Source organism: Dioscorea cayenensis, chromosome 18, assembly GCF_009730915.1.
Source record: "Dioscorea cayenensis subsp. rotundata cultivar TDr96_F1 chromosome 18, TDr96_F1_v2_PseudoChromosome.rev07_lg8_w22 25.fasta, whole genome shotgun sequence".
NCBI classification, from domain to species: Eukaryota; Viridiplantae; Streptophyta; class Magnoliopsida; order Dioscoreales; family Dioscoreaceae; genus Dioscorea; species Dioscorea cayenensis.
The window spans coordinates 9,653,691-9,725,779 of record NC_052488.1 but is presented as its reverse complement, the minus strand read 5'-3'; the positions used below and the strand labels follow the sequence as shown (position 1 = coordinate 9,725,779).

Here is a 72,089-nt window from a genome sequence, read left to right as displayed (position 1 = left end):
TCCTTCACGCTTAAAACGACCCAGAACTGGTATTGTATACTTCATGTTGGGTACTGGAATATACATTTTAGCACAAAAGCTACCAACCTCTTCAAATAACTCATCCCATCTGTTATCTCTCAAAATCTTGTATACGATCTTTCACAGTATCAATTAACGCCATGGCATTAACAATGTCTTGATCTTTTTGTTGTAAAGCATTTGATAATTCATTTGTGATCCCCAATACTTTTATCATCGAATGCAAAACAAATACAAATTCAAAACTCTCCATTTTGCCAATCAAATTGGATGCAATACCTTTTTGATCTACAATAGTCCCATCATGGCACACATTTTGCAATACCTCTAAAACTGATTCCCACATAGTCAACAAACGGATTAAAGTTGTACAATGTGAACCCCAACGAGTATCTCCTGGTTTTACAAGATTTATCTCTTGATGCTTGCCTCGTCCTGCAAAACTCTTCCCAGTCTCCAATCTCTCTACAATTTTTTGATGGTGTATTTGAAGTAATGTGTCTCTTCTTTAGCATGAAGCACCCACAATATTCAATCATACTAGTATAACAAAAAAAAATTAGAAACAACCAAAATACTCTTGGCAACTGAGATAACCACCAATTGTAGTTGGTGGGCAAAACAATGGATGTAAAACGCAGAGGAATTTTCATTTAAAATCAATGTCTTTAAACCATTAAATTCCCCTCTCATATTTGAGGCTCCATCATACCCTTGACCTCTCAATTTTGAAATTGATAAATTGTGATGAGCAAATAATTTATCTAAAGTTACTTTTAGTGAACATGCCAAAGTATCACTTACATGTTTAATAGCAAAAAAATCTTTCAACAACTTGTCCCTGCTTATTTACAAATCTTAGAATTACAGCAATTTACTCTTTTATTGACTTATCTCGAGACTCATCAACAATTAGTGAGAAGTTCCTAATGCCAATTTCATTAATAATTGCTAATGTTGTTTCTGTTGCGCATGCATTCACTAACTGTTTTTGAATCAAAGGAGAAGTTAATCGATTATTCCTAGGAGCATTTTCATTAATAACACTTCTAATTTTCTGAACCTTTTTTGCATACCAATTGAATATCTCTAGAAAGTTCCCCCTATTTTTGGAACTAGAAGACTCATCATGACCACGAAAAGCAAGATCTTGTACCAAAAGAATTCGACCAACATCCAAGACAGCTGTCAGTCGAGAACGATAATCATTCTCCATTTGACGCCCATGAGAAAATAAGACATGTAACACACTTTGTTTTTGATTTTTGAAATCCTCACAATGTCGTCTAGCATCATTGTGTGCATTGTTCACTGGACCTACATGTTGATTAAAAGCTTCAAGTGCTTTTCTCCAATTTCTATATCCTCTTTTTGTAAAAATATCATTTGTACCTTTTTCACTTCTATCTTGCCTGAGAAGATAACGATAAAAGCAATAGGCTTTGTCTTTTGCTACACTGTATTCCAACCAATCAAACTTCCGAAACCACACTTCTTGAAAGCGCCGCATTTCTTTGCCCTGCAGTTTTTTTAGGAAAGTTATATTCAAATGGCTGACATGGACCTTTCAATAGATATGTTCTTCGAACTTGATCACTAATCCCCACATCATACTCTTCAATTAGTTGTCGAAGTCCAGGATCAACGATGATATCATTTAGATTAAATTCAACACAAATTCTTTTTTGTGTTATAACCCTTTGTTTCAGAAGAAACATGTGTTCTCAATTCATTACTTTTTGGTTTTAGGTGTAAAAATAACTCTATATATCTACATAATTAGCCATTGTCACAATTAATAATTAATAACTAAAATAACAAATAATGCAATTTAAAAACTTTTCACAATTCACAATTTAATTCAATTATTTGATACAATAATTATTTAAAAATAATTTAATAAATAATCTAAATTTTGACATAATGAATTAAAAAAATATCTAACCAATATTGTTAAATATTTTTTTCATACCATATAATCAATATTGAACAATTATTTAACAAATATCCAACAAGTTTTCAACTATCAATTTTTTTTAGAATAAATAATTAAACAAATAATTAAACAATTAAATTAGATTAGGTATAAAACAAATAATGAACCATAAAACATAAATAATTTTTAAAAAAATAATTTAATGAATAATCTAAATTTTTCACAACAATCACTTAAAACAAATATCTAACAATTTTTCTTAAACAAATTCACAATAAATTTTTTATAATAAATAATTAGTCAAACAAATATTCAAAAATTATGCAACAAATATCCAACAATTATTTGGCAATAAATAATTAAAAAATTAATTAAAAAATTAAATTAAATTAGAGTATAAACAAATAAAAAGTAAAAATCTCTGATAAATATGAACATCCAAGGAAAGTAATACACCACATGAAAGTATAACATCCTAGTGGATCCATCTAATATATGCCAAAATGTTTAAATATCATACACGTCTCGAGGAAAAATACCAATATAAACTACCTAGCGAGTTCATGCTTTCACACTAATGATGTGATGTCACCTGGGGGGTGAGTAACTAAGTTACTCGAGTGAGGGGCTAAACATGGAGCTATATCTTATACATCAAATAAAATAAAATTCTAAAAAAATAGGATTCAATTCTCAACAATAATAAAGATATTTTTGAATAACAAGTATAACATAAGCAAATTAACTTCCCTCAATGGTATGGAAAAATGAATAAAACTTTTGAAATCATCTACAAAGTCATACAAGTTTGAAATCCAAGTTTAATAAATCCTTTTTAATAGCTCAACAATTCAAAATGTGAATAATGTGAATAAATAAATAAATCAACTATCGATAGTTTCAAGAATAACCTCAAAAACCCTCTATTTCAAAACCATGGGCGCAGTTAGGTTAGGAGCCACCAAGATGCACGTATCTCGGCATTGACCATTGGGAACTCGTGTGGTAATTCTTGAAAGGGTGATACCTTATCTGAGTACTCAACGCCACCCCCAACTAGGTTGGCTAGTGGAAACTATAACCCTCTACTGCATATTAGGGATCCACCCATGTCACCATCAAAGCATTTAAATAACAATCCAGCCCCTAGCCTCAATATATACATCAATATGATAGCATAATTCTCATCAAGAGATCACAAGTTTTCATATATGCAACTTTCACTCCAAGAGTGAATAACTTAATTATAACATCTTCAACGAAAACATTTTCATCAAGAACTTCATACGAGAGTATCCTTTGAAAAATATACTTCAAAAATAGCATCATCATAATGAAATTCAATTTGGTTATACATGCCCTTTTGGTCAATATAACAAGAATATCAAGTCCCTTGAAAATACACAAATCGAAAACATATATTTCAAAACATAGGATTTCCAAACCACAAGTAATATACAAACTTTGCCAATATTCATGAAATAAGCCAAGTCATAAATCATCATGATTTCTAAATCCCATGGAAAATAGTTCAAGAATTTTAGCAACAAGAAGTTTATCATTCAAAGGCAAGCAATTTAAGTAATAAAACATGCATGATTTATATCCCATAATTTCGTAAATCCCACTCATAAACATGGCAAGCTAAAACACCCAGGTGTTACTTCTCCACCGGCTCTTTTCCTTTGCTTGAAGTCTCACATCCTAGAAGCAATTAAACAACCCAAAACAAACAACCAACCATCATCAGCAAATTGATCAGTTGGAATGAAGGGCAATGCTCAAAATAGAAAGATGATTGCTTATAAGGTTTGCTAAGCACTCTAACAAGAAGATCTAACAAGAATGAAACTCTCACAAACCTCAAAACTAACAAGAAAAGCAAAACAAACTCAACTTGGTTCGGTGATACAGTACCCTAATCTACGAGATGAAAGATCTCTCTCAATCCTTCACCAAGTCAATGTTTTACAGCTTTAAACTTTGTCTAAACTTTAAATCTAAACAAAACCCAAGATTTTCCACCATAAACCCAAAGGAATTTGGTAAAAAGAGAAATAATAATAATAATAAGAAGAAGAAGAAGAAGAAGAAGAAGAAGAAGAAGAAGAAGGAACTTACATCCAAGCTTTACCAACCCTAAGGAAGCTCTTCATCAAGAGAGGAGGAGAAAGATCTCCATTTATTTCCTTTCTTGGAGGGCAAATATGATGATTTTGGAGAGGAGAAATGAAGGCTCAAGAGGAGGAGGAAGAAGGAGAGGAAAAAGGGCTCAAGAAGACCCTAGAAGTTCCAAGAAGGACATTTAAATAGGCCAAGACCGTGAGGCTTCATGGGTTGCCTTACGGCCACAAGGGAAGCCGTGAGGCCTCTTTGGAAGGCTTCACGGGCTCCCTTGTGGGCAAGGGAAGCCGTCAAGCCTCTCTAGATGGCTTTACAAGTTCCCTTGCCCGCAAGGGAGGCCGTGAAGGCCCTAAATCAGCCCCTTTGCTTGGGTACATCAAGTGCCCTCAAGGCTTTAGCCTTCCTTTAACCTTTCTAAAAAGCCTACCTCCACCTTTTTTTAACCTCCCAAAAAGACCTTAACTAAGGTCCTAACACAAGAGTACACTTAAAGGAACTTAAACACACAAGTTACACTCAAGAAACAAAAACATAAGAGGAGTAGGAAAAAGACGAACTTCCACATCCTCGCCCTCCTTAAAAGAAATTTTCGACCTCGAAATTTTTAGCATACCTCTAGCCTCAAACAAAAAGTGGATATTTACTCTTCAACACTTCTTCCGGTTCCCAAGTTACTTCTTCTACAACATCATTTCTCCAAAAGCACTTTTTACCATAAGAATCCTCTTTCATCGAAGAGTTTTTCCCTTGGCGATCAAGAATCTTCACCGGTTGCACTTCAAACTTCAAATCTTCTCTTAACTCCACTGGTGATGCTTCAAGACAATGAGAAAGGGTCGGGGATATACTTCTTCAACATGGAGACATGGAACACATTATGAATCTTCTACAACTCGGTGGTAACTCTAATCGATATGCTTTAGTTCCAATCCTCTCTAGGATAAAAAAAAAATGGACCTCTATATCGGGATTCAACTTTCCCCTGCCTCAAAACTGAAGTACCCCTTTCTATGGAGAGATTTGCAAGAATACTCTATCCCCAACCTCAAACTCCAAGAATCTTCTACCGTTGTTTGTATAGCCCTTTTGCTTTTCTTGAGCTGCTTTCAATCTATCTTTAATCATTTTCACTTTCTTAATAGTTCAATCAATCAATTCCACACTATTGAGCTTCCTGTCTCCCACTTCATCCCAACAAAAAGGAGTTCTACACTTCCTTCCATTCAAAAGCTTCATGTGGAGCCATACCAATGATTGCTTGAAAGATATTATTGTAGGCGAACTCCACCAATGCTAAGTATTGATTTGAACTACCTTGAAATCTACATCACAAGAACCCAACATATCCTTAAGGGTCTAAATTGTCCTTTCATACTAACCATCCGTCTAAGGATCATAAGCAGTGCTGAACATCAAAGTTTTACCAAGAGCTTCCTGAAATCTTGGCCAAAAATGAGAAGTGAATTTGGGGTCTCAATCTGAAACTATCAAAACTTGCACTCCATGCAACTTCACTATTTCATTAATGAACAACTTTGCCAATTTCTCCAAAGAATACTTAGTATGCACTACTAAGAAATGTACTGACTTTGTCTGCATGTCCACTATCACCCACATTGCATCAAAACCTCAAGGTGTTCATGGTAAACCAACCACAAAATCCATCGTCACATGGTCTCACTTCTATTCTGGGATTGGAAGATGTTGCAATAGTCCTGAAGGTCTTTGGTTCGCTACCTTGACCTGTTGACATTTTAAGCACCCACAAACCCTGGTATCTCTCTTTTCATCCATGACCACCAATAATTCTCCATGATTGTTCTATACATCTTGGTACTTCCAGGATGAACTGCATAAGCTAAAGAATGAGCTTCTTCCACGATAGCTTTCCTGAGCTCTGAATCTATTGGAACACAAACACGTCCTCGAAGCTTTAGAATTCCATTTTCTCTTAATCTTAACTCACTGGTCTCACATGCTTGCAACTTCTGCATTTCTTGCACCAACTCTTTATCAGTACCCTAAAATTCCTTGATACGCTCCATCAGTGAAGGTCTTACTACAAAACTGGCCACTAATGCTCCACTATCTTCAGTCTCAAGTTCTAATCTCAAACTCTTCATTACTGAAAGTAGTTGCAGATAGGATACCATCAAAGAAGACACTGAAGTAGACTTCCTACTCAAGGCATTAGCTACCACATTGGCTTTTCCTAGATGTTAATCTATGATAAATAATAATCCTTTATCAACTCCATCCATCGCCGTTGCCTCAAATTCAATTCTTTTTCGGTGAAGAGATACTTCAACCTTTTATGGTCTGTGAAAATCCGACACCTTTCTCCAAAGATATAATGCCTCCAAATCTTCAAAGCAAAGACTACCGCTGCCAACTCCAAATCATGGGTAAGATAATTCAACTCATGTTGCTTCAGCTGCCTAGAAGCATAGGCTACCACATTCCCTGATTGGATCAACACACAACCTAAACCTTGTCGAGAAGCATCATTGAAGACTACAAACTCTTTCCCACATTCTGGCAAAGTAAGCACTGAGCTATCGTCAAGCAATCCTTCAATGTTTGAAAGCTCTTTTCACACTTATCATTCTAAGAGAACTTCACTTCCTTACGAATTAACTTCGACAATGACAAGGCAATCAAAGAAAACCCTTCCACAAATCTACTATAATAACCCATAAGTCGAAGAAAACTTCGAACTTCGGTAACATTCTTCGGCCTTTCCCAATTAACAATGGCTTCCACCTTATTTAGACCCACAAAGATCCCTTCTCCTAGCACCATATGGCCAAGAAACCCCACTTCATAAAGCCAAAACTCACACATGGAAAACTTACCATACAACTGCTTCTTTTGGAGAATTTGCAAAACAACTCTCAAATGTTGAGCATGCTCACATTTGAAGGTGAATTGACCAAAATGTCATCTATGAACACAATGATAAACTTATCCAAATAAGGCCTGAACACCCTATTCATAAAATCCATAAAAGCTGCAAAGACAAGGGTCAGACAAAATGACATCACCAAAAACTCGTAATGGTCGTAACAGGTCCGACATGGCGTCTTTGGCACATCCTCTAAGTTAATCTTCAATTGATGATACCCAGACCGCAAGTTAATCTTAGAGAACATCTTTTCCCCTTTCAACTGATCAAACAAATCATCAATCCTTGGTAGTGTGTACTTGTTCTTGATTGGAACTTGATTCGAGTTGTTAGTAATCTATACACAACCTAAAAGACCCATCCTTCTTCTTCACAAAATGAACTGGTGCACCACAGGGTGATATAATTGGTCATATAAAACCTTTGTCCACAAGATCTTGCAACTGGTTCTTCAATTATCTCAATCTGCATGGTGTTATCCTATAGGGTGGTACTGAAATAGGGAGCCGTTTTAGGTAATAGATCTATAGAAAACTCCATTTCTTTTGTCTGCGGTGGCAAATCTACCGAGTACTTTAGGAATACATCAGGGAAACTCATTCACCATTGGCATCTCTTCTATAGATGCGTAATTAACTCTTGTACCCATGACATGAGCCAAAAACATAGGACAACCTTTGCTCACTAGTCTTTTAGCTTCCAAGAATGAAATCAAACATAAAGGCAAAGTCCTTCTAACACCCTTTAACACCACTGTAGGTCCTAAGCACTCGTTTATATATATTTGCATGTCCTAATTCAAATCAAATTAAAATTTTTAAAACCACATGTGACCCAATCATAATCAAATTAGGACAACATGTGGATAAGATAAATAAATTTTATAATATATGGATATATTCAAGATCACCCAAGAATACATATCCTGAGGCGATCTAAATATTAAAATCCAAAGATCAGCCTAGAGCACAGATCTCAAGGCGATCTAAATATATATATATATATTCAAATTCCTGGATAAGCCAAGAGCACCGATCTCGAGGCGATCTAAAATACTCAAATATCAAGATCTGCCGAGAGCACCGATCTCGAGGCGATCTAAATATTCAAATCTCCAAATCATCTAGAGCACTGATCTCGAAGCGATCCAAAATATACAAAATATGCAAATATTAAGATTAGCTGAGAGCACAGATCTCAAGGCAATCTAAAATAGTCAAAATCCCAAAGATCAGTCGAGAGCATAGATCTCGAGGACGATCTTAAAATATTCAAATCTCCGGATCGCCTAGAGCAAACTCGATAATCGAAAGCGATCCAAAATATACAAAATACCCAAATATTAAGATTAGCTGAGAGCACAGATCTCAAGGCAATCTAAAATAGTCAAAATCCCAAGATCAGTCGAGAGCATAGATCTCGAGACGATCTAAAAATATTCAAATCTCTGGATAAGCCAAGAGCACCGATCTCGAGGCGATCTAAAATACTCAAATATCAAGATCTACCGAGAGCACCGATCTCGAGGCTATCTAAATATTCAAATCTCCGGATAAGCCAAGAGCACCGATCTCTAGGCGATCCAATATACTCAAAATATCAAGATTTGACAAGAGCACAGATCTCGAGGTAATCTAAAAATATTCAAATATCCGGATCAGCCAAGAGCACATATCTCAAGGCGATCCAAAATATACAAAATATCCAAATATAAAGATCTGCTGAAAGCACAGATCTCGAGGCGATATATATATATATTCCAATCAGCCAAGAGCACCGATCTCGAGGTGATCCAAAATATACAAAATATACAAATATCAAGTTCAGCCGAGAAAACATATTTCAAGGTAATCTTAAATATTCAAATGCCAAGATCAGCCGAGAGCATAGATCTCGAGAAGATCCTAAATACTCAAATATCAAGATCTGCTTAGAGCACAGATCTCGAGGCAATATAATAAAGTACTCAAATTTCTAGCTAAGAGCACCGATCTCGAGGCAGTCCAAATTTCAAGACTAGCCTATAGCAGCGATCTTGATGCGACCACAATACCAAGATCAATCGCGAATACAAATCATGAGGCAAATATATATATATATATAACAAATATAATAAATTAAAAGAAAATAAAGATAATAATTAATTAAATAAAAATAGGATAAAAGATAAAAAAAAAGCAACTAAAAAAAAAGCAATTAAATAAATCAAATCGTAAATATATATATATATATATATAATAAGATAAATTAAAATAAAATCAGGCTATATATATATATAATTAAAATAAAATAAAATCCAATAATAAATTAAACAAAAAATCAATCAAATCAAATAATAATCATAAATATATATAAATAATAAATAATACAATATATATATATATATATAATAGCAAATCAATCAATCAAATCAAGTAAAATAAAAAAAATAATATAATATATATCTTTTAAAAAAATAATAATAAAATAAAATAAAATAAAATAAAATACATATCTTATAAAACTCAAATCAGATAAAAAAAAGGATAATGTATAATAATATAAAATAAATAAATAAAATGATATATAATAATATGCATATATAAACCAAACCAAATAAATAAAGTAAGTAAATAAACGTATGTATAGATGATAATAATTATATTAAAGATAATATAATACATATATAATAAATTAAAATAAAATAAAATAATATATATATATATATAATAAAGGATGACGCGGTCACCCCATGATATGGATAACTTCACCACGTCGCTCCACGATCTGGAAACCGTTCCACGTCGCCACGAAGACATGATGGCTTTTAAAAGGGATAAGGTGGTTCAAAGAACGAGAGGGGGGAAGATCCTGGGATTCTCAAGAGGGGATTCTGGGCTTCTCTCGGCCAAAGATATTCAAGAAGAAGAGGACGGGGACTGACGGGAGAAAGACGAAGGAGAAGCGAAGAGAGGATGGTTTTCTCTGAGCTAAAAAAAAAAATATATTCAAATAATAAAGAAGATGATCCCCGTCTAAGGTTGTCGCCTTCGGGGAGAAGAAGCTTCAGAGGAGGAGTCTGACCGGCCAAAGAAGAACTGAAGAGAGAGAAGAAAGGGAAGAAGAAGGAAGGAGGCTGAAAGCAATTAGATTCTTGTCATGAGATTTCAAGAGCATCAATCGAATGATCCAAGTCAGTGCTTGTTCGTCTTCGTGAAGATCTTCAAGGATGCTGCTTCCGGTGATGGAACTACCTCTGTTATCGTCTCCGACTACCTCCACAAGCTTTTCCTCTCTCAAAGCACTTGATATTGGCCAAAATCTATGGTGATACCGGTCGAACTCTTTAACCACAAATCCTTCAACAAATTCGCTGCAATATCCCTCAATAGCAAGATTGTTAGTCAGTACTCATTTCTGCTCGTGCCTCTTGTTGTCAATTCGGTTCTTCCTATCGTTGATCCATGCTCAGATCCGATTCCGGAGAAGAAAAGAAGTGAAAGAGTTCTTTATGCTAGCAGCAGATAAGTGAAGGAGCACTACGCGGACGGTGTTGAGCTTATTGTTCGGCGCTTGATGTCGTTCGCAAGGAGGCCAAGAACTGCGATTTCCTGTAAGGTTTCCAAGCATGCTATTTTATGGGAGGAGTACCCTAACCGGATGATATTCGTTTTTGTGTCTTCCCTTGTGGGTTTATACATTGTTGTTCTTCCTATTCATCAAATGAAGAACTCGCAAGCTTGTTGCGCAACTTATTGTTTATCGGAAATATTCTTTGCTAAGTTGGCTTTGAATCCGATCCCTTGCACTATTGTTTCGGCGATCTCGTCACTACTTGAAGGAAATTTCAGATGCCCCTGTGAAAATGTGATGCGAGTTCTTCGAACGCATAAAGATAATGCCATAGCGACGATGGAAGCTTTTGTGCATGATCCACTCATAAATGGGAAGCTTTTTCAACTTCAATGAGTCCCGGATCATCAGTATCAAGACCAGTTCCGCGCAACAAGTAGCAGTTCATAGTCCCTTAATTTGTGATGATACACGTTAAGTAGACCACGAGTTATTTGTGAGGCTTTAAAACTATGTCAGGTGGTGTCCATTTTGGTGAACTCAAGAAGATTTATAAATGGTGTGCATAATGTGCTGTATATACAAGCCTCATGTTTCCTAATTTGAGTGTGATGTGTTTTAGTTTTGTTATGTAAGAGAATGCGGAGCTGAAGATTGGCTTGGTCACCATCTTTGTGCTAGATAATAATTGAGGGTGCAACATTATGGATGTTACTAGATACTGGTAAAAGTTATGAGTCTGAGAGGTTGATATAAATATATATATATATATATATATATATATGTCCAAACAAGCTGGTGGAGTCTCTATCACCCAAATATGAAAGAATCAAAGCATTTACAAAGACACTAGTTACAAAGACACCAGTTTCTCCATATTGTGTATATATATATATAAAAGAATGCATTTTTGACTTAAGCATTAAGGTAAATGAATAACAAGAAAAAGAACGAGGACCATGCTATAGTATGCATGCATTTTCATGATGTGCAATACCCAGGTGCATGAAACTTTGCAAAGAGGACATTAAGCTTATAAACTTTATCAAGTGGGCCTCCTCTGATGCAGTGAAAGCCAAGCTATGACTTATGTCCATGTTTCCTCTTAATTAAATATATATAATGACATATCAAAATGATCAAATGCAAGCATCCTTACCCGTATAACTCATATTAGAAAGAAATAAAAAAAAGTGGGTCCCACCATGAGATGAACAAATGATAAGGAGAATGAGAAAAATACAACGTTCTGGTCCATTAAATATATATATATATATATATATATATATAATAGAGCGGGTCGCACCATGAGGGAAAAGAATTAAAAGAAAAAACAAAGGCCCACCTTACACATGGGTATGAAATATGAATATGATGTGTGTATATATATATATATATTCATCCCAAAGCAACACCAAGAAGATTCATCTCGAGGCAACAATTAAATTTGTTGTGAGGGGTAATGAGATATATATTTCAAAGTGGCAACGAAATGCAACGTGGTAACAAGGCACATGCAGCAGTATATCATTATATATATAAATTACATATCCACATATATTTGTATATGATGTCATAAGAAATATATATATATATATATAATGAAGCAAAAATCAAAACCAAAGCAATCACGTCAAGATTCAAGATATGAAAAGGGTCAAGGCTTGAAAATTCATACAAATCGACAATTGAACTCAGTAGTGTCAAGACATCGTAATTCGAAGACCTAAAGAGTTTCACAAGTCAATATTAAAAAAAATCCATATAAATCGATAATTGAACTCAGTAGTCTCAAGACATCAAAAGTCGAAGACCCACAGAGTTTCACAAGTCAATATTTGAATATATATATATATATATAAATCGACAATTGAACTCAATAATTTCAAGACATAAAAAAAAAGTCAAAGGCTCAAGAGTTTCACAAGCAAAGACTGGAAAGAAGCTGCACAAGCATAAAAGTTGAAGCTTATGGAAAGTCAAAAGCAAGTTTATGGTTCATCAGCATAGAGAATCAAATTCAAGATACAAATCAAATTTAGGGCGCAAAACGTCCAAAACACAAGTTCACAAGTTTCTAAATCATGTCCAAGATTCAAATTCTCAAAATTTGATGAAGACTAGATGCCGTCAAGAGTCAAAGCACGCTTTTTCATCAAAATAGTTGGAGCGAGATAAAACACTTAATCATTGCTTACTTAGGCCCTTAAACCTAAGTGGCATCAAGATGGTTTCAAATTCTTTGTATTAACAACAAAATCTGTAAATTCATATTTATTGAAATGAATGAAATTTATTGTCACAACTTGTTTCCTTTTCACACTTATTTCTTAATCGGAGGTTCCTGCGACAATGCCCAGGGTAATTAACATTAAGGGCTTGCCCCTAATGGAAGTCACGAACCCATAATCTCTTGAAGTCATAAAAAATTAAATTTGATTTGTGATCCATTTATTTTAACCGGTCTAACCCTAATTAAAGGCTGGGTGAGAAAAAAGGAGCCCACAAATTCTGGCACGCCCGGTGGGACCCAGGCTTCTCCTCCCATCTTTGAAAATAAGTGTGAAAAGGATGTTGATAAAAGAAATATATATCAATGCTTCATCTTCCATGACTAGTGGGTTTTATTCCTAACCAAATGGGAAGATAAAGGGGGCAAGCCGCCAAAATCTTAAAAGCAGAGTTTGCTAAGAAGACGATGTTTAAATTTGTTAGATAAGTTGGGAGACCTATCATTACCAACGTGAGGCCCGGGGGCAAGCCGCCAAAGTCTTAAAAGGAGAGCTTGCTGAGAAAATTTATATGCAGCCCATATGAAATCTATGAGTGACATATCAAATGAAGATGATTTTCGATTTCGCCTAGATAAGTTGGAAGACCTATCATTGCCAACAAGTGGCTCGGGGGCAAGTTCAAAGCAAATAGGGAAGGTCTATGTGTCATGGAGATCGTGCGTACTTCTTGAGGCAAAATATTGTATTTTGTAATAAAGTGTATGGCATGTTATCTCAAAGTTTCATTTTATGAATCAAGACATTAAATCTCAATTATTTTTCTTGATTCAATAAAAAAAAAAGAAGTAATGTAATCACATTGTTATGATTTCATCATCAAGTGAATACTCTTCAAAGCCAATTAGCAAAGCATAATAAGAAATGGAAAGAAATTAAATCATGATAAAGAAAAATTCATGTTCATAGCAAATGTTTCAGAACTAACTACTAAAGCAAATATAGACTCAAAACTAACTATAAAAGCAAACTAGCTAAACAAATAAAAGAAAGGTAGAGTTCTTCAATATTTGAAAATTTGAGCACAAGACTCCTTTGCTTTCTCTAGTCTACCAAGCAATGATGTGAAGAGAGCAATATGGATATCGTCTGGATCACCTCCTTGAGCTTCAACAAGTTGTGTTCTACTCTCATCAAGTGTAGTTTGCAAATCAGCTTGTGTGAGGACAGAAATTTCCAAGGATTGTTCAGAAGTTTTTATTTCTTCACGCAAGATTTTCATCTTGTCTAAAATCTCACGAACCCTATTCTGAAGTTGGTGGAGTTCTGCTTCAGTCTTCTGAAGTTCATCCTTCTTCATATTTGTATCATTGATAAAATTCGCTTTATGCTCGTTAAGATTTTCGAGCTCTAATGTTGTATTGAGCACACGATCTTTGGCTTGTTGCTTCTGTACATGAGCTTGGACACTGGGCTTTTCTGAAATCTCTTTAACAAGTAATGCACATTGAGACACTTTTTCTAGAGCATGTTCAAGATTGTTCATGTCAATGCCGAAGGACATAAGAGTTGTACTTGATGCTTTCACCTCATCAATAATATTTTGGTAGTTGTATTGATCAAGAGAATTAATACTTTCGACCATCTCGTTCCATAGGAATAATACAATATTCTTCAAATCTACGGAGGGAAAAGATGGTAAATAATGATAAATTAGTAAATCAAAAGATAATGAAAAATATTTTTACCTTGCGGAATTGAAGTAGATGGGCCCGTACTAGCATCAAGGTTGGCAATGGTATGCTCTAATTCTTCTACATGTTGTCCTAAAAATGATAAGTTGTCACTTTCTTGAAGGTCTAAAAACAAAATATTATGTCAAAAAAAAAAAATGTTGGAATGAAATTACCTTCAATTTGTTTTAATGATGATGTAACTTCAATATTTTTGTCATCATCCTTCAATTCTTCTTTGGATAAAGGAGAATCTTTGATAAATTCTTCAGAAGTAGTTCGTACCAAGGACGGCGTACTTTCATCATCTCGAACACCTAAAGTTAAAAATAATAATAATAATAATAATAAAAAATAATAATAATTCCACACGGCATGAATAGGTGAATAAATAAACAAAAGGATACATTCTGGGACCAACGGCGAATGATGTTGTGGTTCAGTCTCTAAGACAGTTGGGATACCACCTAACACATGGTCAAATACAAATAAGGACAAAATATAAAATTATTATTAGAAAAAAAAAATGAATGATAACAAATTGATCATACCGTGTGGTTGATCAGGAATGATTTCCTCGTCTTGGGTGAGTATAACATTTTCTGATGGCATATCGTCAATCTGTATACCGACTAAAAAAGAAGTGGTGAAGTATATATATATGCCAAAAAAAGAAAAAGAAAAAAAAAAGCGAACAAATGGGCAGAGGAAAAAGGCGGCGTATAAAAATATATACATATATATAAGGAGATGGAATTAAAAAATAAAAATAAAAATAAAAATAATAAAATAATAAAAAAAGTGATGAAAATGAAGATGAAAACCGGCACAAAGTGACGAATGAAGAAGCGGCAACATGCTGATGATATATATGCATACATAATATATATATATATATATATTATAACAAAAAAATGGAGGGCCTAAAAAAAAAAGAAAAAAAGGGCGAATGAATATAACAAATGTGGAGGGCCTAAATAAAAAATGATGATTAAAAAAAAAACCGGCGAATGATGTAAAGGGCGGAGGCCCACATGCTGGTGAGTAAAAAAATAAATAAATAAAAATAGAATAATGTTAAATTATATATATATATATATATAATAACAAAGTAAAAGAAATACATTGATAATAAAAATGCCATCAATAAAAAGGTATTGCGTGTGTGAACATACCTTGAGTTCGTTGGTGTTTTGCCGAAGTGGGTGGATCGACAGTAGAGTGATCTCGCTTGGGCATGGGGCTAGAAGGACTAATGAAAATGCCCTCATCGGCGAATTGTGGTCTTCTTGACGACTGACCTCGCTCTTTACTTGTGGTAAGCTCTCCTTGAGTTAAGAATGTAATGCTTTGATTGAAAAAGGCTTCGACATCCTTGAACCATTTCTGTCCATAGATCAACAAGAGTTTACCACTCCTGTCATGCTCAGGAATATAAAATAAACTCAAAGTCCCTTGGCGAGAGAAATGAAACCAGTAGCACGAAAGAATCCCAAGGGAAGGAGGCTTTCTAGGGATATTAACATATCTTGGAAAATATTGGTCGTAACCAAATTGACGCCAAATCGATGAGGATTGTAAGGTTCTGCATAAATATCCCAAGCACAACGCAATGGAAGAACTCCAGAACGAAGACAAATCACATACTCCATGGTAGAAGAGTCTATAGCTTCTGGTCCTGAAGAATACCTAGAGTCTCGTATTCTCTCACCATTGTGTTGTCGAAATGGAAACGGACGCCATATAAAATTTCCTTCATGTCTTATAAATCTTCTCACATTCAATGGACAATCAAACGGGGTTGGAGAGGCATTCATATAATATAACATTTTTGGTATCTCCGAAAGTCCTGGGATAGTAAGTGTGTCAGCATGAATCCTCCTTCGAAGATATATTCTATGGAAATGACATCTGGCCCATGCATATAGAAAGTGAGAAGGAAAAATTGTCGTGGAATATCCAGGACCTTTCTTATTATTAACCATGGCATTCAACCCCACATATATGCGTGCTGATATTGCGGAAGCGAAAGCGATCTTATTCCCATACACCACATCAGAAGCCATCATGAAAACTGTTGGCCTAATCATATTACGTCCCCTTGGCATGATGAAACAACAAATCCAAAGAGCTACGAAAGCCGCTAAGTCAGCATATTGAGAAGGTTTTGGAGGAGGATCAGACTTTGACTCAAACTGTGTTCTCTTTCTAAAAAAGCTTATCCTATTATCAAACGAAACGCCTTTGTCGTGTTGAGAAAAATCTTGCTTGGCGAGCCATTGATAGACATTGAAAAGATTTCGCAAAACAGAAAAGTCAGAAATTCCTCTCCGACGAAGTATGTCACTAGTGGGGAGGAATTCATCATACATATCCCCACAAATAGGAAGTCCTCCAAGCTGCTTGATATCCCACAAAGAGATTCCTACCTCTTCGTGGAGGAAGTGAAAAGTGTTGGTTTCTGGACACCACAATTCTACTAGTGATTTAAAGAAATTAAGATCTATATCATAATGCCCAATTGAAGATACAATCCCTCCCACTATCTCTCCATTAGATAACTCATTGCGATAATCATTAATAATATCTTTGGCCCAATTAGCATAATCTTTTGAATCAACCAACTCACTTCTAATGGGATTTTTACCCTTCCACCCTAGATGGTGATTGATGATTTTATATCCAAGAGGTTGGAAAGTATTCGAATCTTGTGCACTTCCTTCAGGCTTTAAGTAAATTGCATCAATTCTACTATCTTCATAGCAACGGTACGGAGTAAGCCTTGCAGTAGTTGAAAGGGCAGCAGGGCGCTTCACCCACTCCGAATATTCTTCTCCCTCATAATTAATAACTGGCTCAGATCCCACACCAAACGTAGGGTTATGCCGAGAAAAAATTTGACCATATGGGGATTCATCGCAACTTTGGTCAATATCCCAAAAAGGCTCATTCTACAAATTGTCGGCCATGATAACACAAAAGATCAAGAGTTCCTACTTCTCTCACTCAATCTAACTAAAATTATTCGTGAGAGAAGTATGAAGGGGGCATTTGTTTATATAAAAAAAAAAAAAAAATTTGCATGTAATAATTCAAATCAAATTAAAATTTTTAAAACCACATGTGACCCAATCATAATCAAATTAGAACATGTGGATAAGATAAATAAATTTTATAATATATGGATATATTCAAGATCACCTAAGAATACATATCCTGAGGCGATCTAAATATTAAAATCCAAAGATCAGCATAGAGCACAAATCTCAAGTCGATCTATATATATATATATAAATATTCAAATTCCTGGATAAGCCAAGAGCACCGATCTCGAGGCGATCTAAAATACTCAAATATCAAGATCTACAGAGAGCACCGATCCCGAAACGATCCAAAATATACAAAATACCCAAATATTAAGATTAGCTGAGAGCACAGATCTCAAGGCAATCTAAAATAGTCAGAATCCCAAGATCAGTCGAGAGCACAGATCTCGAGATGATCTAAAAATATTAAAATCTATGGATAAGCCAAGAGCACCGATCTCGAGTCGATCTAAAATACTCAAATATCAAGATCTACCGAGAGCACCGATCTCGAGGCGATCTAAATATTCAAATCTCCGGATAAGCCAAGAGCACCGATCTCGAGGCGATCCAATATACTCAAAATATCAAGATTTGCCAAGAGCACAGATCTCGAGGTAATCTAAAAATATTCAAATATCCGGATCAGCCAAGAGCACAGATCTCAAGGCGATCCAAAATATACAAAATATACAAATATCAAGATCAGCCGAGAAAACATATTTCAAGGCAATCTTAAATATTCAAATGCCAAGATCAGCCTAGAGCATAGATCTGGAGAAGATCCTAAATACTCAAATATCAAGATCTGCTTATAGCACAGATCTCGAGGCAATACAATAAAGTACTCAAATTTCCAGTTAAGAGCACCGATCTCGAGGCAGTCCAAATTTCAAGACTAGCCTATAGCAGCGATCTTGATGCGACCACAATACCAAAATCAACCGCGAATACAAATCATGAGGCAAATATAATAAATTAAAAGAAAATAAAAATAATAATTAATTAAATAAAAATAGGATAAAAGATAAAAAAAAGCAACTAAAAAAAAGCCAATTAAATAAATCAAATCGCAAATATATATATATATATATATATATAATAAGATAAATTAAAATAAAATCAGGCAAAAAAAAAAATATATATATATATAATTAAAATAAAATAAACTCCGATAATAAATTTAAAAAAAAAATCAATGAATCAAATCAAATAATAATCATAAATATATATAAATAATAAATAATATAATATAGATATATAGATATATATATATATATAATAGCAAATCAATCAATCAAATCAAGTAAAATAAAAAAATAATATAATATATATCTTTAAAAAAAATAATAATAATAAAATAAAATAAAATACATATCTTATAAAAGTCAAATCAGATAAAAAAAAGATAATGTATAATAATATAAAATAAATAAATAAAATGATATATAATAATTTGCATATATAAACCAAACCAAATAAATAAAGTAAGTAAATAAACGTATGTATAGATGATAATAATTATATTAAAGATAATATAATACATATATAATAAATTAAAATAAAATAAAATAATATATATCTATATATATAAGAAAGGATGACGCGGTCACCCCATGATATGGATAACTTCACCACGTCGCTCCACGATCTAGAAACCGTTCCACGTCGCCACGAAGACATGATGGCTTTTAAAAGGGATAAGGTGGTTCAAAGAACGAGAGGGGGGAAGATCCTGGGATTCTCAAGGGGGGATTCTGGGCTTCTCTCGGCCAAAGATATTCAAGAAGAAGAGGACTGGGACTGACGGGAGAAAGACGAAGGAGAAGCGAAGAGAGGCTGGTTTTCTCTGAGCTAAAAAAAAAATATATTCAGATAATAAAGAAGAAGATCCCCGTCTAAGGTTGTCGCTTTCGCGGAGAAGAAGCTTCAGAGGAGGAGTCTGACCGGCCAAAAAAGAACTGAAGAGAGAGAAGAAAGAGAAGAAGAAGGAAGGAGGCTGAAAGCAATTAGATTCTTGTCATGAGATTTCAAGAGCATCAATCGAATGATCCAAGTCAGTGCTTGTTCGTCTTCGTGAAGATCTTCAAGGATGCTTCTGCCAGTGATGGAACTACCTCCGTTATCGTCTCCGACTACCTCCACAAGCTTTTCTTCTCTCAAAGCACTTGAGATTGGCCAAAATCTATGGCGATACCGGTTGAACTCTTTGACCACAAATCCTTCAACAATTTTGTTGCAATATCCCTCAATAGCAAGATTGTTAGTCAGTACTCATTTCTGCTCGTGCCTCTTGTTGTCAATTCGGTTCTTCCTGTCGTCGATCCATGCTCAGATCCGATTCCGGAGAAGCAAAGAAGTGAAGGAGATCTTTATGCTAGCAGCAGATAAGTGAAGGAGCACTACGCGGAGGGTGTTGAGCTTATTGTTAGGCGCTTGATGTCGTTCGCAAGGAGGCCAAGAACTGCGATTTCCTGTAAGGTTTCCAAGTATGCTATTTTATGGGAGGAGTACCCTGACCGGATGATGTTCATTTTATTTGTCTTCCCTTGTTGGGTTATACAATGTTGTTCTTCCTATTCATCAAATGAAGAACTCGCAAGCTTGTTGCGCAACTTATTGTTGATCTGAAATATTCTTTGCTAAGTTTGCTTTGAAACCGATCCCTTGCACTCTTGTTTCGGCGATCTCGTCACTACTTGAAGGAAATTTCAGATGCCCCTGTGAAAATGTGATGCGAGTTCTTCGAACGCATAAAGATAATGCCATAGCGACGATGGAAGCTTTTGTGCATGATCCACTCATAAATGGGAAGCTTTTTCAACTTCAATGAGTCCCGGATCATCAGTATCAAGACCAGTTCCGCGCAACAAGTAGCAGTTCATAGTCCCTTAATTTGTGATGATACACGTTAAGTAGACCATGAGTTATTTGTGAGGCTTTCAAAATATGTCAGGTGGTGTCTATTTTGGTGAACCCAAGAAGATTTATAAATGGTGTGCATAATGTGCTGTATATACAAGCCCCATGTTTCCTAATTTGAGTGTGATGTGTTTTAGCTTTGTTATGTAAGCGAATGCGGAGCTGAAGATTGGCTTGGTCACCATCTTTGTGCTGGATAATAATTGAGGGTGCAACATTATGGATGTTACTGGATACTAGTAAAAATTATGAGTCTGAGAGGTTGATATAAATATAAATATATAAATATATATATATGCAACGTTCTGGTTTATTAAAATATATATATATATATATAATAGAGCGGGTCCCACCATGAGGGAAATGAATTAAAAGAAAAAAAAAGGCCCACCTTACACATGGGTATGAAATATGAATATGATGTGTATATATATATATATTCATCCCAAAGCAACACCAAGAAGATTCATCTCGAGGCAACAATTAAATTTGTTGTGAGGGGTAATGAGATATATATTTCAAAGCGGCAAAGAAATGCAACGTGGTAACAAGGCACATGCAGCAGTATATCATTATATATATAAATTACATATCCACATATATTTGTATATGATGTCATAAGAAATATATATATATATATATATAATGAAGCAAAAATCAAAACCAAAGCAATCAAGTCAAGATTCAAGATATGAAAAGAGTCAAGGCTTGAAAATTCATACAAATCGACAATTGAACTCAGCAGTGTCAAGACATCGTAAGTCGAAGACCTAAAGAGTTTCACAAGTCAATATTAAAAAAAAATCCATATAAATCGACAATTGAACTCAGTAGTCTCAAGACATCAAAAGTCGAAGACTCACAGAGTTTCACAAGTCAATATTTGAATATATATATATATATATATATAAATCGACAATTGAACTCACTAGTTTCAAGACATATAAAAAAAAGTCAAAGGCTTAAGAGTTTCACAAGCAAAGACGTCCATCAACATAGAGAATCAAATTCAATATACAAATCAAATTTAGGGTGCAAAACGTCCAAAACACAAGTTCACAAGTTTCTAAATCATGTCCAAGATTCAAATTCTCAAAATTTGATGAAGACTAGATGCCGTCAAGAGTCAAAGCACGCTTTTTCAGCAAAATAGTTGGAGCGAGATAAAACACTTAATCATTGCTTACTTAGGCCCTTAAACCTATGTGGCATCAAGATGGTTTCAAATTCTTTGTATTAACAACAAAATCTATAAATTCATATTTATTGAAATGAATGAAATTTATTGTCACAACTTGTTTTCTTTTCACACTTATTTCTTAATCGGAGGTTCCTGCGACAATGTCCATGGTAATTAACATTAAGGGCTTGCCCCTAATGGAAGTCACGAAATCATAATCTCTTGAAGTCATAAAAAATTAAATTTGATTTGTGATCCATTTATTTTAACCGGTCTAACCCTAATTAAAGGCCAAGTGAGAAAAAAAGGAGCCCACAAGGACAGAGGAAAATTCACATCCTTCTTGAAACAATCAATTGAAGCATGATGCTTATCCAACCAATATACTCCAAGGATGGCTCAAAATCCTTAATCTCCAAAGGAATAAAGTCTTCTTCAACACCACTGCATTGACTATCACAGGACATTCCCTAAACACCAAACTCTTGAATACCTCCTCACCAAGATGGGTTTGTATCGCCAACTCACACCCTAAGGGGGAAGGGGCACTATCGGCATGACATGAAAATGCAGTACTATCAAAAGAACCCTCTGACCCAGAATCAATCAATGCATAAGTGTCATGCTGAAAAATGGACAGCGTACTTGTGATCACATTAGGCCTACACTCAGGTTCTTCCTCTGTCATGGCAAAAATTCAAATATGAGCTATGGTTTGTCGTCGCAGGGGACCTGGCTGTTAAGTGTTACTGGCGGCTCCTGACTTAGTAGTAGGTAAACTAGATGTTACTAACTACAGACCACTGGACTGATTAGGATGACACTGAGATGCTGGTACAGATCCACCCCATCCTAGCTTTTGACATACTGATCTCGAATGTCTAGTTTGACCACAATGCATGCACTTGCGAGGCTCCTAACACTGCCCTTTATGAGACTTACCATAGTTCCAACATTTAGTACTAGTTTCCGGACCTCTGCAATAAGAGTACTATCAGAACATGAGAATCTCTGCTAATCACTGTTCTAAGGTGTTGGAGATCTAGCAGGCCTGATTCAGAAGTGCCCTTAGAGGAACCCCCACTGCTGCTCTTCTTTGAAGGTTGGGCCATCTTAATGCTTCTTCTCTTAGCAATATTCTCTTGAACTTTCTTGCCTTCTCTGACCAACTACTCTGCCCTCAAGGCTAACTGTACCACTTCCTTAAAGCTTTGGTTGCTTGTGACTATCATTCTTTCTCTGATGCCTAAGTTCAAACGAACTTCAAATTTAGAACAAAAAAACTCCTTATTAGGTGCTAACTCTTGAACAAAACTAGCCAAATCTTTCAATTTTGTCTCATATTATGTAACTGTCTTATTCCCCTGAACTAGTCTCATGAACTCATGCCTCTTTTTATCAAGGTGGAACCGGGTTTAGTATTCTTCATCAAACTCTTGCAAGAAATCTGACCAAGTGACCTGCCTAAAGGATCTGGTTTTCAATCTCTCCCACCAAATTTGAGCTCGACTCTCTAATAGTCTTGTAGCAACCCTGTGTCTCATTTCAAGACCTAGACTCATATAATTAAAGGTGGCAATCATCCTCTTGATCCACTCCTTAGCAATTATAGCATTATTTGTCCCATTAAAAGAACCACATCCAACCTGTCAGGCTTCGTTCAAAAGTTTGGACAAAGCTAAGGCTTGACCGGGTCCACTGACCTCTACTGGTGCATGCTGAATTGCTGGAGTTTGTGGTGGTGCTGGTGTAGGTACTGGGGCAGTCTGAGCCTGTCCCCCAAAGAAGTCTTGATACTTTTGATAGATAGGATGCCTTCTCTTAATAACTCAATGAGCCCTGAAGGCTTCTAGTGCTTCAAGAGTTGGAGCAGTAGCAGGCACAGGGCAGCACCTTGAACCTAAGGACATACACTGAAACTACCACTGTAGGATCATGCCTAGGTGGTGATGAAGATGAGGGTGGGGATGGTTCTCCTCACTCCTACCTCTCTGAACTCTTACTATAGCAACAGAAGGGCTACTAACTTTACTGAAAGAAAAACACAAGACAACTTTTATAAACAATTTCTATATGCAACAATGCTATATGCAGACTCAACTGGGATCCATTAGATACAAGGACAAAAAATCACACTTCAGACCCAATCGAGGAATGACTCTAGATGTAGATTACACTATCTAAACCTAAACCTAAACATTAAATAGGGCTCTGATACTACTAAAGTATGTCACGCCCAGTACCACAAGTCCCACACATGACATACCGCCACGATAACCCTGGGAAGGTCAAAAACCTGCCGCAACCCCAGATCATTGTAAGGCTACACAGTTCCCTGTACAATACCACTATAACAAAACCATACAATAGAGTTCTCTACACCCTAGTGCATCCATAAGTTAAACAACATGAGCATGACCAAAAAAAACTTATATGAATTGAAAAGGAAATACAGAAGATAGAACAGTATTTAATGCTCAGCACACTGCCACACAACCACACCTACAAGCTGTAACAGCCTGGGAGGAAGAAAGAGAGGATGAGCAACCATAGTTACTCAATGAGGGGAGGTTAGCACAACTCTGCCTTCCCCTTCCCCTTATTGATTGGATAGGGTCCGGGGGGAGAATTGGCATCCTTCCCTGCTGGCCCTACCTTCCCCATAGGACCAAGGGTGCTTTGCTTGTTTGTATGGATTCACCTTGTTCTTTAGCGCTAACGAGCTCAATCAATTCCTTTCTCCCCCTCGGCGGTTACACCAGATCCACTGTGCGGGACAAGAATTCATCGAACAATTAATGGGATAATAAATTCCAAGTTTTTTGTTGATTAGGCGACACTCGAGTTACGCTCGTCACCTGCAACATTGTAGGAATTTCTGCCAGCACAAACTACATTCAGAGAAGGAACTTTTGGTCTGAAATGGAAGGTTAGAATAGTTCATCTGAACCATATCTTCTAATTGGGGACTTAAATGTAACCCAACTTATGTCTTAAAGATTTTGTGGTAGGAGAAGAGAAAATCTTCCCACTGACAAATTTAATGAAGCATACCATAATAAACCAAAATATAATAAACATAAATCTTTAAAATGATATTATACTCATGTGATAACTATTTTAGAACGTAAATACTTAAAACAGCAAACTTTAACACAATAACAAAAAGATAGATTTAAGAAGGCATTATTACCTCAATTAGGGTTTTACAATATTGAAACCACAAATACAAAACACAAGGTTCAAAACATGAAAACAAGTTAAACATGAAGCCAGTCTTTTATTATAGAACATATATACTAAAACAGTTCCAAATATAAGTATATCAAAATAAATAATATGAGTTTCAAAATAAATAAACTCAATACTCATACCAAATTAAATATGTGGGAGACTGCCCTATTAAGAGCGACAGCTAGGTTACCCCCACTCACCACAAATTAAAGATGATACTATAAAACAAATACAATGGGAATAAATCTCAAACATAAATATAACAAAACCCAACACTCACCCAGCATGAAGTGGTCTAGAAACCTATCTAAACTTCTTCGTGGCCACGGCTAGGTTCAAAGCCGCCAAGGTAATCATGTCCTTGATGTTGACCCATCAGTTCACCGTAAGGTGACTCTAGCTACCCAATGAATATCCAATCAAGGCTCTACATTTCCACCTAAATTGGACCTCATAGAAATCAACTGGTCCACCACGCCACGTCAAAAGGCTGCCCATAGAGACTGCCTACTTTAGTAGGATATCACCATGCAATCTCAACATCAAGCATAACTCCACACGGAGTACAATAGCCAATAATAACCAACAATCAATAGCACCTCTGCCATTTCCACGAACAAATGATAAAGAACAAGAAAAACTCAAGCTATTAACACAAATCGATTTACAAAATCCAACATAAGAAATAACATAGAAATTCTTTCCTTTTGACAACCCAAGATGAGTTCAAGCTTAGATTATGCAAAATCAAAGAATTCCACAACAAATTCCAAGTTTCACAAAATAAAGATTTCGCAAACTTGTTGAAGGATTTCAATCACAAGTAAAATGAGAACATTCAAACACCCAATAAGACACTCATGATCTTCAACAATAATAACTATCATTCAACAAAATGCAAAAAAGTATAAACCAATAAAGATTAACTTGAGCCATAACATATATACATATACATATATATATATATATATAGATATATAGATATATCTAGCTATCAGTATTCTTCTAATAAAGCTATGCTTAACAATCCCACTCACAAGATTGGCGATTCCTCTTCCTTGCAAGCTAATCTTTAGCTAATCCTTTACCTCAAACCAACACTTCTTCTACTTGCCAAAGCACACAAACAACAACAATCGTTAGCACAAAAGCCTAGCAAGAAACCCTAGGTTTCTTCTCCCAAACAACCCTAAACAACTTTAGGGTTTCCTCAAACTAGATCTATTGGTTACTAATGGAGTTGTAAAGCGTTTAAGCTTCCTTCTAAGCCAAAGAAACCAAGGAAACAAGGGAAGAACTCACCGGTGTTGCAGTAACTCCAAAATCAAAGTAGAAAAAGATTCAATGATTACAATAGATTGAAACCAAACAAACTAAAGCAAACACTCCTCTCAAAATCCACCAATAATAAACAAGAAAGAAAACAAGAATCAAACTCCAACTCGAACTCACAAACTAACCATAGCATCAACCATCCATAGAACAATGAAGGAAAGGATGGATGGAAGCTTACCTTGAACCAAGAGGAGATCAAACTCTAAGATCCACAACAAGCACAAGAAAATCCTCTAAAACTAGTCTTTAGGCTCCCAAGAATGGCCAGAGATGAAAGGAAAAGAGAAGGGTAGAATTGGGGCGAAGAAAGCACAAAAAAAGACATCAAAACGGGCTTAAAAAGACACAAACTGTGTGTATGTGGCCTAGTGTATGGCCGCATAGATGCCGCACACCCCTCTGCTTAGGGTGTGCGGGCCCCTATGCGGCCATACAGGAAGCGGCATAGGACCTAGGCGGGGTTGTGCGGCCTGTGCACAGCCTACACACATTTGTGCAGCTTGTGCACAGCCAGCTTGCCATTAAAACACTAGAGAAACATCCCGAAACTCTCGGCAAGAAGCCTCAAACTAAAAACAAAAAGAATTCCACCAAGACATCGAACGAACAATTCAAGAAAGGTCGAAATAAACCACTCATCAGAAGATAAATAAAAACCATCCTTGTTTATAATTGATGAAGAAGATTGAAATGAAATAAAATTTCCTTTACTTTGTTTTTGATTTTTAGGGTTTTTTTAAAAAAAAGGAAAGGAACTTTGGGTTTGTGTTTTTTTACAAATTTTTTTAAAGATATATTTTTAATTTTTAAAGCTAGATTTAATTTGACTAAATATATTTTTAAAATAATAAAAAACAACTTGGTTTTGGGGAAAATTTCTACTTGTATGTTAAATATGCCGTTCAATACATTTAAATGTAATTTTTTTCAAAATATTTTTAGGTTGAATGACATGTACTACAAATCTTTTAAATATTTATAATTTTTTAATTTGAAGTCAGTAACCCTTAGTTTTGTTTCTAATTGTACCACTGTCAATACTTATACCATTTTGGTGTGAATATGCAAATAGTAAATTTTAATGCCAATTTAGCAAGAGTTTTTAAATTTAAGAATGATACATAATGTACATAAAAGATTTTTTTATCTATTTTTCATCTATTATTAAAGAATAAAATATAAGTAATTAGATTTGATGGTGTATATATTTATATAAAGGATAACAATTCTTCACTACAGCATGCGAGTGTATATGTGTAAATTTGGAACATTTTCATATACAACTCTCAAATTTATGATAAATTTAACCATTATTATATATAATTTTAACTAAGTCAAATTAGCATCTTGATTGTTAATTGCATTCTAGAATTTATCAACCTATACCTTTCTAATAGTTTATTCTCACATAATTTTAATCAAATACTTTTACATGAGAATAAGTTCTCTTAAAATTTTCTTGGCAATCTCTACTATACTGTTTAATAGCTTATTTAGGATGATAAATTAAAACAACATATAATCCATTTTTTCTGTTGACTAAGGGACTCACTTACCAAGTATATAAATAAGTTTATAAATAAAAACATAGCCTTATTAATAATAGATTAAAAAAAGAATAATACATAGTTTAGGAAATAAACAAAAATACAAATGTTTTAATTGAGATCATAGATGATGACAGGATAAAAAATAAAATAAAGTTGTTTATTGAACCTCATTTATATAAGTAACGGGTTCATTTCACTGGTGCTCACATAAGTTTCATAAGTATAACGCTATGGCCACAAAAGTTTTTTTTGTAACGCTGTGGACACATAAGTTTACTCCGGTCACATGGGTGGCCACAACGGGCTGTTTCGGGGCTATTTCCGGCAAAATTGATGACGTGGCTGCCAGCGTGTCTTATTAAATTCATTACTCTATCCGCGTGGCAATCCACCTCAGCAGGCGACTGAGTAAGGCCATGTCATCTCCACTTCGGCATCACACGTGGCAGACCTTGTTCTCCCTCCCCCCTCTCATAAGGCCATCCCCAGAGGGTAAAGTTGCCTGTTTAGGGCATTCCACAGGGTCAAAGGTTCCTTCCTTGTCCGAGAGCACCCCCATTTTCTCTCCACAGTAAGCTTGCCTTCTCACCTGGCCATCTCATTCCTTCCACCGATCTCAGCCACATTCTCTTCTGAAAATCTCGGCAAGCAACCCGGTAAGCTTCTATTTTGGTTTTGTTTTAGTTAATCGGTAGTGTATTGAAGTTCTTTATGACATGTAGCTCAATTGAGCAACATTCTTACAGGATATACAAAGTTGAAGCTTTGTTGAAGCTCTGATCTCACCAATCCTCCACGGTAAGTTCTATTTTGATTTTGTTTGAGTTAATCGACAGTGTATTAAAGTTCTTTCTGACATGTAGCTCAATTGAGCAACATTCTTACAGGATATACAAATTTGAAGCTTTGTGGAAGCTTTGATCCCACCAATCCTCCCCGGTAAGCTTCTATTTTGGTTTTGTTTCAGTTAATCAACTATGTATTAAAGTTCTTTTTTATATGTAGCTCAATTGAACATTATTGTTACAGTGTGTTAATTGACAGTGTATTTTGGTTTTGTTTAAGTTAATAGTGTGTGTTTGATTTTTTGCATGTAGCTCAAAAAGAATCGTAGCAGGCTAGGATACACAAAGTCGAAGCTTTGACGATGTATTGTACTTGTATTCGGACCAAAAAGAAATCACAAAGTAAGTTAATGGTTTTATCCGATTTTTCTTTTTGCAGTTGTTGGATTTTGGAAGGAGAGAGGTCCCAACTCTTTAGACAAATAATTTGGTGGTTAGTCTCTTAATGAACTTAATTAATCATTATTAGATTTGATAATTTGTGCTTTTTTTGGGCATGGATAAAGAAAGATCCCATTATACTTTAAAAAAATTATACAATTTATGTTTGGATTGAACAAATGTCCTATCTTTTGCTTAGATTTGATAATATGTTGGTAATGTGTTGATTTGTAGATTTAGATTATTATTTTGTATGAGAGTTTTAGGTGCATAAGTTGGTTATGAAAATAGGTTTGGAGTAACTATGATGCTTGTTTCATTATATTAATATGTTGGTAATTTGCTGATTTGTAGATTTTTATAATCTAAATCCTGAATTGTTATTTTATTCCCAAGTGATAGCAAACAGCAAGTGTGATATGGAGGAAGATGATTTGAGTACTGGCTTGGTTGATGAAACAACATCTGAAGAAGAGGATTTCATAGATCCTGACTATGATATCTTAGATGGTGATGATGATATTGACCAGGACATGGGTGAACGAAGACAGTGGGACACTGACATCTACTCTTATTCAAATTTCAGCAGGGTAAAAAAATACCCTGATGATGGTGGTGAACCTTATACTAGTGATGAAGAAAGTGACTCAGAAAATTGTAGTTCTGAGGACTTGTTAACAGTGAAAGAACTAGATGATGATGGTGAAAGTAGATTTCTGGAGTTCAATAAAGAGAAGGATCTCTACAGCCCAAAATTAAGAGTTGGAATGGTGTTCAGGGACTTTGACCAATTGAAGAAAGCTTGTAGAAATTGGGGAATCAAGCATAGATTCCAGGTTTGGTTCCCGCAGAATGACAAGAAGAGGGTTATTTGTGCATGTCATAACAAGCAATGCTCCTTCAAGATATATGCAGCTCACGTGAAGAAAAATGATCCATCAGTGCTGATTAAAAGTGCCAACCTTAATCACAGCTGTGGGAAAGTCTTCAATAATTTCCATGTAACTTCAAAGTGGCTAGCCAGCAAATACTTTGACAAATACAAGGCTGATCCGAATTGGAGTTGCAATGGTTTAATTAAACAAGTCAAGGATGACCACAGCCTCACAATATCTGCTATGAAAGCATGGAGAACCAAAAACTTGGCAATGAAGTGGGTCAATGGAGATGCATCTGAGCAATATACAAAACTGTGTAGGTATGCAGCTGAACTTAAACAAAGTAATCCAGGGAGCACAGTGATTTTGTGGAGAGATGAACAACACTTCAAAGGATTTTATGTCTGTTTGAAGCCATTAAAGGATGCCTTTGGGTCAGGTTGCAGGCCATTTATAGGACTGGATGGTTGTTTCCTAAAAGGCCTCTATGATCGGCAGTTACTATCAGCAGTTGGAATTGACCCGAATGACTGTATATTTCCCATTGCATATGCGGTAGTATTGGTGGAGAATACTGAAACATGGACCTGGTTTATAGAGCTATTAAGGGATGATTTAGAGATTTGGAACAGCAGATATGTCACCATAAAGAGTGATCGGCAAAAGGTTAGTTTTCTGTCCTTGAACTACATTATATTCATGGTAACTGTGATTTAATTTATCCATTGTAACTGCAGGGCTTGAAAAGGGTTGTTCAAGAGATATTCCCAAATGTTGAACACAGAAACTGTGTGAGGCATATCTACACAAATTTTAGGGAGAAGTTTAAAGGGAAAGCCCAAAAAGATTACTTATGGAATGCTGCAAGGGCTTCCTATGTTCAAAGGTTTAATTACTGGCTTGGAGAAATAGAGAAAGAGAACCCAGATGCAAGAAGATGGCTTGATCACGAGGATAGACCACATGCAAGCTGGACCAGGGCATTGTTTGGAACTTCATGCAAGTGCAACATCCTACTAAACAATATTTGTGAGTGCTTCAACAGGTATATTGTTGATACAAGGGATAAGGGAATTATCACAATGCTTGAGATGATCAAGCTCAAATTGATGAGGAGGATTAAGAGGAAAAAGGACCAGATGTTGAAATATAAGGGAATTATATGCCCAAAGATCCAAAAAAGGCTTGACCAAATGAAGGAAGAGGCTCAGTGCTACACGGCAGATTTTTCAGGTGGACCCAAGGTTCAAGTCACAGGGATTGGAGGTTCCTTCATTGTTGATATGATTGAGCACACTTGCACATGCAGGAGGTGGGAATTGACAGGTTTGCCATGTCCTCATGCAATCAGTGCCATATATGGCAATAATCAGCAACCAGAGGAGTTTGTACATACTGCATACCTGGTGTCCACATATCTAAGGGTCTATGAGCATTACATAAATCCCACCAACAGTGAAGAACTTTGGCCAGAGGTGAATGATGGCACAAGAGTGATCCCACCTTCAATGGGGAGAAGAAAAAGGGGAAGGAAAGCAACTGCAAGGAGAAAAGAGCCTGAGGAAATTGAGAAAGCCTTGAAGAAATCAAAAGTCGATTCCAACACTTCGGCAAAGGCAAACAAAAAAATTGGCAAAAAGGGTTTAAGCACGATAGAAAATGTAGCATTTGCCATGCAACGAGCCACAATAAAAAGGCTCCATTATAAAGTAAGGGGGTTCCGTCTTATTTTTAGTTCAAATGCAACAAAAAAATTAATTTGTTTCAAACTAATAAAAATTATTTCTCTAATGATTGCAGGGCACACCTTCAAATCTTTGCGTGAAAAGACAGAAACTAATTCCTGTATTGTTTCTATATATATATATTTGCATTTCTGATGAGTTGCAAAGATGCATAACTTATTTTATCTATGTTTTCTTTATAGAGGAGAAAGAATGCTTCACCAGAAAATGCTTCAAGTGGCAGTGTTGCACCTCCTGATGTCATTGGTTCCCAGTAGTCTCAGTCCATACAACCTAGTGATATTACAAGCCATGGACAAACTCTAAATGTGAGAATCAATAGGTCAAGCAATGTCAATGTAGCTAACTTGGGGAATGTCATCTACTGCATAGGAGCAACTCAATCTCCACCTGCAAACATGGCTTCTTCCCCTGTCAGAGCTTCTTCCCCAATCAGAGCTGATCTTGATGCCAACCTAAGTCAAGTGTGAAGTTGCAGATTGCCAATGTTTTAATATAGACTGCTAATATTTTTCTTTAATGTAAACTGGGAATTGAATAGTTGGGAATTGTATTAGTTGTCCAACTTTAATTTGGTTGTTATTCTGTCCTGTTTAATGTCTCAAAATTCTATTGGCTGACTGTTTAATTTGGATATGTGTTGTTTAATTGTTCGTTCTGTCTTCTTTAAATATTGTGTAGAATTTATGTAGTTTTCTTCCAGATTTCTGCATATTTTCTTTTGTTCAGAATGCTTGTATTGTTTGCATTGTGTAGAATTTTTGCAGTTTTCTTCCAGATTGCTACATATTTTCTTTTATTCAGAATGCTCGTATTGTTTGTATTGTGTAGAATTTCTGCAGTTTTCTTCTAGATTTCTGCAGATTTCTATTATGCAGAATGCATATATTGTTTGTATTGTGTAAAATTTTTGCAGTTTTATTCCAGATCTCTCAAAGATTTATATTGTATAGAATAACTTGGTGTTTGTATTGTGCAGAATTTCTGCAGCTCTTCCAAGTTTGTGCAACTCTTCAAAATTCTATTTTTCCCAAGGTTTGAGTACAAGATTTTTCCCCAGGTTTTAGTACAAGATTTTTTCCCAGGATTTAGTAGAAGATTTTTCTTTCCCCAGGTTTTAGTATTAGATTTTTTCCCCAGGTTTAATACCAGAATTTTCCCAGTGTTTAGCATTGCATACTTCCCCAGGTTTCTGTAGTTTTATTCCCATGAACTAGGGCTACCTTTTTTTCCCATATTCTTTCCCATATTCTTTCCTCAGGTTTTATACAAATTATTGTACAAATTGGCACAACAATTCTGCAGACTTTGAAGATTCTGCAGATTTGATCTTCATTTAATTACACAACTGAAAATTGTACAATGGATTTGATCTTCATTCGTAGGTGAAAATTGCACAATTGAAATAATAATTCATATGAAGAAACAAATGGAAAATAATAACTCAAATTAAGTTGCACAATAGACCTAATTACAAATACAAACACAAAAGAATTTCTCACATTGATTGTGAAGTAAATTTAACTTCTCACAGTCTCGTAAGCATTCATTCAAAACAAAATTAAATTTGAATCTCAAAATACAAAGAGACAATCCCATTCGAACTGGTTGACAAACACATTTAACTTCTCACAATATTGAATCTTTTACAAACAGACTGGCCAGAATTATGCTCGAATTTGGCCGGATTGATGGCTGGATCTAGCCGGAATGGTGCCCGATTCTTGCCGGAGCGATGCCCTAGTCTAGCTAAGAGAAAAAGGGCCGGGAGCGAGGTTGGAGCGAGGTTATCAGTTTGTGAACTAGGGCTAGGGTATCATTTCAACATTGGGGATGGCCTTATGAGAGGGGGGAGGGAGAACAAGGTCTGCCACGTGTGATGCCGACGTGGAGATGACATGGCCTTACTCAGTCGCCTGCTGAGGTGGACTGCCACGCGTATAGAGTAATGAATTTAATAAGACACGCTGGCAGCCACGTCATCAATTTCGCCGGAAATAGCCCCGAAATAGCCCGTTGTGGCCACCCATGTGACCGGAGTAAACTTATGTGTCCACAGCGTTACAAAAAAAACTTTTGTGGCCATAGCGTTATACTTATGAAACTTATGTGGCCACCAGTGAAATGACCCCTATAAGTAACATACTGATTTGATTTAAAAAACTCAATAATTTGTGAAAAAAATATCAAATGATTCATTGGCATGACCAACATGTAATATTGAAATAAGTATATTATATGATGAAATAAAATTGTAATAAACATCTTTGCGAATGGAGAAGGTAATTATGATATTAAAATGTAACTAAAATAAATAAGAAGGACCCATGACTTTTTTTTAATGTATAAAACCTTCAAATTCAATATTTAAAGAGTTTTTATAAATAATAATTCGAGAAAACCTTTTCAATTCGAGATCAAACTATTAAACTTATTGATTTAACTATATATTATAATAATCAAATAGTTCATTCCCTGAATATTTATGCACAATAAATATAAAAGAATCAAGAATAATTTTTTTTTTTCTAAAAAAGAAAGAAAAATTTGAATACAAAATAAAAACAAACCTTTAATCACATTGCTTAATTAGCATAAAAACACTTTAGTCTTTTTCTCAAGTCATGTTTGTTGATCTCTTCATTCTTTGAGTTGCTAACCATCCAAAACTTGCTATAACAATCACATGCTAGTTACTTTTTTACTTAAATTGTTAGTTCTGGCGGGTGTATTGTGGGATAGATTCAAACAACCATTTTTTTTCTTTGGTTCTCTTGTGGTGTCATTTATTTGTTATTACTTTCACAGCTTCAAGAGTTCACCAAGGGTGTGCCACTAATATTCTTCCTGGGAACATCATTGTCGAATAAGTAAATTCCTCCTCAAGGTCTCTTATTGGAATGTGTAGTATTTTGAAGGGGTTTTGGAGCCCAGAATCCCACTTTAATTACCCAAAATCAGACAAAGAAAAAAATGTAGAATAAGAAGTATAATTCATAGTCACTGCTTCAGCATACCAAAGGTTTTCACCTTAACTGTACCTTGGAGGAGGTTGTGGGAGCCGTAAAATTAGTTTGAAATAGCTAATAATGATGCTTTATTATATGTGTTAATTCGTCTTGAGACCGGCAATGCTACAACCAAGTAACAGAATTTGGATCATGGCTTTTGTTTCATTTCTTCATTTTGAGATATCTTGGATTTTGTATGGATACAATGCTAAATTCTACGTTTTGAACCATCAAAACTGCTTGTTTCATCTGATAAAGAAATTGGAGTTCTGAATTTTAGGATTTGAAGATCATTGGTAATGGTTCTTTATTTGTGCTAATTACCTTTGACATAATCAATACATTTTTCTTTCGATAAATCTTAAATTTATCATTTATTTATATAATTTTTTTGATACTATAATATTTACCATAAATCCTACTTTGTTTTCTTTGTCATGATACATAAGTTTGCCATTTTTAAACAATGTTATTATTAATACTTACACTACCACATTGACATTGTATTAGATGTTGTAATTTTGTAAGACACACTAGTCTTAGTTGATAAAAGTAGGAAAAGTGTTTAACCAAAAATGGAAATTGGGGAGAAACACTGATGAAACTAAGAGTTTTAAGTTAAGTAGGGTAAAGATAGAAAGTCTAAAATGTAACTTCAGTAATAAAGTGAGTATAAATGAGAGAGATGGATGATACTCAGATTGGTAGGCATAGATGTTTCAGTACCTAAGCTTTATAGTTCATGATAGTGAGGAACTTATAGAAGATGTCATAAATAAAAGTAAGGGAGGTTGGATAAAATAGAATGGGTTTTTGATGTTTTATGTGATCATAAAATTTATATTAAATTGAAATGTAAGGTCTATAGAATGGTTTTTAATCCAACTATGATGTATGATCACAATGTTGGGATGTTAGGAAACAACATACTTAAAGGTTATGCATGTGAAAATAAGAAATAAAGATATGATAGATGTTAGGCAATGCTAGGAAAAACACAAATTAAATGAGGAATGATTTTATCTAAAATAGATTAGTAGTAGCATCTATTACTGATAAGTTAGGAAAGAATCTATTAAAATATGATTAGCATGTCCTTAGATAACTGGTAGACACCCTATAAGAAAAGGGGAAGTTCTTCAAATCATAGAGGAGGAAAAAAATATATCTAAAAGGTATTTAGCAGAAACTTTACAAAAAGATATGTTTAAGTTTTGTTTATTTAGCTTTTAGTTCTTGATAGAGCAACAAGGAATAAAAAGATTCATGTTCCTAACCATAGATAGCTAGGGCTAATAGCTTCATATTGTTGTTATATTAAATGGGATTGCAATATTGGAAATTGTTACAATTTAAAAAAAATTAATAATATTTAAAAAATAAAAGCATGACATGGTTGCCATGAGTTTGTTTTAAATTTACAAGAGGTGTTAGTTTTAATGTAACTTTGTCATATTAATTAAACAATTGTATATGAATTTAAAATTTCAATATTATTATTTACAATTATAAATTATTTAGTATTGTTCTAAAGATAAATAAAATTCATATTATGATTATTTCTCACTTTCCCCTTTGATGGATTTATTAAAAATTGTTAGAAAAATACAATGAAAGTTATTATTTAGATTCCCTTTGTTTTTCATTAAGACTAACACTGATTCATGAAGAAGAATGTGAAATCAACATTATCCTAATTTTTTCATTTGTCATAAGTCATAAGTTTGCAATTTATGCCAATGGTATTGTTAATGTAATTTTGGGTTCCATTATTGTTAATGTTATTACTTGTATTGCCATATGTTGGACAAATGATTTATAAAAATGTATTTTCCTAACTCATCTATTTTTGTTTGCCAAAATAATATCTTCAAGATTTTGGGAATTATATCTTTGAAGATTCAGAGATATCCTGTGCCTTCCATGGCAAAGGTACCTATGCCAATGAAATTCAAATGATGTAACTACCCATACTTAACGAGAAAGATAACATATTTTTTTTTATATTTTTCATCGACACGTACAATCAAATAAGTTTTTAGTGTCATGTGTTTGCAATTTTTGGAAATTGTTACCAAAGAGGAAAATATCTCATTTTCGTGCACAGGTACTATCGGTGGAGGTTATGTGTCATAAAAAAATGAACTCATCTGCTATTTAACAATAAATATAAAATTCAAAAAATTTGTTGCTCAACCTTAGGTATTTGAAATTATATTCAAGAATCTTGCTCCTTCGAAGCCTCTGAAGGACAACTTAGCAAGTCACAATTTTGCTAGTTTACATATTATTCTAAGCTTTCATCTTGTCCTTCATTTGTTGGTTTATGTTACTTGCACTTTGTTGAATTTTGACCAATATAATGGATAATGTACAGTCTCTATGAATTTCACTAGTGATATACTTATGGGTACATCCAAGCCTCAGCTTGTCCTAAGCTTAACTCATCATACAAAGAAAAAAAACATGTATAAATTTTTGAGTCAGGAATAATAAATGAAAAAAAAGGTTTTATATCTATGTAAAGGTTTGTCAAATCTAGTTTAAGCTTACTAGATATCTATGTAAAGGTTTTATATATAAATTCAATTTCTAGTATAGATATATATATATATATCTATGTAAAGGTTTGTCAAATCTAGTTTAAGCTTACTAGATTTATCCAATCTTATTTTCCATAATTATTTTGTTTCTCTCATATTAATTCAACTTTTGCATTGGGTGCTTTGCTCTTTGCAATTCTGGCTATTATTATTCTTATGTTATTTAGAGTTTTATGATGTCAACACAATAACAATCTACATAGCTTTTTCATATTGGTTGTTTCTTTTATACAATCGATTACATGACTAAAATGATATTTTATGGTTAGAAATTTAGTTGTTGATGTCTATAACATATTATATGGTTTTTGTTTCAAGTTGTTTATACCTCTTTTTTGTAACAAAGATACTTAGTTGTAGATTGAACACATTTGTTTTAATACCCAAAAACTCTATTTCTATATTATTAACTTTCACTTCATCAAAAGAGCATGTTTCCATAAAAGAATTATTTATCTTCATATCCAAAGCACCTAGTTTTAGACTATTTATTTTACTACCAACGAAGCCTTCTTTTGTTTAAATTTTACCAAATAATACTCTTTTAACATCAAAGAACCAGTCATAAGTACAAAAGGCAAGTGCTTTTGTGCCAATGGCCCAAATTTTGCGGTTCTAATTTTGAAAATTGTTTCTATATAAATGACAGCTTCTTTTGAATCAAAGGCACATATATCTATACTAAAAATTCTATTTTTTCATTAGAGCCAAATAGTACTATAGTTATATGATGTTTAATGTAGTAACAACATACATAGATTTTGGATTTTAATTCCTGCCTTGGTTTAGTTGCTTATACAAATAAGATGATATTTTATAGTTATTATGAATTTAGTATATAATGTCTGTCATATATTCTATGGTATTTGATTTTGGTTATTTAGGTCTTATTTTGTATTGGAGATGTCAATTTTCGCATTAGACACTTTTATTTCAATACCATAAAACTCTAAAACTATATTATCAACTTTTACTTCTTCACCCAAAAAGCCAATTTCTATACCATAATCATTTATCTCCTTATCAAAAGATCCTAATTTTAGAATATTTAGTTTATCAGCAAAGAAATCTTCTTCTGTGGGAAAAATAGCAGGTAATCATTTTTCCATATCTAAGAACCAAGCCTTTATACAAAGACAAGCACTTTTGTGGGAAAGGCACATAGTTTTGCACCTCTGATGAGTGCATTGTCTATCATATTTTAATTACCTAAAAATTACATTTTATTTATCTTTTAGCAAGCTTTGTATATATTTTGATGAAATTCTGAGTATTCCATTGTTGTTATGGTATAGAATGACAGGTTTTAGGATAACAGAAGAAGTTTCAAACCAGAAATCGGTAAAAGGATGTTAGTTGCTAAGTACTCAGGCTAAGCACTTCCTGAGCATGGTCATGCTTATTGCCCGTGCTTATTGTTGGCCTTCATACGAAATTCACAATGAAGAAAGCAAGGCCACTGTTCTAAGAGCACAAGCATGTTTCAGAGAAAGCACGACCGTGCTGTGCCCGTCTTCTCTCACTATACTTTTCATTACTTTTCAAAAAATTCTCAGCACTATTTCTCTGCCCCAAGCATGGGTGTTATTTTGTGGAGCACGGGCTGAGCATGACCATGCTCTACCCATGTTTTTCACTGCCTAGAGACTTACTCATCCTCTACCTAATTCCAACAAAATGCACGCCCTAAGCATGACCGTGCTTAAGTTGTATTCAACCTAAAAAACACTTTTAAAGCTCAGAGCTAGGGCATTTATAGGGGATCTTCAAGTAGGGTCTTTAGCTCTCTTGGGTGATAACATGAAGGTTTTTTTATGAGGCCATGGGTGATCTTTACCGCACCATCTAGAGAGATTGAAGCTTAGTTTGGATGCACACTTGGGAGTAGAGCTAAGCTGGCGGAAAGTCCTTCAAAGATCATTTGGAAAAATTTTGGAAGAAAGAGGGAGTCATTTCTTATTGTTTTCTTTCCTTTATTCTTTTCCCATGTATTGAGTGTACCATGAGAGGGTGACCGTTCTCCGGTGCCTTGGGCTTTTGAACCTTGTGTCATGGTTGTACTTGACTTACTTGTTTTCAATAGCTATGGAGTTATTTGATTTCATTTGTTAAATATTATGTCTTATAACTTGATGTGTATGAATTACATAGTTGCATGTACAAAACTTGGCAAGTGTTGGTTTCCGTAGTTGTAGTTATCTTTGTATAATTGCAAAACTTGACATGCAAAACACAAATTTTTGTGTGTGTAAAACATGGCGTATTTAATTTCCATATATAAGACATTGCTGGTGAGCACATACATGAATCAAAGAATGTACCTGATAGTTATTGGGACCAAGTCAGTACACTTCTCTTAAGCACGACCTTGCTTCACTAACTTAGGCAGGCGTTGTCTAAAAATGTGGTTTATTTGGTTTCTATTTAAATTATAGTTCGTACTAAGGAAGAACACTTCAGTTGAGCCCTCTTCCAAGAGGCCCCGAGGTGAGGCCACTTCTCAGGACACTAACCTAGCGATAGTATTCCATACTCAGGTGCACTAAGAGAGAAAAGCTTGCCTCTCTTGACGTTACTTTGGTGAGTGGAGGAAGATTGATTGGGATGTTCTGAGAGACGTGGGCCTCGAGCAGGAGGTCTAGCAGCTATTGGGAGCAGGGGCATAGCACCACATGTTCCTCATCAACGACAACACTTATGAGCAGCTCGAGGTGTTGGCTACATTTGAGCTATCACAGGGGACAATAGCTTCCACCGTGCTGACATCATCCAGCTCAAGATGTTCGATGCCTTGCTCTTGATGAGCCTCACTGAGTTTTCCATCTGGTTGGAATTATATGATGTGGAGTTCACTCGAACTCCTGCATATGATTCACTACTGATGGCCCGACCAAGTGAAGCCAGGAGGATCCCTACCCTTGACTAAGCACCAATCGTACATACGACCCCCACCAGTCTAAGGCCACTTCCCTCCAATCCCCAGTGCTTAGGTACATCCATTTCCTCCTCAGCCAGACACTGACAGGCCAAGGAGACTACGGCGGTATCATCAGCTAACGCGACTTCAATTTCTTATTGAGCATGGTCTACGGATTACACCTTCACCTAAGCAATGAGGTAGATGTATCCATCTCCCACCAAGGGACTTGCCCTCGAGTCAGCGTCTTCTTTGTCAGTTCCTACGTCACCTTGCTTGTCCGGGTGAAGGCATTCTAGAAGGGATCGACCAAATGAGAATAACGGGCGATGTCACCTGAATGACCCTTGAGATCTTCCTATTGATGGGAATGATATGGGTTACTCGTGGACTCAAGTACCGCATCCATGACTGATGTTATTTGCTAAGTATTCAGGCAAAGAACGGGCTTGCTTATTGGTCATGTTTATTGTTGGCCTTCAAAGGAAATTCCCTACAAAGTAAGCAAGGCCACTGTTCACAGAGCACAAGAGTGTTTCAGAGAGAGCGTGATCATGCTTTGCCCGTGTTCTCTCCACATGCTTTTCATTGCGTTTCAGAAAATTCTCAACATAATTTCTCTGCCCCGAGCATGGGTGTCAGTTTGGGGATTACAGGCTAAGCACAATAGTGCTCTATAAGTGCTTTTCACTTCCTGGAGACTTACTCATCTTCTGCCGAATTCTAATGAAAAGCATGGCCTAAGCACGACTGTTCTTATGCCTTGTTCAGCCTGAAAAACACTTTTTAAGCTCAAAGATAGGGTATTTAGGGTTGATTTTCGAGCAGTGTCTTCAGCTCTCCTGGGTGACAACTTGAGGGTTTCTTCGGGAGGCCATGGGAGATCGTCACCACACCTTTTAGACAGATTAAGCCTGATTTTGGATGCTCACTTGGAAGTGGAGCTAAGCTAGAGGGAAGTCTTTCAAAGCTCATTTGAAAGGATTTCAGAAGAAAGAGGGAGTCTTCTTGTTTTCTTTCCTTTATTCTCTTCCCATGTATTAAGTAACCATGAGGGGGTGACCCTTCTCCGATGCCCCAGGCTTTTGAACCTTGTGTGATGGTAATACTTGACTTACTTATTTATCATAGCAATGGAGTTATTTGATTTCATTTATTAAATCTTGTGTCTTATAACAAGATGTACATGAATTATGTAGTTGAATGTACAAAATTTAACGTGTGTGTGTTGCCATAGTTGTAGTTATCTTTGTATAATTGCAAAACTTGACATGCAAAAACACACGTAGTTGTATGTGTAAAACTTAATGTATTTATTTGGCATAGATAAGACATTGCTGGTGAGCACACACTTGAATCAGAGAATGTACCTGATACTTCACAATCGAGAATTAGTTCGGGGTACTACTCCTTATTGCTATGACAACTCAATCCATTTTCCTTGTTTCCATCATTGTTCTTTCATTTTCTTCTTAGTAAAGTCTAGTTTAGATTTTCTGCTACCCATTTCTATCCAGCTGGAGATTAGAAAATCAATTAGTACTAGAATTCTGAGTCCTTGTGGTTCAATAACCCTACCCCTCGCGGGGTACCAATTTATTACTGGTTATAATCCATGCACTTATGGACAATTTATTACAAGTTATGATCCATGCACTAGCGGAAGCGTACATCATCCTCTCATTTCAAAAAATGTTCATAAAGCAATGAAAACTTCTTTCATATTAAAGGTACATCAAAAGAACTCCTATTGTATCAGAACCAACTTCTGCTAGTCTTTTATAATGTTTAGTGCAGTAACAACTTAAATATATTTACGGTTATTTTGTGGCTTCCGTCACTTGCTAACATAACTAAGATGATATTTAATGGTTATTTAAGAATTAAATTGTAATACCATTCACATAATTCATTTTAGTTGAAAATCAGACTTCTTTTATAGAATATGTTCCACATAATTCATTTTTTAATCAGATTACCCTGTTTTTATATAAAAGATATCTACTTTTGTATGAAAAGCACATGATTTTGCACTTGCCATTTCAAGAAAATGTTTTCCTATCAATGAGAGCTTCTTCCATATTAGAGATACATATATCTACACGATTAACATTTCCTTTGTTATTAAGGCCAACTAGTAGTAGAGGTTATTTTTTTGTTTAGCACAATAACAACTTATATAGCTTCTGGATTTTAATTGTTGCTTCTGCCTACATGATTATATGACTAAGGTGATATTTTATGGTGATTTATTCATTAATTTATTTGTTGATGTGTATAAAATATTTTATCAGTGTTTGATGCAAGTATTTAGGTCTAGTTTTATATCGGATTCTATTGTTTCACTATCAGAGGCATTTATGACACTACAACAAAGCCCTATACAATCAACATGTACATATTGAAAAAAAAAAATTTAATTTTCATACCGATACCATTTATCTACATATCAAAAGCTTCTAGTTTTAAACCATTTCTTTTGACAACCAAAAAGACTTATTTTGTTGCAATGATACTGGGTAATCCTCGTTTAATATCAAAGAACCATGCCTTTATAGAAAAGACATCTGATTTTCCATCTCTAATTTTGGAAAAAAGTTTCTATATCAATGACATCTCTTTTTGTATCAAAGTCAACTAGTACTAGTCTTTTATGATGTTGAAGACAGTATAAATATAAATTGTTTTAGGATTTTAATTGATATTTTATGGTTATTTAGGAATTAATAAGTGTTATCGTTAACATATTCTATGGCATTTGATATAGGTTATTTTGTTCAATTTTTGTATAAAAGATATCTGTTTTTGTATTAGACACATTGTTTTCCATACAAAAAAATCTATTTCTATACCATTGAATTTTACCTTTTTGGCAACAAAGCCCGATTTTCTTACCCTAACTATTTATCTCGATATCAAAAGCTTATCATTTTGCACCATTTATTTTAGTAGCAAAGAAACCTTCTTTTGTAGAATCTATACTAGAAATTGAATTTATATATATATATATACATATAAATATCAGATTAACCTTCTTTGATACAGAAGGCATCAGTTTTTTGTATAAAAGGCACATGATTTTGTACCTGTTATTAAAAAACAAATGTTTTCCTATCAATTAGAGCTTCTTCCATATTAGAGGCACATATATATACATCATTAACATTTCCTTTGGTATTAAATCCAACTAGTACTAGTGTTTTATGATGTTTAGCACAATAATAACTTACATAGCTTTCGGGTTGTAATACTTACTTTTGCCTACCCAATTACATGACTAAGGTGATATTTTATAGTTATTTATTTATTAATTTAACTTTTGATGTGTATAACATATTTTATGTGTGCTCGATACAAGTCATTAAGGTCTATTTTGTATTATATTCTCTTGTTTCAATATCAGAGACATTTATCTCATTGCCACAAAAGCCTATATGATTAACGTGAACTTCATCACCAAAAAAATCCGATTTCCATACCATAATCATTTATCTACATATATATATCAAAAGCTTGAAGTTTTGGAATATTTCTTTTAATAATGAAAAAAGTCTCATTTTGTAGGAACAACCCAAGGTAATCCTCTTTTAATATCAAAGAATCATGCCTTTATACAAATGACACCTGATTTTTCATCTTTCATTTGGAGAAATGATTCTAATTAATAATAGCTCTGGCTGGTTTAGAGACATTTATATGTATACAAATAGTAATATTCCTTAACCCTTTATGTTGATGCTCAAAGAACATGCTTCATTGTCAAAGATACCCTTGGCTTCGCCCGCAACAACAACGTCTATGTTGAAATCATCAAAATCTACATTAGAGTTATTTATGTTTACACAAAAGGCAATTTTTTTTTTTGTATTAGAAACATCCGTTCCTACATCAAAGATGTATTTTTTGTTATAGAAGAGCATGTTACTATGCCATAAACCACAAATAAGGCTCCTAAGGCTACAACTACTCAAAAGAAAAAATATGGTGGAAGACTAACTAAGAAGTAGGTCTTTTTAGTTCATTTTATTTAACTAATTCCATTATTCACCACTTTAATAAGTAACTTTGTGATTTATTAATTTTACTAGTATTGATTTTGAATGAATTTGGGATGTTGGCATGCATAAGTTCCTTTCAAGTGATACCATATGTTCCAGATCAAAAGTAGCATACTATACCCATGGATAGGTTGTGAGATTTGATTAGTTTGTTTAATTTTTTGAAATTTGATTTTATATTATATTTCTTTATTCTCTATAATTTTTTGTTTAGATTTATTGGGTAGCTATTTAGTGGATCATGGAATTTTATGTAGTTGTTGCAATGATGTGGTAAATTTTTGAGTTGTGTACTTTGACTATACCAATTTGTACTTATTTTTTTAATGATATATTATGTTAAATGCATGTTAGCACTTCACAATGTGAACCACATGCTAACTAAGATATTTTTTTAATGATATACCAATTTCAGAATTTTGTTGCATGCATGTTAGCATTTCTTATTTGTGATCTCTGTCACAGAGTTTTTCACAAAGTTAAAATCCTATCTTTCTTGTTGTAAGTATAAATATTAATCATTTGTCACTTTATTGTCTCTCCTAATTATATCACTCCATTTTGTTAAAGAATGTGTTGAGTTGTTGGAAATTATTGAAGACGATTGGTATTGTCAATGGTGCACAAATCTATATCCTAGAGGAAAGTATGTCAAGTGAGAACATAATGCACATATATGCTACAAGAAGGGTAATTTTTATCAAACCAATTCAAACAAATCTACATGCAATGAAGTTGTGTTGTAACTGATCATGGAGACTATGCATGTAATCTGATGTTAACTAGCTACATGCCACTTTTAACAATTTTTTAAGCCTTTTGTTAGTTTGTTTAGTTTCAACTTGGTAATAAAAAAAAAAGTTTTGTCTCATGTTTTTATTGCATTGTAGTGGCCCCAACTTTAGTAATTCAAAAAAGTTTGGCCCACGTACTATTCTAAGTTGCGTTCTGGTTAGTTGTGTGCACTTTGATAAGTGCTTGTGCGATATGAATGCGAAGCGTTCATTCCTTATGTTGAGCATTACTTTTCTCGGGGTTTTACACTAATATGTGTGTTTTTATGTTACATTCATGCAGGTAGGGTTGTGAGGCCGAGTATGAAGGAAAGAAGCCAATGTGGAGCACAATGCACTGATTTTTGGAGGAAATCTTGCTAAGGTTCAAACGCGAAGACATAGGTCGGGTGTGAGATGCTAGAGTGTGTGCCAACCTCCTCGTATTCTAGTTGGCACATCCAACATATGCACGGTTTGGTGATGGCGGAGGGTGTTGAGATCGCCGCCGGAGCAGCGATCGATGGGAAACCGATGATCTTATCGGTGGAGACGATGCCATGGAGGGTGGGAAGGAGTGGGTGGTAGAGAGAAAGGAGGACATCACGCTCAAAGGAAACGCACTTGTAGGCATCATTGGAGCCGCGTCGGAGCTGGTCTTGAGCTTGATAGAGGAGCGTGAGATGGCTTTGAGGTTGAGGAGTTCGGAGGAGGAGAGGATGTGGAAGACGACGCCCTTAGCGTCGCGGCCTAGGATAGTTACGGTCTGGTGGTCGGTGAGGTCGATCTCCGGTGTCGGCGCCGATGAAGAGTGAAGCATCAGCGGGAATTTAGGGCCATGGAGCATAGGTGAACATCAGATCATCCGGTTTGGAAAGATCAGTGGCGGCGGTGGCGGCGGCTCAGTGAGGTATGGATCGAACCTTCTCCTCATTGATTTCCTATCGGTACCTTGTTTTTAGATCACTGTTCTCAGATCGGTAACTCTGTTTGGAGCTTCTAAAATGCCAGATTCATCCATGTTCCATTCGATTCTTTATATTTATGGCTGCATTTTAAGATGGAAACTATGGATTTTCTATAGATTTCTAGGGTTTTGGCCTTGATAATCATGGCTTGCTACTTGCATTTTGATTTGATCTGTAAATGTTGTCTATGCTGTGTGATTCAATGAATTTGTTAGTTATTTTTGAAGTTTTTATCAATTTTAATTTGTTTATTTTGTTTGATTTATTCATGATGCTATATATATGCTTGCTATTGAGATTGAAGCTTTCTAGCTTTCTATCATTTCTTATGGCATGTGTTATCATGGAGAAGGGGTACGAAGAACTGAGGTTGCATGAGATAAGCACCGTAATAAAGGAAAAAGATCTGCCAGTACTTATATTGGGCATTGCGATTCGCCAGGTTAGGTTCACCTCCATTGTCTCTCTTATGTCTTCTCTGTTTCTCCTAAAACTATTGTCATGTTACTGTTGCTGATTGAAATTGCCATGCCCTAAAGTTTCCACCTTGGGGCAGGACAATCTGCATTCTTATGTTCCCCTGAAAATTACTCCAGGAATAAGCTTTATCTGTTATGAATTATTTACTTTCTTATTAGATTTCTTGACATAATTGTTCATTACTTTTGCAACCACTTGCTACTAGTGACTTTAGTGCATCAAACTTCAGAATGGCTGATTAATTTATCTTCAAAAGTGGCCATTGATGCACTCAGGAACTATTTATGTGATAATTGGCATTTGTACAACGTTATACCACTCCCTTTTGGGCGTTATTAGTTTGAAGATATAATGATTTAATTTAAAAACTTATATCTGTTAATCTGTGTCATGTAAGTATGCAGAAAACAATTTGCCTTTTTGTATTGAAAATAATGTAGCATATTCCTCAATTATATTTTTGTATTGTGGTTGCAGTCAAATTACATGCCGTTCCAGGCGCTCGTCAGGGTAAGAAATTTCCGAGGATTTGATCATTCAAGCTTTATCTTAGGAAAACAATCTGGACATTTTGACAGCTTCTGCTCATGGGAATTCAACAACTCAAAAGCATGTCTCTCTTACTCTTGTGGTTTCAAACTTTCTTTTCTACCCACAAAAAGGAGGTAAATTTGTGCATGATTTTGAAATATTTTGCAGTATGGCACTTTTGTTGTCTGTTTATATTTGCAATGCTATAGTTAGGGTTTTTTTTTGTGTTATTATATATTTTAATTTCACTTAAAGTTCATCAGTATTTACTGGTCAAATTACTTGCTAGTTAGCATTTTTCAGCTTCACTGTCTCATAATTGCTTATTCTTTAACCTTTTGATGCATTTCTCTTTCTCAATGAATTCTAACTAGTAATCAGAGCTGTGAAGGGTCTTCTAGGAATTTATCTATGATTTTTAACCATAATCTTTTTTTTCTCTCTTGAAAAACCATAAATTTGTTTACGCTCAAACAAAATTAATGAAGACATGATTTTGGTAATCATCAAGAACATAATCTTGTTCGGCCAATGCCCTCCTAATTGTTGTAGGCTCTCAAGTTTGTATTTTAGTGGCATGGATCTGTTTTTTATTTGTTAAATATATTATCTTCAGAAGAGGAACATATATATGAAGAGGCCACGAATTTTGACTAGTGTTTTTTATCTAGTACTTTCCTTTGAGTTATTTACTATTTATAATTTATGACCTTCTTTCATTTTATTACCTCTCACAAGGAGTTTGGATTAACTCCCATACCCCATGAATAAATTCTGTCACTGTTTCAAAGCATTTCTCAATTATGAAGCAGATGGATGAATAGGTTTTCTTTTTTTTTTTTTCTTTTGTAAGAATTACAAATAAATCTATTCCATAACTTCTTTGACCTAATACAGACTTCATTTTGAAATAACCTGATTACTGAATGTGAAGACAAGCAGAATTGAAGCTTTCTCCAACAAATGCTCAATACTTGTGTCTCTTTAACATGATGCTTGGACTTGAAGTAATAGCATCAATTACCTGACACTCTTAAAAGATTGGAGGCAAATGTCATTGCATCACCACCACTCATCTGAAGCATTCAGGATTTCATTACACAAACTGAGAAGAAATGTGGACCAAACTTTTTTTCTTTTTGGTTGGAGTGCTAATAATTTTTGCATAATTAGTATCAATTTACTCTTTCTTGAATTCAATGTTGCTGCAAAACCTTGCTATCACCAAATTAAACATGGTTGTGCTGAGTATTGACAAATGTTATGTGTTTTGTTCTGGCACTCCAATTTCTTATCTTAGCTGTGGTTGTATAAGTGATTTAATGGATGTAGGTTCAATTAATTACTTATCGAATACCAATGAATTTCTTAATCTTAATATTAGAATTACCCAGGTATTACATAAGGAATACATATAATTCACAAAAAAGTTACCCAGGGATTACCCAGGAATTTTTTATTATTAAAAATATATTTACTTAGGACTTACCCAGGGATGTTTCGTGGGGAACTTTACCCAGAGGTTCCCCAGGGATTATTTCATGGGTAATTCATGTTGTTTATCAAATCCCAGGAATTAATTAGCTAGGGATATTAATTATGTGCCCAGAGATTGATCCGTGGGTAATTTACCTAGGGATAAGAAATGTCGTGGGTAATGTTTTACCCACGAGCGATTTAGCTAAGGCCTAAAATCTCTGGGTATTCCTTGGGTAAATGGATTTACCGAGGGATTTTTATAGTGTTACCCACAGAATTGTCCGTGGGTAAATTGTTATTTTCTTGTAGTGTTCAAGGATATCCCCATCCCACAGTTCAAACAAAAGATAATAGAGTTGTATCTAAGTGGCAACGGTGGAAAGCAGAGTAGAAACTGGCTAAAAGAAAGCATGCCTAGGGGTCAGCTGTAACATAAGGCCATTGACTTCCAAGGACCATCAAACAACACATTGTTCATAGCCGATTGGGATCCATATTGAATTAAGAAATAACCGTTGGGGAGATCAGCGGTAGAGAACTCGCCTCACTTCTTCCATATATCGAGAAGAAAATTTTTCACTACATCTAGAGTTGGTGCTCAACCCAAGAATTTCCATAAAGGGTGTTGTAGAAATGACTCTTTGTAAGATATTTAGTGTTCTCATCTATCTTGAAGAATTCAAAAACAAACAACTTTAGTTTGTCCAAGGCGGTGCACTGGACCACTAGGGACTCCTCATCGTGAAACTGCCTACTTCCGGCACCATGGCCCTCTACGGCGGGCTTACGAGGGTCCGAGGAGAACATTGGTGACTGGTGTGGCCTAGTGTGGAAAGGGCTTTACCCCACTTGCCATGGCAAGTTGGGTGGAAGAAGACGAGGAACACAAGCGAAGGGCAGTGGAAGGCACTGTTAAATGCTTTGATCCCCCTTGACATGGTGGCTACCTATAGTTAGTAGCTAGTAGCTAATATCGGAAAAAAGTATAGGGATTTGGCCACAAGCCTAATTACTTATTTGTAGTGTTGCACCAACCTTTCTTTTCCAGCTATCGATTTGATTTGTTAAATCATTCTGGATTTCAAAAGCATAAACTAGAAAAAGCTAGGGTAAAAAATAGTTTGGTGTTGGAGAAATAGCTAATTTTGTTTTTATAGATATTAGTAATGTTATTTCTTCTCCACTAATTTTAAAGGTTTATGTTTTATCTCACCTTGTGGTGTGTTGTGAGGTAGGGGTATGATATCTCATAACTCGGCAAATTTCCTTGTTGAGAAGTGGGTTGCTTTCTCCCTAGCAGAGGATGAGGATGAAGACATAGATTATAGTCAAGAGGATGCTCTAGATGGAGGAACTTTTGACCACACTAATAGAAATATACATTTTGAGTCCATGCGATAGATGCCTACCTCACTGTAGAGACCGGTCAAAGGTGTGGAATCTAGTAAGGTCCCAAAGGTGTGGAGAACTAGCTTTACATATTCAAGTTTTCTCATGCACTCAATATAAAGAAGGTGCTTGAAAATGGCCCATTGATGTTCGATAATCATGTACTTCTTCACCAAAGGGTGATACAGGATGAGCAACTTACCAAGATTGAGATCTTTGAAACCAGTTTCTGGGTGCAGCTCCATGATCTCTCCATTATGTTCATGTCGGAGAGGGTTTGTAGAGATATCAAGAACTTTATCATAGACTACCTAGATCCAAATCCCTCAAATTTTTCTGGCAAATGGAGAAGCTATCTTAAAGTGTGCAGCACTCTGGATATAAGGAAGCCTTTGAAAAGAAGAATGAAGATCAAGCTCCCTCGTTGAAGATGGAGCTGGGTGAATTTTCAATAAGAGTGGCTTCCCACGTTTTGTTTTTTCTGTGGCGTCATTGGGCATAGTGAGCATTTTTGTGAGAAGCTCTATGATTCACCAAATGCAGGGATTTAGCACCCATTTGGGTTGTATCTTCATGCTCATGGCCGGCACCCTCAGTCCTGAGTTGGCAAGAGGTGGCTTCATTCCCATATCATGCCGGGGAAAGGGAAAACTTTGATAAACATAGCTACCACTAATGGTTTTGAGATGGACGCCATCATGATGGAAAGTGACCCTCTGAAATGGGTTCTGGGCATGGTAGTAGGATACGCTGTATGATAGATGGCATGGTGACTTAAAAGGCGGCATGGGGGTGCCTCGAGCTCATCATCCTATGGGTGGGGGCATTGTTGAACATCATCATGCGGAGCATGGGGAACCCCACCTCATTGACTCACTCATATTAGTTGATTTGATGAGAAGATAGAGGTTTAAGGAGGGGCAATGCTCAAATAAAGTACTCAATCATGACGCGCATGCCTGTCATAGTACACAAATGGGAGATGGTTAACTAAAGGCCAAGGTGTCCAACCACCCAGACGAGATAGAGGCGGGACCTAGAACCTAGGCCTACTGACAGCCATGACCACATTAAGTTGGAACTGTCATGGGATTAACAACCCTCGCGCAATGCATAAGGACCTGGTATCGACCAACAAGCCAAATTTTTTCTTTGTGATTGAAACACTATGCTCTATAAGAAAACTTAAGGAGGTGAAGCACAAGATTGGAATGGAAAGGATGTTTGCTATTGACTAGGTGAGGACAAATAGGAGATTGGCCATCTTCTGGCGCCCCCAACGTGGTGTCTCATTGATTGGTTTCTGTCGTCACTTTGTTGATATCGAGATCACCATGGATAACGAGGGGAGATGGCCTCTTATGGGGTATTATAGTAAGCCCAGCCATAGTAGATGGCATAGATCATGGGCCTGGCTCGGCGCACTCACTGGGAGATCACGGTTGCTATGGCTATGTATTGGTGATTTTAACGACATTTTATTCTCCTTTGAAAAGCATGGTGGTCGACCTCTACTTGATTTTTTATTGGCTGGTTTTCGCATAGCAACGGAGGATGCTGGTCTTTTCAATCTTCGAATGCTTGGCCATCTTTTTACTTGGGGATGTGGCACTGGTACTATGCACTGGGTGGAAATGAAGCTAGATTGGGTATTGGTGAATCATGATAGGACTGGTATGTTTCCTGAATATCAATTGCAGAATCTTTGTCCTACTAGTTCTGATCATTCTACTCTTTTCTTACAACATACACAACATATGTTCCGTTTTGAGAATGCCTGGTTAATGAGGAGCAATGCACTTCCATTGTGGAACATGGCTAGCTAGAGTACCCAATTGATTCTATCTATGACAAAATGGGGCTCATATCTGAATTGCAAATGGGGAAGCAAGCAAGATGAAATTCTTCTCACATCAGATCACATCAATGAGAATGCAACTAGAGCATCTTCATCATAAACGTGACCATGCAGGACTTTAAGCTCTTGAGGCAACAAGATGAGTATTGGAAGCAGAGAACAAAGGTTTACTACCTTAAGGAGGTGGATGTGAACACCAGCTATTTCAATACAAGGGCTTCTCACCGAAAGCAAAAGAGTAAAATCACAAAGCGTTAGGACCATTCAGGGGTATGGTGGAACAGGGGAAATGGTTTACATCATTATATATGTTCACATTTCAAGGAGCTATTTTCAACTCACTCAAATGGACAGATTAGTTGTAGTCACCTTGTGAAATGCTCTATGTTAAATGAGATGAATGAATTACTGCTTCAACCATTCACTGATATTAAGGTGAAGAAAGCGTTATACTCCATGTACCCAAACAAATCATCTGGATTGGATGGTTTTAATCCCACTTTTTACTAGCAATTTTGGAGTATCGTCAATGGCGATGTCTTAGTAGAGTGTCTACAGATTCTCCACAGCAGTTCTATGCCTCCCAACCTCAATAAAATAGCTATTATCTTGATTCCAAAGGGAAAGAATCCTAAGACAATCAATGACCTATGACCCATCTCATTGTGTACATTCACGTACAGGATTGTAGCAAAGATGCTAGCCAATCGATTAAAGGAGAATCTGGATTGGATGGTTTTATTCCGCTTTTTACCATCAATTTTGGATTATCGTCGGTGGTGATGTCACAATTAAGTGTCTACAGATTCTCCACATCGGTTCTATGCCTCCCAACCTCAATAAAATTAGCTAATGTCTTGATTCCAAAGGGCAAGAATCCCAAGACAATGAATGACCTACGACCCATCTCATTGTGTACAGTCATGTACAAGATTATAGCAAAGATCCTAGCCAATCGGTTGAAGGAGGTGTTGCCACATATTATTTCTAAGACGTAAGGTGCTTTCTTTCATGGGCATTTGATCACAGATAATGTTGTTCTAGCTGCTAAAGTGATTCATTACTTCAAGCAAAAAATGGAAAGGCCAATGTGGGTATGCTGCGGTCAAGCTAGATATGTCAAAAGCGTATGACCGAGTAGAATGGGACTATATCCAGCGCATTATGAGTACGATGGGTTTTACCGATGCATGGGTACAACTTGTTATGATATGCGTCACAACAATGAGCTATCAAGTTATACATGATGGTCTAATACTAGATCCTATCTTCCCACAGAGAGGTCTTTGGTAAGGATGTCCATTATTGCCCTGCTTATTCCTCATGGTAATAGAGGGTCTCAAAGCTCTTATTCATCAAACAGTTCAATCTGGCGTATGACATGGTTGTCTGGTTGTGAGGAGGACTCCCACTCTTACACATACCCTCTTTGTGGATGATAGTTAGTTATTTTTACGGGCATCTAGGAAGGAAGCTGAAGCTCTCTCATGAGTTTTTTCTACTTACGATATCGAGTTGGGCTAGGAGGTGAATCTTCATAAATCATCTGTGTTCTTTAGTTCGAGAGAATGAAGTCAATAGGCATTATCTTGGACTCCCACTACTAATTGGTAGAAGGAAAAGGAAATTTTTGCTTTTTTTTAAAGATCGGATGAGGAAGCAGATCCATAGTTAGAACAGGGGCTTACTTTCTCGGGCTGGTAAAGAGGTGCTCTTGAAATTTGTAGTGCATGCAATCCCCAACTATGAAATGCAGGCATATCTTATCTCGGAGGGTCTTTGTACTAAGCTTGAACACATGCTAAACTCATTTTGGTGAGGCTCAGGAGCCCCGGGTTACTGCAGTATTTACTAGACTTCTTGGGATAAACTTTGTTATAGCAAGGGTAATAGAGGACTGGGGTTTCCAAAGCTTGCGAGCATGAATCTAGCATTCCTTGCTAAAATGGGTTGGCGCATTCTAATGAACCCAGATGCTTTAATCTCATGTGTATTACAGGCTAAGTATTTCTTTGGGAAATCCTTCCTTGAGGCATCGCTTGGACATAATCCAAGTTTTGTGTGGTGTAGTATCCATGCGGCTTAGAGCTTAGTGTAGAAGGGTGCTATCATAAGGGTGGGTTCTGGCAGTATACTATACAAGTTTTTCTAATCCCTGGTTACTCAATCCTGATCCGTTTATTTCATCGGAAGTGCGTCCTGGCAGCGAGGATCTCCGAGTATCAAGCTCATGGTTCCAGGTGCATGTCAGTGGGATCGAATGAAGATGAATGACTTGCTAAACTCCCAGGATATAGAAAAAATCCTTGTGATCCCCTTATCGATAACCCAGCTCGAGGACACTTGGATGTGGAGACTTGCCCACAAGGACCAATTCTCTGTGAGGAGTGCATACAAGGTGCTTCTTCCAGAGATAGTGGACAGGTTGGATTTGTGCTCTTGGAGTGGCTTATATAATGTTAGGGTCCCTTATAAAGTGCATCATGTTGTCTAGCGAGCGACAAAAGATCTCTTACCCACAACTTATAATCTCGTCCAGAAGTAGGTGGATGTAGATATTCACTGTCATGCTAAAACTGTTGAGCATGCATTGCTACGATGCACTTTTTCTCAACAAGTGTGGCGTCTTTGGGGTTTTATCACCAACTGCCCGCTTAAGTGCTCCTTGGGGGATTGGCTTTCATATATGCTTGGTCAATGCTCTTCAACAGAGTTTGAGGGCTTCTTGTTCATGGTGTGGGCTCTTTGGACGCATAGGAATGAGGTTGTATGGAAACATGTATCTCTATCCAGCATGTGGGTGGTATCTTTATGTGAATTCATGGCAGCTAATGGCTGGTAGCATCTTCTAACAGAGCCAGTGCTCGGTGACGGCCAACTCGGGTTTAGTATGGCATTTGATAAAGCCACCGGAGGGTATCTTAAAGATCAATTGTGACGCATCCTGTTTAAAACTCAAAGCTGTACCGGACTTGGTTGGATTGTTCGTAATCACAGGGGCCGTCTCCAAGGTGCGTGGTCTTGGTTGCTTCCTTGGGTCTATGCACCCACTGATGCGGAAGCACTTTGTATTAGAGAAGCACTGAGTTGGGTTTGGGCACATGGTGGTTCACAGCAATTCCACGTGGAAATAGACAACCTCCTCGTTGTGCAGGCTATCCAAGCAGCCGAAACAGATAAATCAACTCTTGGGCTAGTGATTGGGGATTGTCTTGTATCATGCATAGGTGCAATGTGGTTTCTGTTAGTCATGTTTTAAGGTATGCAAATAGGGTTGCTCATTTCATTACACGAGCCTCTCTTTCTCATCCAGACCTGTTTGATTAGGGCTCTACCCCTTTCATGCTGTCAATTATCTTCTAAACCAGGATCTATCCTAATGCATTTTTTTTTCTTTTTAAAAAAAAGATATTAGTAATGTTTTTTTATTATTTATTTTAATTGAAGGAGAAAGATTTAATTTTTTTTTTCAATTCTTTTTGTAAATATCCTGGTAGTGTTTTTGTGTGTCTTTTTATCCGGTGGTCATTTGACAATATGTGACATAATAATAATAATATCAATGACAACAATAACAACAACAATAATAATAGTAGTAGCAGCAGCAATAATATTAGTAACAAAAATTATTATAATTATAATTAAATGAAAAAGGAACAGTTTAAATATGGGGACGCATGCATGAATGAATAGAATTAAGCTTATATGTACATATATATATATATATATATATTGTTATTGTTAATTCTTCTTATTATTTAGTCACGACAATATTGATATTATGGTTGTCGTTCTTTTTTTTTTTTAATTTTATCAAAGATGTTGTCTCTATTGTTGTTGTTATTATTAATTTTTGTGGTAAGTCACAAAATCTCAAACTTTAATTATATATTTTAAAATTTGAATTATTGTAAATATCATTTTAATTTTAATTAATATAACTAAATATTTAAAATAATATCTAAATTTGATAATTTATTGATTTAATTAATATATATTAAGTAAATAATCTTTTTAAGTTCTATTTAGGTTTTCTTGGATTTTTCTAACTCCGACTGGCGTTTGAATTTAGGGTATTTTTTAATAAGCGAATTGTAACCCGATGCTAGAGTTAGCATTTTAAGTTTTTTTTAATAAGGGAATTCTAACCCTGATGACGGAATTATAATTTTAGGGTTTTTTAATAAGGTAATTCTAACCCTGATGCCGGGTTAGAATTTGAGGTGTTTTTAATAGTAATAATAATAATAATAATAATAATAATAATAATAATAATAATAATAATAATTGTAATAATAATAATAACAACAACAACAACAATAACAACAACAACAACAACAACAACAACAATAATAATAAGGGAAAATTACTGTTTACCCCTCATGAATTTCAAATATTCCTAAACACCTCCTCCAACTTTTGCACACCCCGGACAGCCCTTTCCGTTATTGTTTAAGTTCCCTTTTACCCCTATCATTTACTTCAAATGGATCCATGTTATGAAATTTTATTTTTGCCCTTGAAAATGGTGGGAAAAAAACCGCCTATCATGTCCGACCTTTATGCATACAATTTTGCATTATGTTTGCCTTTCTGCTTTCTTTTTGTCAAACAAAGTTTAGAAGGCTCATCACATGTTCTTCTTCTTCTCCTCCTCCTCATTTGGTTTGTTTGATTTGAGTTCTACCGGTTTTCTGATAAGGTGAGAATTTCTTCGTTGCTCTCGCTTTGATTATTCTGCAGGAGGGAGTAACAATGTATAAAAATGTAGGTTTATTATGGAGAGTTTTTGTGTTTTTATTAGATACAACACAGAGGGACGAGTGCTAATGTTCACGGCGCTGACTTCTTGGGAATCAGTGTTAGCTGAAATATATGAGCAATGGGGTCTCGATGTTTCCCGTGTTAGGGTAAAGTTTATCACATTTGATGGATATAATATGGTTTGTCCAATAGAAAATGAGGTTGACTTCCAGCGCATGTGTCACGAGTACTCCATCTTCAATTGCGGTGTAGTGGATCTTGATGTTGAGACAGATGATGTGCTATTATCGTATCCTACTGAAACCGAGTTCTTCTCATTGTAAAGTTCTTCTCTTTTATCTTTATCTAGTTGTAGAAGTTAATTATTATTTAGATCTGTTTAAATATATCAAGTTTCCATTTAAAAACTGTCTTCTCATCTTAAATTATTCTGTTTCAGTTTAAATATTTTTTTAATGTTTAAACTTTCTAGTTATCGTTTAAACATTTTATGTTCTGATTAAATTATTGATCATTTTTCGTTTAAACTAAAGTGTTGGCAGGAATTCAGATTCTGCGAGCACTTCCGTTCCACGTCATGGCGACCTTGACGGTGTGGCATGCCTTCCTTCCTTGTCAGATCAATCTGAAGTGTTGTCGTTGGATAACAGATAATGTTTTCAAGGTGTTGAACATTTTAGTGACGCACTTCAAAATTTTGCAATCAAACGGAATTTTTGACTTCAAATTCCTAAAGAACGAAAAACACTAGGTGATTATGGAATGCGTTGCCGATGGTTGTCAATGGCGCCTGCATCAAAGGAATATAATAAAAATACTTTTAGAATCAAGACAATGCACCCATCACACACTTTGCTGTGGTGGAATTGGATCGGCGTCACATACGAAAGAGTCCAAAAAATGGGTAAGCGCACGAATGATTCAGAAGCTCAAAGAACGGCCCTTGTACGAGGTCATCGACGTTCAAAAGGATATGTTGCGGGAACATGGTGTCCACATTCCATACAAGCAGGCTTGGTTGGGAAAAGAGCATACCCGGGTGATCCTCGATGGCAGCAATATCTCCGGCTATGATTTTTTGCTTTGGTACGTGGATAAGGTTGTTGAGACAAACCCCGTCATCATTGCGATTGTGGAAAGAGACGGTGAGTGTTTTAAACGTGCATTCTTTTCTTTCAATGCGTGTATCGTGGGATTCAAGAGTGCTTGCAGGCTGCTGTTGTTTCTCGATGGTACCCACCTCCTTGGAAAGTATCGGGGTACTCTATTGGGTGCCACAGGCAAATATGAAAATAGTGGCTTTTTCCACGTCGCCTTCGGTATTGTTGACAACGAGACCGATGCCAATTGGATGTGGTTCATTTCCAAGTTAGGTGATGCTTTATACAATGAAGGAGATTATCAAGAGATAATTACATTCGTGTCAGACAGGTCTAAGGGCCTTGTGAACCCCATTGCGAGAGTCTTCCCTTCTTCTCCACATGCATACTGCCTTCGACACTTGGAGGCCAATTTTATGAAAGCCAATGCCAGACTTGGGAAGGCTTTGAGGGAGGAGTGCTGGTCCATATACTTTTGTATTACATGGGCATCCACGGCTAAAGAATTTGATGATACCGTGAATAAAACTGCAGGCCACATCACCCGAAGCCTATCAGTGGTTGATTTATAAATCAGATATGTCACATTGGTCGAATTATCTATTCAAAGGTGAATGTTGGGGCGAGATGTATTCAAATATCGCGGAGTCGTTCAATGCGTGGATCAAAAAAGCTCGGCATTTACCGGTGATGAAAATGGTCAACTCCATAAGGTATTCGAATGTTGATTTTATTTAACACTTAAGAATTGTTCTTATCTTTTAAAAATTTTTTCTTACTGTGCAAAAATCATTATGGGATTAGAGGGGTTCGTTATTTGACCAAGGGGAAAAAATCTTATCTTATCTTATTATTATTATTATTATGTTAGTTAATTGACTTTGAAAAAGAATAATTTATGTTAAGAATTATCAATATATATCAATAAATATAAATATACAAATTTGTGGATGAATAAGTAAATTTTTTTTAAATATGAAAATTTCATATAATATTTTCCAAAATCTCTGAAATCAGACTAAAACATTAAAACCAAATTTATAATTTCAAAAGTATTTTTAATTGAACATAATTATAGATAATTTCAAAAATTGACAACATTTTGATTTACCTAATATTAATCAAACATAAGATATTTTTAATGTTGTATTAAAACTTTAAAAGAAAATTATAATTACAAAAATATTTATAATTCAAAAAAATTATTGATAGTTTTAAAAATTGACAAAACTATGATTTACCTAATATTAATCAAACACAACCTAGAAATTTTAATAATAAATAAAAACAAAGCTAGATGAGACATTGGGGCCTTTTGGTGTAAGTGATTTGATTATCATAATTCATTACCAATAGCATAAGTTGTTTGTGCATTTTGGGATTAGAGAAGTTCATAGTTCGACCAAGTGAAAAAATCCTTCTCATTTAGTTAATTGTCTTTGAAAAACATTAGAAATAAAGAATAACTAGTGTTATGCATGTGCTATGCATGGGAGAAATGAACACAATAGATGATGTTAATAATAGTGTTTGCATCAAAGACATAATTATCTTTAAAATTTAATTTATTCAAACTTTGGAAAACAACAAACTTAATCTAAATTTTAAAAATTTGTTTATTGAATTTTCCATTATTTACCCATTATCGAATAATTCTCCAATTCCTTTTAAAAACTATTTAAAAGACCAAATTAGGAGTTTAAAAATAAAAAAAAATACCCCCAATCTATTAACATAGTTCAAATATGGATTGAAATTGTTGTTTATATAGTAGAGTGAATAATGAATAATGAATATGTTATATATATGTGAGTGTATATATATATATATATATATATACTAATATATTATTATAGGATATCTAAATCAAATAAGATAAACAATTAGACTATATTACCTTGATAGTATTTTTGGAGAATGTCTACAAATAATTGATGCAATTGCTTTTGGCAATAAATTATGATAATCCAATCATCTACTCCATAGGGTCCCAATTTCTCATCAGGTTTTGTTTTTATTTATTATTAAAGTTTCTAGTTTATGTTTAATTAATATTACATTAATCAAAGTTGTCAATTTATGAAAATATCAAAAATGTTTTTGAATTACAAATAGTTTTGAAATTACAATTTGCTTTTAAAGTTTTGGTATAACATAAAGGAAAGATTTTTATTATCAAGTAATTCAAAGTTTTATAAAATTATGCATAAAATATAGTTTTTCTACAAAATTCAAAAGTTTGAAATTTTGAAACGGTTTATTGACACATGGACCCTTCCACACTAAAAATTTAATAAAAAAATTAAATAATTCATAAAAACAAAAAAAAAACAACCAATATTACATATAATAGTTTTATATCAAGAAAAAAAAACATGTTCATCCATAAAGACCATCTCAATGCTATTAATTTCCAATTTATCATAGAAGCATGGAATCTCCCAAAGTTTAATCACTGGAACCTTCAATATGTGTCTTATTAGCTTATTATTATTAATTTTAGAATATGATAAATGATATATGATAAATAATATTATAATTTGATAAATAAAAGACTTTAATTTATCATCATATATATTAATATATTTTATATTTTATATTTTAAAAAAATATTTTAAAAATGTTAATTAAATAAAAGAGATCTATTAAGATGAAAAAAAAAATCTATTTATATTTTTAAACTAAATAGTTAATATTATTGTAATATTTTATTTAGGTTTTTTTGAAGCTTGACACTACTTATTTGTTTTTATAACTATATTTTTAAATCTTTTATTATTTGATCAATTTTTTAATTTTTAATTTTTAATAATTATCCAATTTTTTTTATATTTATAATTCTTGGATTTTTTTTCAAGTTTTTTTTAATGCTGATCCAAACAAAATCATATTTCTATTATAATTCAAATATAATATAACATGCCATATATCAAAGGAAACAAAAAAAATATGAAAAGTGAACTTGAGTCATTGCAAATACTCAATATATAGTGTCGGCATTCGCAATTTTGAGGTTGGGTATGCCTTTCTTCCACCCAAGAAAACACATTTATGTATTCCGAGTAGCAATGGTGACCGTTACAATGTGTATCATATGGTACATAGGAATAATTCATGCCCCCTTAGATCATGATCATGGTCCCTCAAGTAATAATCATCAATCAATCAATCACTCTTGTATTCTTATATATATTTATCTTTTTTATTATTTTAATAAATTTTATATTATCTTTAATTAAAACTATATTATATATATATGTGTGTGTGTGTGTGTATGTATATGTATATCTTTGTATTGACACAGGTGACCCCAAATCCCAATCCCCAATAAAGGATAAGTAGAACCAAGTATATTCTAGTAGAACCAAGTATATTCTAGCATATCCTGTATTGATGTAGATTTGGGGCAATGTTGGAGCTATTTATGGCTTTGTGCTTTGCAAAAAAAACATTATAGTGCTAGGATTAGCCCTTGCAGGGTTTGTCATTGGAGTCCTTTTAAATATCTACCTTATAAAAGATGAAAAAAATGTTCACCTTCTCTGATCATCATCATCATCATCATCAATAGCCTCCATTAGTTCATTATTTTGACAAGCATGTACAATTGTCTAGATAAAAAAAAAAGTAGCTTCTATTATAAATAATCTATGTTGTTATGTTTAAATACAAATTCAAAATGTTAGATATGTCAAAATAAAAAAATTGTAATAGTCATAAAAAAAAATATATGTATACATATACACATTTTATCCCTTTTTTTAAACAAATAAATATGATAGAATAAAATTCAAAAATTTATAGGATTTACAATTCAAAAAGATAATGTATTTTTGACCGATACACAAAATAAATTTGTTCAGATTCCACTTTCTAATAAAATAATGTAAATTATTTTACTATTAAGAAATAAATATTTGAAATTTTACAAGTAATTAACAAAGTATTTATATATTAATTAACAAAATTGATAATCACATGATTGTAAATCTTGATTTGGAAATAAATTAATTAGGCCTTCAATCAAATATGCCTACCAAATATTAAACAACTAAATTGAGTGTCTGCCCAATCACTTTTTTTTTATTTGAAAAAATCACTATTTTTTTACATATTTTTCATTGAGCATGATTTATTCATTTTAAAATTAAAAGAATTTAACCCCTTTTGGTCCATTATTTTTTATTTCTTTTATCTAAATAAATAAATAAATGGGAGGATTAGTTTTAGTTAATTGTGCTCCCGCGAGGCATTTAGTCACCATCGAGGCCGATCGTCGATGCCGTGGGCTATCTCGCCGGGTCCCCGCCCTTTCCCCATCCTTCGACGGTCATTCCATGCGATCATGGACATCAAACCCTCGTCCTCCCCCGCCACCGATCCCGGCAGCGCCTTCAAGCTCCTCCTTGCCTGCCCCGCTGGCCTCCCTAGATCTCGAGTACTATCTCATTCTCCACCCTTTCTTTCTCTCTCTTTCTGTCTCTCTATATCTTCTGCTTGATTGAGAATTGATCTTTTTTAGGGCTTGGAATTGTTAGATTTATTGTGTTGCTTGATTGAATGATCTAGCAGTGTGCATTCAGACTTCCATATTGTGATTATGTTTTTTTTTCTTCTGTGTTGTTATGAAGCTCGTTGTCGATTTTAATGCGTCTTACGATAGGGTTCCGCATCCTGATGCTAAGCTCGAAGATTCGATTAATGAGGTACTGTTTTTGGGATCGTTTCTGTTAAATCTCTTCTTTTCTGTCTTCATTTTGCTTGAAACACTGATTTGAACAAGTGTTGAGGTTTTGGATTGCATGAACTTGGTTGAATTTGTTCTATGTATCACACGAAGTGGTATTATGAGTTGTGATATAGTTGAATTTTGAGCTAGCATTCATTTTTAGATATGGAGATTTATGTTTAGTGTTTCTTATCAATTTATCTTTCACAAAATTTAGATATGGAATCAGCGAATTGGGAAGAATTCATCACTATACAACGGCCAAAAGTTCAGGGTATGTTCTTCTTACTTTTAAACCGTGCTATGGTGCACTTCTATTTGGTTATAGTTTATACCAACTTTTTTTTTTATTCAATTGAATAAGTGTGCCTCTCTTTTGTTGTTCAAGACTATGATAGTGATTCCTTCAAGCCTTTGTTAGCATATTGAGACTTATTTTACTTACCTGGACAATTATAAACTGTATATACTAATAAGGCCAGCAAACATCCTGAGCATGCCTGCAATAGACTTCAACCCACTTCACATTTACTGCAGATAGAAGCTCCATCAACTTCCTACTGTAATAAGATTAGTAAATATATGACAAATTTATTGACGTTGATCACCTTAACATAGATCATTCACCGACAAAAACTGAGCTGTTGAATTGGAGCATTTCAATTTTTTTCTTTGTTAATGTGTTCTTGATAGGCCCATTTAGGATATGATATGTTTTTAATATTACCTGATTTAAGTGGGTTCCTCACGTGTTATAATTTTCTGTCTTTTATCATATCATTAGTTTCCACAGGAGAATAGAAGACTCAACTCTCTACTTGCTATCCCTTGCTTATGTAATTGCCACTCATGTGTCAAATGTTTGCCATTTTCATCTTTAATCCCTTTGTTTTTTTGGTTCTAAAGGAATTGTAATCTGCTACGTTTCAGTATGGAGCTAGTATTTTGCATATGGGTAATGGCGTTGACCGAGAGTCCTCTGTCTGTCTTCACTTGGGTCTGACAGATTATAGGTTTTACTCCAAGCTATCTAAACTTTTTTCTGAAATATTATGTGTCCTATGTTGGTTTCTGTGGCATGGTATGTACCAACATTTATGGTCTTATTTTGTATTTTCTATAAGTTGCTAAAGTTTTGTTTTGTTATCTTATGTTATGATGCGCAGTTAGATATTGGAGTTGTTTCTCCTTATTGAACCTTTTGAATCTGCATGTCATTCAGGACATTTGTGGGCACAAATCTGAATCCTTCTTGGGAGATGTTTCTTATTCCTTCAGAAGGTAATTAAAAAATTTTCAACTAAGATAACATTGATCGGTCTTTAACAGATCATTATTCAAATAATGACATGTTGGCTTATTATTGTAATGATACATTATCTAATACTCTGCATAATTCATATATTGTGTTCTTTTTGGTCTGCAATTATATCCAAATTTAAATATTGTTTTGTTATCTTGTATTTTTAACTTTCACTGGTGTTTAATTGCCTAATTTGCAACTTTTGCAGATGATACTATTCATTGCCAACACACATCAAGCCCCTTGGGTAATGGTGCTGTTGTAGAAACTAGTGATAAAAAGATTCTTGTATTGCAAAGAAGCAATAATGTTGGAGAGTTTCCTGGGTATTTTGTTTTTCCTGGCGGCCATTCAGAGGTAGGTAATGTTTTCGAAGTTAAATACTTTTGGTGATTGATGAAAAAGAAGGCTAAATGAAAAATTCATAAAATGGAGTGAATCGTCACAGCCAATAAAATAAGTGAAAATGTGATGGAGCATGTTGTTGGTGGCATGCTATGCTCACTTCTTTTATAAGTAGCTAGAGACTAAACTTGAGAGATGACAATATGCATCTGTTTACTAAAGTTGAGTTTCCAAGTATTATTCATGACTATTTTAGTAGTATAATATGATATAGTTTTAACACGTTTCGCATCTCAAAGGAGATTATTTTGTATTGGTTGGTAAAATTTGAGCTGTTTCTTCTTTGCAGCCACTAGAAGTTGGAATTTCAGCCCATCAAGCTGAAAATTCTGAAGTAATAAATCGGAAGGTTTCTCAGGAGATGTTTGATGGTATCATTCGTGAAGTAGTTGAAGAAATTGGAGTTCCTTCTCATTCTCTGGTCGAGTTGCTAGAATTTCTATTTACTTTACTTATGGGTAGAAAGCTTTATTGATTTTGAATATGAAAATTCTCTCGCTGAAAGCTTAATGGGTAGCCTATGAGTTTACTCAACAAATGTTCAATGTTTTCCTTGCTTTATATAGATTAAATTAGGTTCTAGGCATAATTGATTAACCTGCTGGTGTAGATACATAATTGTTTCAATAATTGTTTCAACAGTAAATTATTTATTGCATTGCATCCTTTATTTAGTACCGATATCCATTCTCCAGATTTTATCTTATGGCACTAATCCCCTTTTAATGTAACACCCAACCATCCTTTGTTTTATTAACAATTAACTGTTACGCTGAAGCTTGGAGATGCATCTTATATGCTATTGTGTAGCTGGATGCTGATCCTTTTTATGTTATATAATTCTTGCTTTAATTGGCACATTTCCTTAGTCAAATAATTCCTTGTTTAATTACATATTTCTTGCTAAAGTTATTATATGGCCTCTGTATCTGGATTGACGTATTTTCACCGCTTGCAGACCGAGCCTGTCTTCATTGGAATATCCCGTAGAGACTTGAATGTCAGACCAACCGCTTTTTTCTTTGTAAACTGCAACTTGGAGTCAAGTGAAATTCACCAACTGTATTCCAAAGCTCAAGATGGTTATGAATCCACTCAGCTTTATGCAGTTTTAAAGGTTAGATGATGCACATCTATATATATATATATATATGTCTGTACGGATGTATATCCACCAATTCCAATTGTTATTCACATCAATTATTGTTTATATTGCTCTTTAATTTACAGGATGATTTAGCAGAAATGTCACTCAAAATGCCCGGGTGCCACCGGGGTGGACATGCGCTGTATGAGCTGATGATGAACAGAAAAGACATTGGTTGATCTCATTATAAGTTCTGTTACTGAATCTGTTGATGCCAATTAATTGAAGCAATGTTTTGTTCTCATTGAAAGTTCAGTGAAACTTTATAATTATATTACCCATTTCCAAAATCAACATAATGTGGAAAATGCGCACTTAATGGCCCTTTCCTTTGACTTTTATTTTCCTGTTGGCTGTTAAGATAGTGGCTTTATCGACTGATGCTGTTACACTTGTTGCTTCATTAAAAGAACTATAAAATGGATATTATAGTTGTCAATGACTAAATGGTTTATTGGTATACGGGTCGCCGATAGAGTTCTTCACTGAGTGGTGAGACGTCGATTTTCAGTTGAGAGTACATTTTTGGGAGATGTGAGCGGTGGTTGTGTGCGGGTGGTCCCAACGTCCATGTGTGTTGGGTCCTGTCTCTACTTATTTTACCGAGGTTTGTGCACGTCTCTGACGATTTAGTAGGGTCTTCGGGTTGTCTATTCTTTTTGTAAAAAAAAATAAAAATAAAAAGAGAATATTATAGTTTGTTTGACTTGGTGGTCAAATAGAGCATCTTCTCATTCTAAATAGGATTATGAAAGGTGGCTTTTTTTTTTAAGGTTCTTTGGATTAGTAATTTTATTTTATTATTATTATTATTATTATTTTTAGCACAGTGAACCCACTAGTTGTATCCTTTTGTGTGTGTATGTTTGTTTTGAAGAAGGCTCCCTGAATGGCAGCCTTTGAAGAGAAATATATTCTAACTAAACTCTAACAGCAATCATCTTGAAAAGGACCTTTGTATGAATGAGAAGCTCCATGAAATGTGAATGCAAACGTTGATAATAATTGGGGGGAAAAATTTGAATGCTTGCTTTTGGTGGTTTGACTGTCATGGAAATTTTCATGTCAAATATTTTAAATTAAAAAAATATTTTTCAGAGTTTGTTAATAGTAATTGATAAATTTAGACACCAGCTAATTTATTAATAAAATAATGATAATAATGGAGGCTAAAAAAATAGGAAAAAATATTGTCAGTCTATAATGACTTGGTGCTCGTATAATCATATAAAACCTTAAAAAATTAGTATATATATATATATTAGAAACAATAATTAAATTGAGCCATTCTCTTTCTCTAAATTCATTAATAATGCATCATAGTATTGAAAACTAAATAAAATGGGCCATACTAGAGGTGCAAGATGGGCCGGCCCGGCCCGGCACGGCCCGGGCACGGTGCGGCCCGAGCATCATGACGTGCTCGGGCCACCCGGCCCGACTTGCAGATCGTGCGGGCCGGCACGGCCCACCGTACAAAGGGGGTCGGCCCGAGCCGTGCACCGCCAGGCCACTGGGTGAGCCGTGCTGCAGCCCTGGCCGACCCGCTTTTTATATTAAATTATTTAAATTCTTTAAAAAAATATTGTAAAAAAATTGTAAAAAAAATACTTTAAAAAAATACTAAAAAAATATGGAATTTTTTTAAAAAAATCTAAATATCATAAAATATAAGTTTCTTGATTGTAAAAAAATATACAACACATAAAGACTATAGAAAAAAATAATTAAAAAAATATGCAAAAAAATTTTTAATTTACATGAATACAAAAAAAGATAAACTTTTTTTAAATTTAACATAATATTAGAAAATAAAATTACATAGAAAAAAAATAGAGATAAACTAAAAAAATAAATTACAAATAGATATAGGGAAAAAAATTGCCATTTATTTAAAAACTATGAGGACAACTTAGAAAAATTACAAACTTCGAAACAATTTAGAAAATTACAAACTTCGAAAACAATTTAGAAAATTACAAACTTCAAACTTCATTTGATTAATCTATTTCTTCATCAATACGGGTTGAAGTTGAATGCTCGGATGGTGTAAGGCCCTCTCCGGTATCATTTTCTTCTTCATGTATTTGTTGTTCTTGTAACCTATCTTCTGCTTCTAACCAATCCTTCAAACATATGCACATTTGCACTGTTTCTTGGTTCATGCGGCTCCTCTTATCATCGAGTACCCTTTTTCCTGCACTAAAACAAGACTCCGACGCTACTGTAGACATCGGTGGAGTTAGTAGATCACGTGCCATGGCGGCTAGCACGGGATAGTTAGATTGATGAAACACTTGAGCCGGATTTGATAAACTTCAAATCTTGAACTTGAAGAGATTAGAACAAGAATGAGTAATTTGGTGTGGAGAAATATGTAAGTGTTTGAGGGTATTTATAGGTTATTTAAATTTTTCTAATTCCCAAAATACCCTTGTAAACTAGCCGTTTATTGTTGTTAAAAAGGGTAAAAAAGTAATTATATTTTAAAGTCTAAAATAGCCTTAAAAACTAGCCGTTTTATAGTTGTTAAAGGGGCTACAAATGTCATTTTCTAATATTTAAATTAGTTGGGGAAACAAATACAAAAAAATAAAAAAACAGGGCGGGCCGTGCCTGCAGCCATAGCAACTAGTGGCGGGCCGTCTTTGGGCTGGCCCAGCGTGCTGGGCCAGCCCGGCCCAGGCGGGCCACGGGCCGTGCCGGCCCGCGGGCCACAAAGTGGCTGGCACGCCCGGAGATATGGGCAGTGCCGACCGGCTCAGCATCGTAGGCTGGCCGTGCCGAGCCGTGCACGCCCAACTCGTCTTGGGCCGTGCGAGCTTTCGGGCCGGCACGGCCCAGTTTGCACCTCTAGGCCATACCCTCTGGTCTGACGTAGACGTTGGTGGTGCCTCGTCAACCTTCCTTGACTTCCCTTCTCTCTCTTTCTCTATATCTCTCTAAATCCAAAGAGTCCATCAAAATCCAACAATGTTGTCTGTGTGTTAGGTAACCATTGAATCAGTTTCTCTTGTCCTTTGTCATTGTTTTCATCTCATTTGATAAAAACATGAGTTTCAAACCTTCTTCAGAGGACTTATAAATGCATGTCAACTCCTCCATACATGTCTGCCTTTGTTTTGAGCTTTAATGGCTTTTCATCATCATTTTTTATGGAAAATGGATCATTGGTTCATTGTTTTTTTGGAGGGAGGAGGTCCCAGTCCCACAATTCAGCAGGTTTGGATCTTGAAAATCAATGAAAGATATGATCTTGATGTCTGTTTTTTTTGGACATTTCTAATTTTTGTTTTAATTTCCAAAAAAGAAAAAGAAATTTATAATGTTTGAATGGTTTTGGAGTTATTTAGGGCATCTCCAACCCATCGTCAAATGTGACGTTCTGGGTTGGATTTAGCGCCCAAAATCTCCAACCATGCGCTATTTTGGGCGCCAAAATGAGAATTTGCTACAGTGGCGCGCAGGATATTGCGCGTCACTGTAGCAACGTTATTTTACTTTTCATTTTATTTTTTATTTCTGTTTTTAATTTCAGTTTTGATTTTCAGTTTTTTTAATTCTTTTTTAATTTTATTTTTAATTTTGCTTTTAATTTTTTCAGTTTTTTTATTTTTCAGTTTTAATTTCAGTTTTTACTCTACATTTCTATGAACATTTGTCGATCAGTATTAGTCTTCTCTAACATCTCCATAATCTTAGAGTTATCATCTTTTAGACGACTAAGAGAAGTTGCCACTTCGTCATCCATTTTTTTCTTTAGTTTGGCTTTCTTCTGTCCGATTGGGAGGTCAGAAGGTGAGCCACCAACACTATCGTTTAAGTTAAGAGAAAATTGAGAAAGTACAGTAGATTCTGGTGGTTGCGATTCTGGCATGGGATTTTTAGATTCTGATGATAAATAGTCAAATGCATGCTTTCGAGAAATTTGTCTAGATGTCATGACATTATCTTTAAATTTCTCAAAGTTCCTCACAATGTGCCACACATGATCAAACTTAAACCCTTTCTTGTAGTTAGGATCATCCAAAAGCATCCTCTTTGCTCGATTCATCTATAAATGATTTCAGAGTTATGTATTTGTAAAAATATAAACTTGTGATCTTTGGATATGGTATGCTTATTTTGGTATGACAGGCACCAACAATGACATAAACGTTTTGGAGTCTTCTAATTTGCTCTCCAACCTAGCACAAGGTATTGCTCCTCCTGCTCATTATATTTAATAAGTATTTATAATAATTATAAAAATTAAAATCATATTTTAAATAATTCAATGGTTAAAAGTGGAAAAGATTTAAAGATGATTAAATTTGTGGATAGTATGAATATATAAATTGTGAAATAAAAAAGAATATTTTTAGAATATTCTATTTTAGAGTTAAAAATAGAGATGATGGTTGGAGAAACTTTCACTGTAGAAGTTGTATTTTTGAGTACTGAAGCGCTAAATATAGAGTTTTGGGTTGGAGATGGCCTTATGCTTTATGTTGATGATAATATATTATGGGTTGTGTATGGTGGCAAGGTTCCATGTGAGTGCTCTATTTGTTTGCTTTTGCCCTCTTTTGTTTGGATGTTGTTGTGGAAGCCATAACATACTTTTGTTAGCTTGCTGTAATGCGGCTCCATTTTTTGAGTTTGAGGAAGTGGGCAGCAGTGCAATAGAATCCCTCCTTTTTTGCCTTTATCCTTTTCTTCTTTTGATTTTTATTTGATGTAAGATTGGAAAGAGATGAAAAAGGCTTTTGAAAATCAAAGTGGTGGATTCTGATCTATGACTATAACAGTGTAGATTATTCCATTTTCCAAAAAATGTTTGCTTTTCTTCATTTAGTGGTTTAGATTTCTGAGATTTGTGTTGAGGAATCTGTGACTTGGAATAGCATGTTGCAGGGTCGGCATCTTGTTTATGTTTGGAGTTTGTGAATGAATAAAAGAGAAGGTTCATTTCTGTATTTTTGTTGTTTAGCTTTGCTTTGCTTGGCTTTGGAGGTGCTTGATTAATTTCCTGTCAAAGATGAGATTGTGATTTTCAACAAGAGATTGGTGATCTGAATCTGTGAAAAGCAATAATGGATTTTCCGATAGGACAGCAAAGTTTTCATCAGAAAAAGATGACGAAGCAGTTGACGGGAAAGCGGGATGATATGCCACTGCATTTTGCTGCAAGGTCAGGAAATTTAGCTACCTTCAAAGAGGCACTCTCCGGGAAATGCCTGGAGGAATTGGCCGAATTGTTGTCTAAGCAGAATCATGCCGGAGAAAAGCCGTTATATGTTGCTGCTGAGTATGGCTATGTTGATGTAGTTGCCGAAATAATCAAATTCCATGATGTTGCAATTGCAAGCATGAGGGCCAAGAATGGCTATGATGCTCTACATATAGCAGCAAGAGAAGGCGATGTAGGTACATATAGAATACGAGCTCCGTTGTCTAACTTACTGCCTTTTTTTTTTCTAAGCACATGCTTTTGTTCATTCATGGAATTGATACTCTATACGTATTTTTCATGTCTGCAATCTAATCTTTTGATTACAGTCTTCACCAACTTTGACCGTCATAGCACTTGGGAAGCCACCGGTGACCTAGCTTCGGAGAGGAATACTTCAAAACGTTGAACTACCATCAAGGCCAATCATCACGAATTCAAGGGGATTTTTCTCTATGATTTACATTTCTATTCATTGTATTTATCTTTGTTTTGTAACTTGCTCCATGGAGGGCTAAACCCTAGTAGGTATTTGGGCATGTGAACCCTAGGATCTTGTCTTTTTGTATTGATTTGCTTTATAGTTCAATTTAATCTGAGTTGATTTCAGTTTTAATCTTGTTTTCCCATTGCTTGCATGCTTTATTGATCCTTGTGGTTGATTGTATATGCATGATTTGTTACTTTGATGAGAGAGAGCTCTCCATTAAAGTTAGAACTCCAAGGTTTAAGAGGGTTGAGAGGGTGAGTCATGAGATAGTGGAGTGTCCTCTTTCCCTTCCGATTGAGTGTTTCCTATCTCCATATTCCTTAGACTCTATGCAACCATATTTGGTGTGAGGCGTGAGATTGAGAGATTTCTCCACCGGGACCTTGTAGGGGGTTAGGGATTCTTCGGCGGGAAATAGGATTGGATCTATTTTTAGGAATCAGTTTCACTTTTAGGTATCCCTAGAGCTCATTGCGGTCATATGGGGTGTGAGGTGTTGAGATTGAGCGATTTCTCCACCGGGACTTTGTAGGGGCTAGTACCGGTGGCTTGGAGGCAAGGGCCAGTTGTTCTTGGATTACTTCGACTCATTAGACTCGGTTTAGAAGCATTTAGTGAATCTTGAGCTTCATGTTAGATCCTAGGGGGAGCATTGCCCGGGTACCTCATCTTTATTGATTGAGATCTCCCTCTATTTTACAAATGCATATTCGTCTCCAGTATTCATGTCTTCGCACATTAGATTACCACTCCATCCCATTTATCATTAGGCTAGATAACAGAGAAGCAGTTAGTACTAGTAACCCCGTTCCCTATGGATTCGACTACCCAACTGACCGGGTATTTTATTACTTCGACACCAGTGCACTTGCGGTTCACACACAATTCAGATGCATGTCACCGATTCTAGTTTGGCGAAGATTGTGGGGAGCAATGGCAAGACAGCTCTGCATGCTACAGCCAGAAATGGTCATGTCGAAGTAGTGAAAGCTCTTCTTAGCAAAGATCCTAGAATTGCAACCTGAAACGATAAGAATGGGTAGACTGCACTCCATATGGCAGTTAAGCGAACAAATCTAGAGATTGTTGATGAGCTTATAAATTGCGAACCGGCTTTGATCAACTTGTAAGACACGAAAGGCAATACGGCGTTGCATTTAGCAAGTCGTGCTCAGGTGAACAACATTTGTTATTCTTCTCAACATTTCTCTTAT

General features: G+C 35.1%; 3 protein-coding genes and 1 pseudogene across 3 annotated transcripts; 3 read left to right on the top strand and 1 right to left on the bottom strand.

The window, feature by feature from the left end:
* Positions 1-29,454: 29,454 nt before the first annotated feature.
* LOC120282777 lies at positions 29,455-31,915 on the top strand. The gene is made up of 4 exons (XM_039289624.1): positions 29,455-30,579; positions 30,651-31,622; positions 31,714-31,758; positions 31,841-31,915. The coding sequence occupies exons 1-4, from the start codon at positions 29,455-29,457 to the stop codon at positions 31,913-31,915; spliced, it is 2,217 nt and encodes a 738-aa protein (XP_039145558.1).
* A 29,885-nt stretch (positions 31,916-61,800) lies between these two features.
* LOC120282776 (nudix hydrolase 9) lies at positions 61,801-65,512 on the top strand. Its single transcript, XM_039289622.1, has 9 exons — positions 61,801-62,027; positions 62,253-62,295; positions 62,536-62,592; positions 63,249-63,331; positions 63,541-63,599; positions 63,830-63,978; positions 64,316-64,447; positions 64,985-65,143; positions 65,257-65,512. Exons 1-9 carry the CDS (start codon positions 61,801-61,803, stop codon positions 65,350-65,352), a joined length of 1,005 nt encoding a protein of 334 aa, XP_039145556.1. The 3' UTR covers positions 65,353-65,512.
* A 3,301-nt stretch (positions 65,513-68,813) lies between these two features.
* Positions 68,814-69,227, bottom strand: LOC120282775. Its single transcript, XM_039289621.1, has one exon. The coding sequence runs from the start codon at positions 69,225-69,227 to the stop codon at positions 68,814-68,816; it is 414 nt and encodes a 137-aa protein (XP_039145555.1).
* A 1,021-nt stretch (positions 69,228-70,248) lies between these two features.
* LOC120282774 overlaps positions 70,249-72,089 on the top strand; it is a 2,481-nt pseudogene continuing 640 nt past the window's right edge.

Excerpts from the sequence above, each read along its gene's own strand:
- LOC120282776 (XM_039289622.1), top strand. The coding sequence starts at position 61,801 with ATGGGAGGATTAGTTTTAGTTAATTGTGCTCCCGCGAGGCATTTAGTC. Across the intron at positions 63,979-64,315 it reads TTCCTGGCGGCCATTCAGAG|CCACTAGAAGTTGGAATTTC; the intron begins GTAGGTAATGTT and ends TCTTCTTTGCAG. Across the intron at positions 64,448-64,984 it reads GAGTTCCTTCTCATTCTCTG|ACCGAGCCTGTCTTCATTGG; the intron begins GTCGAGTTGCTA and ends CACCGCTTGCAG.
- LOC120282777 (XM_039289624.1), top strand. The coding sequence starts at position 29,455 with ATGGAGGAAGATGATTTGAGTACTGGCTTGGTTGATGAAACAACATCT. Across the intron at positions 30,580-30,650 it reads TAAAGAGTGATCGGCAAAAG|GGCTTGAAAAGGGTTGTTCA; the intron begins GTTAGTTTTCTG and ends TTGTAACTGCAG. Across the intron at positions 31,759-31,840 it reads AAAGACAGAAACTAATTCCT|AGGAGAAAGAATGCTTCACC; the intron begins GTATTGTTTCTA and ends TTTTCTTTATAG.
- LOC120282775 (XM_039289621.1), bottom strand. The coding sequence starts at position 69,227 with ATGAATCGAGCAAAGAGGATGCTTTTGGATGATCCTAACTACAAGAAA.